At 33.9% G+C, this 68469-nt stretch overlaps 1 protein-coding gene across 1 annotated transcript; it reads left to right on the forward strand.

Annotated features, from left to right (window-relative positions):
- The first annotated feature begins 33244 nt into the window (after window positions 1-33244).
- mRpS34 (mitochondrial ribosomal protein S34) lies at window positions 33245-58231 on the forward strand. The gene is made up of 3 exons (XM_035353469.2): window positions 33245-33497; window positions 33654-33696; window positions 57805-58231. The coding sequence occupies exons 1-3, from the start codon at window positions 33306-33308 to the stop codon at window positions 58125-58127; spliced, it is 558 nt and encodes a 185-aa protein (XP_035209360.1). The 5' UTR covers window positions 33245-33305; the 3' UTR covers window positions 58128-58231.
- The last annotated feature ends 10238 nt before the right edge of the window (window positions 58232-68469 follow it).

The raw sequence follows: 68469 nt of genomic DNA on the forward strand, positions 1-68469 counted from the left end.
TTCTGCTGACTCCTATGCTTGAACTGTGGTAGGTCACGAAGTTACTATTTCATAGTCGAATGATGGAATATTAACTTTTGCAAACTCTGAATTTAACTGTTTCATGTGCTTCCAAGGGCCCCTTTTCTGCGTCTTATACGGAACTGCGTCACTGCACCATATAGGAAGAGGGCCCTTAAAAACTTAAAAGAAGACGAATTCTATTATATTAAAATAAGAATTCATAGTACTACAAACTCTAAAAATAAAAATGAAAAGCGAAAGGGAAAAAAAATACAAAAAAAAAAAAAAAAAAACTTTTAAGTTTAAACATGTAAATGTAGTTCAGCAGGACATTTAAGGGTCCCCTAAACCTTCGGGCCCCTATGCGACGGCATTCCTTGCATACCCTTATTTACGCCACTGTGGGTGATACCAAAAGTATATATATATGTAAGATAACAATGTATGAATCAGAATTATAATATAACTATAAACATTAATTCTTCCTCTCTATTCTAAAATCGTAATAACTTATCTGCATTGCGTCATTCAAATTAATCATGCGATCTTACGTAACCGTTAATACCAGATGCCTCTTGACGACCAATCACCGAATTGTAAACCAAAACCTTTCTCTTCGCGTGCTTCCATCTTTCATAACGACGCACTTCAGCTTTTGCTCTCTACTGTGCTAAGATGTAATTTCGCTGGCTTGCTTTCTATCTCAACAATATCAAAAATGTAAATCTTCTGTGGAAAGGCACGACTAGAATGCCAAGTGATTGTGGCCACAAATATCAGTTGCAAATAAAAATGGAATTAAAACTGCCTCGACTGCCAAGTTCTTTAAATACTACGCAATCAAAATTCTTCTTCAGTATGGATCTAATCACGCATCTACAGTATTCCGTCTTTTCCTTTGCTTTTATTATGACATATATATATATATATAAATTAATCAATTATCTAGAAAAGTAATAAATTTGGAACCAAATTCACAAAGAAGGAAAGAAAGGAAGTTCAGTATCGGTAAAATGCAAAATTCTCAATAAATATGTAAAATATTATCAACCAAATGTCACCAAACACGAAGAATTTCTGAAGTCTATAGATACGTGAAATACAAAAAATTCAAAGTATATAGTATATAGTATTCAAGTATATAGTAGTATATTGTATTCTAAGTATATAGTATTCAAAGTTTCCAAATACTTTGGAAACAATTTCACCAAACACTCAAAAGACAAGGACAAGGATAGATAGAGTGAGAAACTTTCTAGATTATCTAAACCAAAATTTATAGAAAATTATATATCTCGTGAAAATTTGGCAGTTGACGAATCTACAATCTCGTTCAAGGGAAAAATAATCTTTCTCATGCCTAATCCTAAAAATCCAACAAAATGGGGACTTCGAGTTTATGTTTTAGCAGATTCTAAGATAAGTTATTGATATACATTTGTTCCATATTATGGTAAAATTACAACAGATGGCTTAATAAGACCAGATCTTAACTTCACTAGAAGGATTGTGATGTAACTCTATCGAAATTTATGAAATTTGATTCCTGAAGATAAAGGGTATCATATTTTTACTGACAGATTTTCTACGAACCCCACTTTAGGTATAGAACTTTTAAAACCCAATTGCGTTCTTACTGAAACAATTATGACCAATAGAAAAAAATTGCCAGAACAAATAAAAAAACCAAAATTAGCCGTTAGGTATATAATCGCTTATAGAAAAGAAAAGACGTTAGTAACATAGCGTGACAAAAGCGTGGTCACAATGTTTAGTACAAAACACTATTCTATTTCACAACCTGCCAGAAAAAGATCAAAGATGACTGAAAATGCTAGTGAAAAAAATAAAAAAGCGACTATCATATTAGATTATAATAAAAATATGGGTGCAATAGACTTCACCGACTAGTACGCTACATACTATTGTTTTATGAAGAAGACTCTGTATTTGTGGCGAAAGTTATTTTTCTGGGAATTGCAAACTTCCATCGTGAACTTACATATTTTATTCAATGAATATGCTACGAAGGAAAATATCAAAAAGATGTCACACAAAATTTAGAGAAAATTTATTGATGAGACTTTCGTGCTCCTACACAAAAAAAACCCGGCTGATTGTCCACTGATGATACTATCCAATGTTTAGATGGGAAGACTCATTTTATTTTTTCTCATAAAAAACACAAGTACTGCATGGTATGTTCCAACCGGAAGATCAAAAAAGGGAGAAAAGAAAACATTCTATTGTGATACTTGTGATAGGAAACCCGGTCTTTATCCAAGAGAATGTTTTAAAAAATATCATTCTTTGAAAAATTATGAATAATTAAGGTAAATAAATTGGTTAAATATATAAATGTATATTTATTTACTATCCTACTACTTGATATTGTAAGGATCTTAAGTTTTACTAACGTTTATTTTATTTTAAATCTTTACTATCACTTCTTATTTTCTACTTCCGGCCAGAATTATAAGCGTGAAGGTTTTTATGCAAAGTTTGTCTGGCGAACGCCAAGTATTTAAGTGTGGCCTTTTTGCCAAGCGAAAGAGAGGAAGCAGTGAGTCAACGCAGGCCGCTTACCTTAGAAGTTACGCAGTTGCTGTTTGCCTTCCAGGCCAGAGGTTTTAATCCTCTTGATAAATTAAAACGTATTGTAGTGTTCACAGTCTCTGTGCTACATACGCTTCCTGTTATTATAAGGCCAATCTTCCACGTGTATTATTCTAAAGTTAAATTAGAGTTTAGTTTTATTTTTATACTTTTACGTTAGACCCCGAGTGGCGGGTCATTGTATTCCGAAGTACGGAAGTTATTGTATATAGAGAAAAATAAAGGGTTTTGTATACCCTTCGTCTGTATCCTGTCTACTTACCACAAATAGTGAACATAGCTTTAGTAAGCTCTCTGTTCCGAGTCAGGTCCTTTTATGTTCCCGAAGAAGGTTAGAAGGAACATTGAACCTGATAGTGGCGCCCAACGAAGAAGAATAACCATGGCCGAGTTTCAAGAAGAACCTGTGCTGCCTGCAGAAACGGCTCAGAATCCAGAAATGCCAGCTGCCGCCCTGGAAGGATTCGGTTACATCGTCCAGACCATGCGCGCTTCGACGAAACCAGAAGCAACGTTTAATGGAAACTCACCGGTAACCAGTTTTTTGGAAAAATTGGATGACCACTTCATGCTCTACCCCGTGCACGAGTTTCAAAAAGTTACCTTAGCTACCAGCGCTTTGAGGGGCCAAGCGCTTAACTGGTTCAAATGTATCGGCAGAAGTTTCTTGGGTCAAGCAGGAAGTCCCACCTATACTTACGAAAATTTCAAGACTGCCCTACTAAAAGCCTTCCCTGTTGTAAGGGATCGTGCGAAATTAGAAACGGAACTTTTTAGTATATATCAACAAAGAATCGAAAACCTCTCGAGCTTTATTTTAAGAAAAATTCACGTTTTCAAGCTCTTGTATGGAAACCGTCCGGATCCTGAAATAATTCAAGTGATTTTGCCGAGGTTACTGCCCCAAGTGCAAGACTTTGTTGAATTAAGAAATCCGACTACACTGGAAAAGTTATTTGAGCTAGCAATCCAGTTTGAAAGTAGAAGAACGGCGGACGTCGAAAGAAGACGCCAATATCAACAGCGAAACCAATTTGGTACGCCAAGACTACAGCAAACTCAAGCATACGGCTACGGAGAAAAAGCGAATCAGTGGGCAAGGAAACCCGAGCATTCAAAAACAGCCGGCGAACGTCGACAGTTCAATAGCAACCCAGGAAAAAAGTCTCAAGGCCAGGGGAAAAAGAAGGAAAGCACGGAAAGGAAAAATAATTTAAACTAAAACGGATTTCTGCTGACGAGAGGGTGCGGAAATCCGAAGGCCACGAAAATCCCTCTTCCTACAAGTTAAATACAGTAATGGTGAAAAATTTGACTATTCCGAAGATTGAAGTCTTGGTGAATAATATCCCAGCCACCGCACTCCTGGATACCGGCACGCAGTGTTCCTGTGTGGCAGAGGAGTTTTTTAGAAAGTATTTTCGCAAATACCGCATATATAATGCGGATAATACAACAGTGTTAGCGGCGCAAGGAGAAAAATGTAAGTGCGTAGGTAAAGTACCTTTGTATATCCGTATCAAGGACGAACAAGTAAAGGTGATGTTTTTTATAGTAAAGAATCTGCAAGCACATTTGATCTTAGGAATAGATTTTCTTTCAGACGCACAAGCTACACTGGATTTTAATGAAGCGTCCCTTAAGCTGACAATGAAACCAGTGCGTGTAGAAAAGGCTGAACCGCCAAGGTTAAATCTTGACCACCTGCCTAATGACGAGCAAGATAGAATCCGACAAGTGGTAAGTGAATTTGCTTCGTTATTTAGTGATATTCCAGGATTTACTCAGGTTACTAACCATAGTATTGACACCGGAGATGCATTGCCAGTTCGTCAAAAACCATACCGGTATGATAAGAATAAGGAAAAAATTATAGAATGGCATATTACCGATATGCTACGTAAAAAAATCATAACGCTCATCTCAAGTAGTTATGCTAGCCCGGTGGTTTTATGTAAGAAAAATAATGATTATCCTTTGGAGCATCCAAAAAGGTGGAGATTCGCTATTGATTACCGTAAATTAAATTCCATAACGAAATATCCGGTATATCCGTTACCGATCATAGAAGAAATTTTAAGGAACATAAAATCAACCAAATTTATGACGACTTTAGACTTAACGACTGGTTATTTTCAAATAGGGGTGAGGCCTGAGGACGTGCCTAAGACTGCTTTTATAACCAAGTCTGGCACTTATGCATTTTTGCGTATGCCGTTTGGCCTTTCAGGCGTCCCGGCAACATTTCAGCGATGCATGGACATTGTGTTAAGACCTGTTCTTGGAAAGTCCACATTTATCTATTTAGACGATATCATTATTACTAGTGATAAGCTCGACCAACATGTACAGGATTTAAGACAGGTGTTTTCTTTATTAAATGAGGCCGGTCTAAAAGTTAATGTCGAAAAGTGCAAATTTGCAGCCCCTGAATTAAAATATTTAGGTTACAAAATATCTCAAAAAGGGATCGAGACAGATGAATCAAAAATAATCGCTGTACAAAAGTATCCGACTCCAAACACGGCAAAGAAGCTCTCTTCTTTTCTAGGACTTTGTTCATATTATAGGTCCTTTATAAAAGATTTTGCGGCTATCGCTGAGCCATTGTTAAAATTAAAAAGGAAAAAGGCAAGATTCTCGTGGACGGCCGAAGCCAATAGTGCTTTCGAAAAATTAAAACAAGCATTAACGCAAGCCCCTGTGTTGAAATTTCCTGAAAAGGATGAAAATTTAGAAATTTCAGCGGATGCTTCGGATTATGCGGTAGGAGCGGTACTTTCGCAAAATCAGCAGCCCGTGGCATTTTTTAGCCGAACTTTAAATCAAACACAAAGAAACTATTCCGCGACTGAGAGAGAGGCACTTGCAGTTCTGTTAGCAGTGCAAAAGATCCGAGTCTATTTTGGAAAGGCGCCGATAACAGTATACTCTGATCATGCGGCCGGGTTTCTAAATAGTATTAAATCCGAATTTCCAAATGAAATAATTGGCATCGATTTATTGGGCCCTTTCCCAAAAAGTCAGTTAAATAAAAGTCGCTATCTCCTTGTTATAGTTGATCATTTTAGTAAATGGACCGAAATTGTTCCCTTAAAACGAGCCTCCGCGAAATTAGTTACCGATTCTATTTTAAATAAATATATTTTAAAATACGGGGCGCCCCTAAAAGTTATATCGGATAATGGTCCTCAATTTGTAAGTAATATATTTGAAGACATGTGCCAAAAACTAGGCATACGTCATTTAAAAATGGTCCCGTATCGGCCGCAATCAAATATAGCGGAACGGGTCAACACAAATATAGTGAAAATTATCCGTAGTTATGTTAAAAATTTTCATAAAAGCTGGGATAACTATGTCAATGAATTTGCTTTCGCCCTTAGGACCGCAAAACATGATACAACGGGCAAAACTCCTGCTGAGTTATTTCTAGGCAGAAAGATTATAACACCGTTAGATAAATTATTTTATGTGCAACAAAGAGCCCCAGAATTTAAAATGGGTGATATAGAAAAACTAATAAAAGAAGCAAAAAAGAATACGGAAGTAGCACAAAGAAAACAGAAGCTATATTATGATTTGAAACGACGGGGAGTAACTTATAAAGTAGGGGATGAAGTTTTAAAAATTAAGCATTCACTTTCTTCAGCACCAGAAGATAAAACTGCCAAATTTTTTCCACGATTTGAAGGACCATATGTTATAGAAAAAATAACTCACGCTGTTGTAGTGTTAAAAGCCAGAAATGGTGAAACCTGTTCCGTAAACATTGATCAAATCAAGCCCTACTTCGATCGTAATAAAATGCAAATCTTTTCAGATCTTTTGCAGGATCCGGCACGGCATACACCGCAGGTACAAGTTCCAGAGGAGGAAAAACGACAAGTACAAGGGCAAGCCAATGAGAGACAGAAGCAAGTGAAAAGAAAATTGCCCCGCGGAAAAATTGAAGGTAACAAGAAAAAGAAGCCGTTCCACCGTCCAGAAAACAGAGTTCACGAACACCCCCAGAATGAAGAAGGGAGAAGGACGACGTATGTGAAGAGGACCAGGAGAAATGACGGCAACTATAACCCGGCTTTAAAACGGAAGATCTACTCATCCGACAGAACTCTCCGCAGCAAAAGTCGCCGAACTGCAGAAGAGCCATCAGCGGCGGAGGAAAAAGTACAAGGAAAATTTGAACGGCCAACAACGAGGTCCAAGCAGGATCACGACAGAAGTTTCCCGGTTCCGCCAAGAACAGCTGCCTTCAAACGGCCAAGACCACAAGCAGAGGAGAAAAGGAAGGTGTTCAAGGGTGGCCGAACTGGTGAAAAACGGAAGCTTCCAGAGGAAAGCACTGAAGGGCGAGCCCGTACAAGAAGGAGGATAAATCAAGCTACTATCTGCAGTACCTTTAAAGACTGGGCCCAGAAAAGGATGTCCGAATATTACAAAGATAAGTAAAATTTTATGTTACTTTGCAAACTTAAGTTAATCTTTCATTCTTACTGCAAGTGGCAGATTTCAAGAAGTTTTACCTCATGCGATGTCTACCTTTATCGCCAAAAGGGCGAGAAATGAGTCGTGACCGATTTTCTTATTATGTTTTTCAATTACTCGCGCGTAAAACTAAAGTTGATGTATAATAGCGTTGTGTAAAGACTTAAATATTGTAAAAAGTTATTGTATAAATTTTATTTAAAACATTCTAGCAAGAGAGAAGTTTTAGTCTGAAAGACTTTTTGAAATGTATTATTTCAATGTAGAAAGAATTGGCACTTGCTTTGAAAAGAATAGAAGTTAACAATGTACTACTAATGTATGTTTTCAAATCTGTAAAATTAACGGCATGTTGATATGTTCTGTTATTTTAAATGTTAAGAAATACCGTGATATGGTAAAGGTGAAAGTAATGTTAAAAATTTGTTATTCGTGTGACTGTAAAGACTAAATCATGGCGAATATGTGTTAAAGGTTGAATGATGTAGTTAGGCTCTCTGACGCTACACTTTAGAGTTAGCCACTTTCAGAATAGTACCTCAGGGTTTATAGTTGAAGTTAGGGTGTGTTACGAGGTCTTGGTATGTTGAATTTTAACACGTTAGTGTTTTGATTGTAGGAGGAAGTGTTGAACATGTATACATAAACACATTCGTGTTTGGTGTTCTTTTACAACACATGTCAGAGAGCACGGGGAGAGATAATTAAAATAGTCATGAATGAAATAAGAATGTTAAGAGCAGTATAATTGTATATGTTACTTGCCATGTCATTGTGTAACATTTCATTAAACTAGTTTTCCTTCCAGATCTCTGGAAGGAACCAGAATTGAATAAAGCTCCTGTTTAGATGCAGTACAGATGAAAAAAGATTGTTGTATATCCTGGGAGCTGCTATTGTAACAAATTTCTTTCTTTTAAATTTCTAGTTTCTAGCGAAGTTATGTTTGTAAAAGATTGGCCTCGCGTTAGATTCTAGAGCTAAAAGTTTTCAACAAGGTCGTTTTAGACCTCAGTTTCAAACTAATTAACTCTGGCGGGAAGTATGTAAGGATCTTAAGTTTTACTAACGTTTATTTTATTTTAAATCTTTACTATCACTTCTTATTTTCTACTTCCGGCCAGAATTATAAGCGTGAAGGTTTTTATGCAAAGTTTGTCTGGCGAACGCCAAGTATTTAAGTGTGGCCTTTTTGCCAAGCGAAAGAGAGGAAGTAGTGAGTCAACGCAGGCCGCTTACCTTAGAAGTTACGCAGTTGCTGTTTGCCTTCCAGGCCAGAGGTTTTAATCCTCTTGATAAATTAAAACGTATTGTAGTGTTCACAGTCTCTGTGCTACATACGCTTCCTGTTATTATAAGGCCAATCTTCCACGTGTATTATTCTAAAGTTAAATTAGAGTTTAGTTTTATTTTTATACTTTTACGTTAGACCCCGAGTGGTGGGTCATTGTATTTCGAAGTACGGAAGTTATTGTATATAGAGAAAAATAAAGGGTTTTGTATACCCTTCGTCTGTATCCTGTCTACTTACCACAATTAGTGAACATAGCTTTAGTAAGCTCTCTGTTCCGAGTCAGGTTCTTGTATGTTCCCGAAGAAGGTTAGAAGGAACATTGAACCTGATAATATAATCAAAAAAATATCTCTTACACACTCTGCGCAGTTTCAATACAACTTTTTATTGAGACACTCTTTTTTTTTATCTATTTGGTAAATGAATTAAAGAGTTGTTGGTTAGTAAGGAAAAAATCATTAAGGAGTAGAAAGGGTTAAACAAAGTTTATTCAAAACAACGTTTATTAAAACAATTACTAGATATTTGTCAAAACATACACGTAAAAGTGACACAGAGAAAAAGTCAAATTTAAGCTTATTTTCTGCTGGAAATTTAAAGGTTGGTATCTGCAAGAAATTCTAATTGGTCAAGCTCTGTAATTTAAACATACTAGCTAAATATTAAACGCTAACTATTAAAATATGTACCGATAGCTAAATATTAAAGCTAGAGAGCTTGGTAATAAGTAAGCCAGGAGGCTGTTGGTGGATTGAATTTCCATACTATTCTCTTTATTTTTGCCTCATTCTCTATTATGTCCCAGTTAAGTTTAGACATTTCGTTATACGTTCCTCGGAAGTTAGTCCCATTGTCAGAATAAATGGTTCGTGGTCTGCCACGTCTGGCTATGAATCGTCTTAAAGCCAAAAGAAAATATTCTGTTGATAACGAAGTCACCAGTTCTAGATGGATTGCTCTGTACACAGCGCATGTGAAGAGTGCCATCCAAACCTTCTTACCGTTTTTCAAAAACAATGGGCCAGCTAAATCTACTCCCAAAATTTCAAAAGCCCTATAATCTCCTACGCGATCTTCAGGAAGAGGAGTCACTTCGCAAGACATCGGTTTCGCTTTATATCGTTGACATATTACACACCCTTTTAACACATTACGCACAGCTTTACGTTGTTTTAGTATCCAGAATCTTTCTCTTAAAATAGATTGAAGCATTTGAGTTCCAGCATGACAATGTTTCTTATGAACTGACTCAATTAACAATGTAGTAAAGATACATTTACTCGGTAACAAAATTGGTTTTAAAAATTCAGAATTGTCTTTGCGTTCCAATATTCTAGTTTTAACTCTTATAATTTTTTCATTATCAATGAATACATCAAGTGGATTAAGAGCTCCAATGTCAGGGAAATTTGAGCTTTGAACCAACCGAATCAAAACTTTTTCGGAATTTATGATTTCAGCAACAGTTAGTTTAGATTCTTTACACAAATTTGACTTCTTCCTACAGTTAGAAATAAAACGTAACACCCAACCGGTTACACGAATCATTTTTTCATAATCAGAAACTATTTCTGCATACCAAGGAATGGTATCCTCTGAAAAGTTAACATTAATAAGTTTTACCTTCCTCTTTTCCAAGTCAGCTTCGCTCGGCTGACAAACAATATTCGTAGGCCAAAATTCAGGGCTTTCTCTTAGCCAGAGAGGTCCCTTAAACCACTCCGAGTTAATCATTTGTTTAGCAGAGCAACCTCGAGATAACACATCTGCTGGGTTCACATTACCAGGCACATGCCTCCATGATTCAGGTTTTGTCAACTTAGTAATTTCTTTAACACGATTGCTTACAAAGTTTGACCAATTACCAGGATTTCTGATCCACCATAATGCGACTGTGGAATCACACCACAAAGTTACATTTATATCAAAATCATTAAGAGCTTTACAAACAGAATATAATAATCGGGATCCAATGCAACAGGACGTTAATTCCAATCTAGGAATCGTCAAATTCTTAATAGGAGGTACTCTAGATTTTGCTCTTAAGAGAGTAATTTTTACACTGCATGAATCAACACTTCTCGCGAAAATACATCCTGCATAAGCATATTTGCAGGCATCGACAAATACATGCAATTCAACTGTTGCAAAGATTCCAATGAATCGGGGTATTGCCACATTTTTCAACAAAAGTATATCAGATAACCACACAAAAAATTTACTTACAAAATCATGAGGCAATACCTCGTCCCAAGAAAATTTCAACTTCCATGTTTCTTGTAACAAAAGTTTTGGAAGCAAAGTTATTGGTGCAAGTATTCCAATTGGATCAAAAATTGATTGTACAATAGACAGAATCAGTCTCTTAGTTACCTTAGTATCACAAGTTATCATATTTACATTTATATTACACCTTAAAGTATCATTGTCTAAATTCCACAATATTCCTAAAAGAGGTGTGTCCCCAGAATGTTTTGTAGTATATTTGGAAGCAACATTGCTCTCCCATCCCCTTAAATTAAATCTGCCTCTCGACATAAGACTTTTGGCCTTTTGAATTAAATCCTCTTGTTCCTCAATATTGTAAACACCCGTAATACAATTATCTACATAGAACGAATTTTTTAATTTGTCAGCCACATCTAAAAAGTCAGATGGACAATTATTCAAGAGATATTTAATAGACGCACCTAGTAGATAAGGGCTGCAGGAAACCCCAAAAACTACTCTGCAGTGCCTATACACTATTTCTCCCTCATCACTTGGATAGAAAAATCGCAAGTAATCTCTATCCTTCGGAGAAATTCCTAACTGCAAGAATGCTTTCTCTATGTCTGCACTCAGACCAATAGGAAAAAATCTCATTCTGTCTAAAATATCAGGGACTAATTCTATTAAATTAGGTCCTTTCAATAAACACTGATTCAAAGATGGTTTTCCCTTTTCACAAGATGAAGCATCAAAAACGGGTCTTACCTTAGTGCTTTCACTATTCATCTTAATAACCGGTCTGTGTGGTAAAAAGTGGCATTTATTGTTTAATTCCTTTTCCGGAACCTTTTCTATAATATTTAAATTTTCCCACTCTCTAAACACTTCTTGATATTCCTTCAAAGAATTATTTTCTTTTGCCCTCTTTATCATTTTTTGATGACGTGTCAAAGCAATGCTTTTATTATCTGATAAATTGGTAGATTCGCATTTCCAGGGTAATTCTAATTCATATCTACCATCGGGCCGAATATATAATTTATTCTGAAAATCAATCTCGTAGTCGCAATGAAGATTTTTCGTTTTACTATTTTCCGTCGGGTCGGAAATACCCAAAACTTCAAGCTCCCATAAAGATTTCAAAGAAGCATTATTTACATGCAAGGAAATACTTATTAGGGCATTACCCCTGACAGTATCATTTTCTTTACCCATAACCGTCCAACCCAGTTTTGTTTTGACTGCAGTTAAACCAGAGGGTAATTCTAGGTATTCGTCAGTTAACAGTTTACCAATGACATCTGCACCTATCAATAAATCAATTTCACTTTCCTCGCAAAATGTGTCACTGACCTCAATTTTCCTGCTTTTCAATTCCTCTATAATCTGAGCATTCTTGATTGTTGGAACAAATCCACATATCTTTTTTTCAGAAAAAGCTTCAAAACAACACCTAAAAGTGTTATCTAAACTGCTTATGTCAATAGCAAAAACAGAATGGGTTACAGGCGCAGTTTCCCTCCCCCCAAACAAACCATGAATTACTTTCTCCTGTCGAATAGGATCAGCCTTCATTCGCTTCATAATTTTCTCCCCAACGTATGATCGTTGGGATCCCGAATCCAAGAGAATTCTAATTTTTCTCTCTCGATCTTTAACTTTAATTAGAACACATAAAGTTTGCAAATAAACTTTCTCGCTCTTACTGTTATTAGAAAGGGAAACATCCAACTTAGAGTCATTTTGTTTTACAGAACTAACATTCTGAGGACACATAAATTTTATATGATCACAACTGCAAATGGGGCATTTAATATTGGCTTTACATTGGTTTTTTAAATGGCCAATTCTTAAACATGAAAAATAAACACCTTTCTTTTGTACAAGTTGCCTCTTTTCATTTAAGCTCATATTTTCAGCTTTAAAACACTTAGCACTCATATGAGGCTTACCACAAAATATACAAACATTTTGCTTACCTTTACTGGTTTCATTTGTACTTACCAGCGCGGCAGCTGTTGCTAAATCTGAATTACCTGAAATAACATTTTTATTAAGACGCTTAACAGAATGAGTAAATCCTGATTGTGCTAATCTAATCATTTCTTCCGATTCTACTTCATGCCTTAAAAAACACATTAGTTTTTCAAGCGTTCTTTCAGAACTCTTTTCCTGTCCCTGTTCAGAAGTTCGACTCCGCTCCCAGGCACGTAGAATATTCTCAGGTAGGCACGACTCCACTAAAGGTCCTAAGAAATCAGCAAACTTTTCCTTGGTGCGTCCTAAGCTTTCCAGCGCTCGTAATTTACTTTCTATACTATCATAAAGTACTCCTAAGTCCGACGCCGTTCTGTTTGTTGTAGCATTCTTTGTAACAAGCCCAAGCAAATCTCTTACATAGATCTGCACCAGAAGGTCTTCTCTACCAAATCTTTCTTTCAGCTGCTCGATAGCTTTAGGATAATTCGCGGCGGTAACAGGAAAACTGTTCAAAAGTTGAGCTGCCTTTGAGCCAGGTACTGCACTTTGCAGTAAGTACAAAAATTTATCTTCCGGCACAATATCCGCATCTTCATGAATTTTGGAGAATTGGCTCCAAAAGCCTAAAAATTCTCTTGCATCTCCAGAAAATTTTTTCACTTCAAGTTTAGGAAGTTTGAACTTCTTGTTTTTATTTTCTTTAGGATCCGAAATCGAAAGTGAAGCAATATCTGTAGTAACATTCATCGAATTCAATTGTTCCAATTTTATTCTGAAGTTTCACCTTTAAAGCTATAAAGGAATCTCTGTATCCTTCAGCCGTATTAAATTCATTCTCGAAATCCGCTTCCTTGGTTTGTTCTAAAACACTGCTTTGAGTACTGTCCAAGCGTTCAAATTTGTCAATTAGTTGCACCAACAACACTTGCAATCTCTCAGGATCCGTACAAGTAGGCAATTCTTCTTCCACAATCTTCGTAGTTAACGTAAACGAAGTACGTTCACTTTTACGTTTTGCCTTTAACAACTCCATTTTAACAAAACGCCTAAATCAAAACTACTCGAAATCACACAAACGTCCTGTCAAACGGACGCCAAACTTTTATGTTGAAACTAAATAACGTTTGCATAATCCGAGTTCAGAAAACAAAACATTTATTTTACATATTTTAAAGAAATAACGTTCTGAAACAACATGTTTCATCTACACAATCAATCGACGCTCTCACCAGAGCATTACGCCAGCAAACTTGGCACACATCCAAAAGTTCAAATTGAAGAATTACAGAAGCGTTGTTGCCACACAAGAAAAGACATATAGTTACAACTTCACACAATAATAAAACAAAAACACACTTTTGAAAAATAGACAATAATAATAAAAATAGTAATAATAAAATTCTTAACAATATTTTCTCGATTATGCAACACACATGCTGTCCGCGGGGAGAAGGCAGCTTCTCACAATTAGTGGAAAAATCATTCGTGGATCTCGTCTGTTTCTATGCAAGCGTTATATCGGTGTCGGTAACGTTATGCCGCGATATTGCGAATTTTGCAATGTGTCTGGCTCAGTAAAAATGTTACCCTAAAGACACTTTACGTAAAAATACATCTAGTGAGATTTCTAGAAGAGAAAATTAACAAATGTGGAAGAGAAGAGAGTATTTTCTCCTAAGTTTGAGAGATCAAACTAGAGTCCTAATGGATTGGAAGATAAGATTAAAGTCAGAGATAGAAGTAGATACACAAAACACATAAATTTCAAATCGAAACAAAAAAAATAACTATATGCAATATATACAAATACAGGATTGCATGTGTAGAGTTACGGTGGAAAATTTAAATCTGTTAGGAGATGTGCAGCATAAAGACTAAATTCTTTATCCTCTTGTTGAATTTCGTATTGAAAAAAGTTAAAATTCATGAGAAGGTTACAAATAGTAGCTCTTCTGCATACATTTCTATTTATTTTGTTGAGAAACTTATAATAGTTTTTGATATTGAGGTCCTTGTGCAGTCTTTGATTGCGCATGTAGAAGTGTGCTTAGTAATCATGTGGTTTTGTTTTAGTTTATTAGATTACGGCAAAGCACTCGAGGTCTATCTGCCTTAAGGGAGGGATGCCTTCGTGGAGGACCTTTTAAGGGAAACTGGCTCGTATACACGTTACACGTAGTAATCATGTGAAGATATTTGTTTTACACTTGTTGGAGTTTGAGCAAGTCATTTTTGGTAAGAGTAGTTCAAGCCGGTGAAGCGTAAGTAAGGACTGTATGCACAGTTGAGATATAAATAAGACGTTTCTTTCTGAAGTCTAATTTGGAATAATTCCCAATAATTGGGAAAAGGCAATTGATGACTTTTGTTCCTTTATTCTTAACATCTTTGATGTGATCCTTCCATTAAATGTGCTATTGCAAGTGATACCAAAATATTTGGCTTTTCGAACTTTTGGAACAATTTAACCAAACCGAGTCAGGTTTTACTTAGGTAAAATATTCATGTGCTTTTTACGTATAATTAATAACTGAGATTTATGAGCATTGAATGAACTTTCTCCATTTTGTGTTCCAGTCTTCAATTACAAGAGTTAATAATCGTTATAGATCATTTGTCATTTGTAGTTGGAGCAATCTTACAACAAGCTTGCAGAATTTCTTACTTCTTCAACTTTTCCTAGCCCCCAAGATTTTTTTTCAATTTTTTGAAATAATGTTGATGATTCATTCCGGTTTAACATAAAAAGTTTTCTTATGGTAGAACAAACAAGAAAAGTAAAATTTAATGGCTGTCTCGGGAGATGTACAGTGGTTTGGCGCTGGTTTTTAGTCCAGTTTGCTAAAATAAACAGAATACTACTGAGATATCCTTTCAATTGCATGAATAATTTCGTCATTAACATTTGCGTAGACTAAACATCTGTGGGTAGACGTTCAAGGACACTGCAAGAGTTAGTGAAATGATACCGAGTTTCCCGCATAAATGTATTCCTAAAAGTCACTGAATTAAATCTATGCATTGAGAACAGTGTATCGTTTTTTATCGAGTGTATTTTGACAATTATCATAATTTCCTTATTTTAATTTAGCAGAGACGGAATCGGGTTTCTGATAGTTTTATAATTAGCTTAAGTAAACAATTCGAAATTATTCAACCAGATAAGGAATCATATCAAAATTGTGGAAATTAATCGATTAAATGCAGATGATTTAATACATTGAGTTTAGCAGCCTGTATTCCGAGTACAAAAGTAAGTCCGTCAGCAGCCGAATAATAAAGTCGCTGAATACTGGTAGTTCGACATGAGATCGAATCTCAGCGAACGGACTGGCTGCATTGTTAGCTTTTCCCATGTGTAATGTGGATAGACCCAGTTTTCCTCAAAATGGCCTCCATGAAAGCATTCTTCCTTCATAGGCAGAGTTTCTTCGCCGTAATCAATTAATCTAACTTAACCTATTTTAATTTAACCCGCGAGCACCCGTGTGGGGTCCATTTGACTCCACGTCCGTAAAATGCAACGCTCCTTTTTAAACCGGAAAACGCTTTTCTTAAATATTTGAGTGAAATTTTATGTGAAATTGCTCTATTTTTTTCTGTAAAATGTCACATGAAAATCTAGAGAAGCGAAACTTGCCGGAAAAGTAAGAATACAGGGCAAGTCTATTTAACATTGAGTAAATGGCTATTTTGCCAAATTAGCGAGATATCGCCAAGGTGGCAATGGTTTTTCGCGAATAATTTTGGACACCTTATTTGGCAAGAAATCGTCAAAAGACGCCAAATTTGGCGAACATTTGGTGACATTTCGGTTCGGTCCCTGTATAACAGTAATGGATGTTCTAATTAAATAACTGTAATTGATGCTGCGTGTGTTTGCGACCGTAATTAGGCCCTACCAGTAATTTCGGGAACCAGAATGTACTAGAAATATCTCAGCGGCCAGAAATATCAACGTGAGACTGGAGACAGCATCTGCCCTCAGTTATTGTTCCTGTAGTGCAGGGGTCGGCAACCTTGTAGCTGTGGTGTGCCAAATCAATCTACCAATATGATTCGGGATGCTGCACCGTTGGAAATATTTGAAACAGTTCGATTCCCGTGACAATGCATGCAGAGTTAGGGAATAGAGGACAAGAATACAGATTTAGAATTTTGTTATATAATAATTATTCATCACTTAAGGATATTTATTAACATAAAAATAAACAACATAAAATATAACTATTCCTTCAACATAAAATAAAAATGAAAATTGTACATATATTATGTATTATGTATCTATTAAACATATTAATTCAAATAAAAAATAAACGACATAAAATATAAGTATTCCTTCAATATAGTTAAATAAAAAATTAAAATTTTAATGCGAACTTTGTCTCTGTACATCTCTACTTAACATCGCAGTATCAGGGGTATTATTTGTGACTTTCCAATTTGACACATGACTCTGAATGTTCTTTTGTTGAACAACTTCTTCGTGGACTCAAAATATTTTTAATAGGATAAAAGATTTGTTCATACGGATATGTGGAACCAAAAGCGAAAATCAGAGGACGTTAAGTTTTCTTCAAACAATTAAATCTCTCTGGCTCTAACATCTAGCAACTCAAAATAGCTGTCGATTTAATGCTAGAGTTATCTTCCAGACTTTTTCGTAGTTTCATAAATGTTGCTTTCCATAATTCTGAAGATGTTAGTTCAATAAGTTCTATTTCAAAATTATCAACTTCCATTCGCTCAAAAATTGACAAATCGGATGGAATTAACTGTGGTTAATTTAACGTATTTTTATATCGTGTTGTTACGAATGTTGTACGTAGATAGAAAATTTTAGTAAAATTATATGTGGATTTTTTTTTTTTTTTTTTTTTTAAATAATGTAACATGAAAATCTAAAGAAATGCTGCCCTCCCGAGAAAATAAGAATACAGGGGTAATTCTTTGGTAAAAGGCTATATCGTTTATTTGGCGAAACTCGCCAAGTTGGCAATGGTTTTGGCGACTGATTCTTGTCCCCAAGCTTGGCGACCATTTGGCGATATTTGGGTGCGGTCCCAGTACCTATTTCGGTGATATAAATTTATTGAATATATGAATAACTGATTCATTTATTGAAACTATTCATTTATTGAATAAATGAATAACTGATCACTATATTAGCTGCAACCGTAATTCGTCCCTCATATTGTTTTCGATTAATTTCGAGAAATAGAAAATCTTAGAAATATCTCGGCATGCGGATGAAAACTATATAAGAATGAACAGAGCATCTGCTGTCAGTTTTTGGTTCAGCATAAGTTTGGAGTACTGAGATATCTCCGGGTTAGCTTCGCTCTTTAGATGCGCTTTGGATTCCGTTGTGTTAACGTTCCTAGTTGTTTGAACTGAAGCTACTTACTGTACTCTGCGACTGAAGAGTTGTACGACTATTTTTGTGGAAAGTTCCAGAGCTCTGAAGTGTTTCTTTCGATAAAATAAGTTTTATCAACCGATCGTCGGACCGGTGTGCATCCAATCTATTACAAACTTGTACGCATGCAACAGTTTGATTTCCATTAATTTCTAGAAAGGGGTTAAGAAGAATTTTGCATTACTGTAAACAATCCAGATGAATTAGAAGGAGAATTAGTGGGAATAATTTGCTTCCCAAATGTGCTGTGGCTACACGATACTGAGTATAATACCGTTTTCTAGCATAATTAATTTATTTTTGGAATTATCATAATGAAGTTGGTTTATATTCGTGTTACTCAGCTACTTAGAATAAACATACCTCTGCTGCCGGGGCCCACCAGCGGCCGAGCGGTAAAGTCGCTGAACACTGGTAGTTCGGTCCGAGGTTCGAATCCCGCGAACGGGCTGGCTGCATGGGTGTTTTCGTGGTTTTCCCCATGTGTAACGTGTATACGAGCCAGTTTCCCTTAGAAAGTCCTCCACGAAAGGCATCCCTCCTCTTAGGCAGATAACCCTAGTGTGCTTTGCCATAATTAAATACACCACACCACACCACCTCTGCTGCCGACCTCAGTTAATTCTCTCACTGTCTCCGTCTAACTCGATTTTAGAAATATGAAGTCATCGGTACAGAAGCTGAGAAAGCTTCTGAGCTGATAAACGTCCCTTAAGGGGGATAACAGTTACGAAAATCTTTTTATTTGTTTCAGGATCTGTGCGTTCGCCGGGGAGACAATGTGGTGAAAACTGCTAACGTCCCAGCGAAATATTTTGGATTCGAAGTTAGCCTCTTTGAGTTTTCGTGGCACATTTTTACTTCCTTATACGAAGTAAAGGAAGTATTGTAAATACGAAAAATTTCGGGTATCATATTTCAACGAAAATATCCATTTTGACGATTTAACGATGCTTTTGAGTGACATGTGTACGTAAGGATAGAATAAAGGACGCTTTCCCAAAAATTATTATAAAATGGATTTAAAATGGATTCAGAAAAGTTTTTCGTGACGTCTGTACATACGTACGTACGTATGTATCTCGCATAACTCAGAAACGAGTAGCCTCTGAACGTTAAAATTTTGTATATGGGACTGCTATAAAATTTACTTGTATACCTCCCTGTTTGGTTGCAATCAGCCCCATCAAAAGTGTATTTATACTTATACCCATCTTGTTACTCAGCTGGCTGAGCTTAGTTTTTTTATTTTTATATGCTGATAAATTTTGCATTTTCTACTTTAAAAGTGACTGAATTATGTTAGACGGAGACAGTAGGAGAATTAACTGAGGTCGGCAGCAGAAGTATGTTTAGTCTACGTAGCTGAGTAACACGAATATAAACAACTTCATTATGATAATTCCAAAAATAAATTATCATGCTAGAACACGGTATTTTACACAGTATCGAGTAGCCATAGCACATTCGAAAAGCAAATTAATCCCACTAATTCTCCTTCCGATTCAGCTGGATTGTTTACAGTAATGCAAAATTCTTCTTAACCCTTTTTCTAGAAATTAATGGAATTCATACTATTGCATACGTACGAGTTCGTAATAGATTAGATGCACACCGGTCCGACGATCGCTTGATAAAACTTATTTTATCGAAAGAAACACTTCAAAGCTCTGGAACTTTCCACAAAAATAGTCGTACAACTCTTCACGGTGTCGCAGAGTACACTAAGTGTTTACATTTCAAACTACTAGAAACGTTAACACAACGAAATCCAAAACGCACTTAAAGAGCGAAGCTAACCCGGAGATATATCAGTACTCCAAACTTATGCTGAAGTAAGCAACTGCAGCAGATGCTCTGTTCATTCTTATATAGTTTTCATCCGAATTCCGAGATATTTCTGGGACTTTCTGCTTCTCGAAATTATTAGAAAACAATGAGGGTCGAATTACGGTTGCAGCTAATATAGTGATCAGTTACACATTTATTCAATTATAGTACCTATTTCGGTTATACAGGGACTGGACCCAAATATCGCCAAATGGTCGCCAAGCTTGGAGACAAAAATTAGTCGCCAACACCGTTGCCAACTTGGCGATTTTTATGTTCCGTTTAATTTTTTTTTTGCTTTTAGTCCATCTGCATACAATAGTTGTAGAATTACCAACTATTTGAAAGTTGTTTAAGTGAGACTAAGCCTAACAGAGCCTCCATATCTTTTTACATTTGAAACTTAGAAGAATAGGGAATTAAGTCAGTTTATGGACCTTATTGTTCTGTAGATGTAGTGTCATTTTGCTGAGTAGGACCAAAAGTAAACTTTCAGTTTTGTGCACCGAAAAGTCTGCCTTCTTGCGCGCTGGCCGAATTGCTTGTTTTGAGTATAAACTCTAATTCTAAATTGTTTTAGCTATATTTGGTGCTTTATATTTTGCTGTATTTTACAATTTTTAATGAAGATGTTTTGAATTTTTATGTATTTTTGTCTTCCCGTGAAATGAGAACTGAATTAATTGAATGAGAAATATATCTGTAATGAAATTCAAGGAAAAATGTTTAAACGAAATGCAGCAAAAAATGTGTATAATTTAATATACCGTACAAGAAAATCATGTAGTGTCCACGTCAGATTTTTTTTTTTTTTTAATATTTTCCAAATATTTCTCAAAAATGAGTCTGACTATAACAATGTCTAGATATACAAAACACGTTTCATACGACAGTCGTTTCAAAACTCTCTGTATTGGGCGTTCACATGTCGCAAGAACTTTGAGAGTCCAAAAAGACATTACTTGAAACTGCTAGAGTCCCTGATGTGTAGCAAATGCAATTGTTTCGCGATTTTTTGCTAGATTTCACTGGTCAATAGCCGCTCTTCAAACTGAACGCAGAAAACCATTTATTTCTACTTAGCTTATTTAATGTGTCATCGATTCAAATCAAAGATAACTGCCTTTCTTCGTAATGCCATTTACACATCTGTAGCTGAGACGAAATCACTCGGACTTGTGTTTCTAATTAAAATGATAGGTAATGCTCAAGAACTAGATGAAGTCTCATAATATCATTGCCCTGTATCATCTTCAGACGTTTACCTATTTCCTCTTATTTCGCGAAATGAAGACGCAGAGGAAGTTGTTTCAAGAAGTGGATGGTTTTCGTTGTCGATTCGGTGTTTTGTCACTTTTGTGCAACCAGCGTCATTGGATGAAGTTGAAAATACATCCTTAAATTCGTCTATTACAGGGCTTGCATCCACTGTACCTCTTACTTATAGCTTATTTCGTCGTAACAAGAAAACAAGCTTATCAAAGTACACGAACTGCATATATGTTGCCTCTACGTTAATTTCAGCAACCCTAACGATCAAAAATTCATTTGAATGTCATCTAGAGATTAAACCAGAGAGCCTAATAATAAGTAAAATAAAAGTTTTTAATAAAATAAGCTTTCATTTGTAGAGTTCCTCACGATGTAATTCTAAGTTGCTGTTGGAAGTGAAGAATCTTAAGAACTGATAAGCGAATAATAGCTTGAGTATGTGTGACAGGAAACAACAAGATAGAAGGGTAAACTAGCCCTTTATTATTCCAACTAAAGTTTCACAAAACTCCGTCTTGGAGTGTACAATAATGCCGACACTTGGGCTTGAAACTTAAGAGACTAAGAATAATACTAAACTAAAGAGGTATAGCCGAAGCTATCAATATTCTAACAGAGTTGGCCCCTTAACGTTAATAGACTGCGAAGCTTTCAAGGGCCTAAAGTACGGCCGAGCGTGATAATAGCTTACGAGAAAGTAGCCTAAAAAGGCGGATGCGTGCAGCCAGAATACCTGGTATCTCTCTCACTAAGACCGAAAAACTTTGCGGTTAAGTACCGCTCTTCCTCATTATGTATTCAGACGTGATTCTAAAACTACGTTCTAGCCGGAAGTGGTAAATTCATGTTAAGAATCGGTAGGAAAAAAACTTTAACTCAAAATTTAACTGTTAATAAAATTAGCATAATCCTTATACATTTAAAACTCATAACATCATTAGGAATTAAAAGGAGAGAAATAATTTTCCATTCAGTTTAATAGCAACAAGAGATTAAATAATTATCTCTGTAACCCGATGGCTTTCAAGCCCTTGGTCCCGGCAAGACAGAGTTCAGAAAATGGTAACCGGCAACAGTAACATAAAGTTTAAAAAAGAAAAAAAAAAAAAAGAAAAAGAAAAAAAAAAAGATTTTTAGGAAAAACAGTAACTGAAAAAAGGTATGAAAAATTTTTTTTAAAGTTATTGAAGACGACAGACAGTGAAGGATAAGTGTCATTAGTGGGACAGGAGTTCTGTAGATGTAGTGTCTTATTTTTTATGTTCGCTATACTGTTTATATTTAAGATATAAATTGTCGAAGGTATCCAAATGGTTTACCAGGAGAGCTTCGCTTGTAAAAATTGTTATTGCTTGCAACTGTAAAAAAGGTTCGGAATTTCGGGTTAATTTTATTGCTCTTCTGGCATGTTTATTCACAAAGTTTATACCTGTTAAAACGCAAAAATACTTAGTATTTGAAATCATTGAAAAACATCAAAATGTTAAATTTAATCATTCTTTGTTTTGAAACTGACGATGGCAAGTATTTCTAAGGCAGTGTAAAATGGAATCCTAGGTTTTAAGACTTATTTTGGGAAAAAGGTAAAATGTTACTTTTATGTATTTAAAACTGTTAATTTTAAAATTACAATAATACAGTTCACAGGATTTTTAAGCCTTATTACCATAAACTAATTTTATGATTTGCATTCTGTGAACTCTTTCGATCTTAGTTTTCAGATATTGTGAAATGAAGGAGCTGAAAGTTATGAGTTGTTTGTTTCAGCTACTGTTTATTTCATTTATTACCCATTTTTACGGTTTTTGTATTAATTTATCTATTTTTAAATAGAATTAATTTAAATTGTTTTATTTCCCCGTGGAATGCAGCATGAGACTTATTTGAAGAGAAAGCTAGGTGGAAAAATTAAAAATGCAGGAGCACGCTCATTTAATAAACAGATATCTCATAATTGTACGCTTTTGCTTTCCGGAAAAATCGAGAAAACACCAAAATATTCTTGTGCATTTAAAAAGTTTATAAAAGCCGAAGGAAAACATCTCAATTCAGTTGTTTACTTATTGCTGTTAATGATTGTAGCGAATTTGCCGTAAGATCGGATTAGCTTTCTCTATTTTGAATTAAGTTCTATTGAACCTTTCAGTAGTTTAAAAGACAACTGCTGAGAGATATTGCGATATTGTACCAATATTTCTAAGGAAATTTAAGCATTTTGATTTTATTTGTTGTGATAAGAATAAATTTTATTCACTTTTTATCGGACTTTTGAATTTAATTTATAACGAACACGTACGCACGCAATACTATTGTCTAGTTATTATTTCCAGCTTTAGGGGTGACATCAGCATATAGTTAATATAATTCAGAAAGCCTCTAAGGTATTTCTCCGGTCTTCTGAGCATGCCTTCGTAGTGCAATGGTCAGCACTCTCGACGCGTATTCGAGAGATTCGTGGTTCGAGTCCGGGGGAAGGCCATTGCTCATTTTTCATTCCTCCTGCTTCCAAAACATCCTAATATCTCTACAGTGACGCCCGAACTAAAAGGTGCGGAATTATGATTCTCCACCAACAGGATTTGGCGACTGGGTCCCCTAAAAACCCCAGTAGCCCTTTAAATGGAGAAGTATATAAGGTATTTCTCCCGCCATCTTAGCATGCCATCTTAGCATGTCTAAAGTTTCATATTACTAATAACTGCATAATAGCTAAACTTACCAAAATATTTTTAGAAAACAGCCAAAATTGTAGAAATTGCTTTAACATCCCGAAAACCTTTCATTAGGAAGATTGTTGTTTGTCAGTTCCATGCTGAAAAGATCAAGCGTTTACGATGTGCTCGACTGTTAACGAACAACTTGTGGAAAAAATTCAACGTTAAATATAAATATGTATACCAAATTTTCCAGAAATTCTTGAGAAATATTGTACTGTTATTGCAAATATATATGGACTTATGTTAAGAGTCGGTAAAAGAGGGAGTAAAATTTAATTTCACAAAATAAATTAGCCTACCTAAAACTAAATAGATAATACGTAAATAATACAAAATTTTGTGTAATAAAATAAATAATGATCTTTCTAAAAATATTGCCCAATAAAACACGCCGAATAATCGAAAATTTACTACAAGTGTGAAGCTAAAATGCTAAAAAGATTTCAAAAATTCGGAAATCAAATATTAAAAAACAAGTCTACTAGTACAAAGGAAAGAGATAAGAGAGACGATACTGGCGCAACAAGTAGTTCTTGCCATTCATTGAAGGGGAGGCTATTTTATGGCTTATCCATCACACTAAGGAGAAGGCGAACACACTGCTCTAGGCTGGGCCATCTTAGAGAGATTTCAGAAAACGAAAGCGATTTGTGGGAGGGATTTGTTAACTAACAACACGGTCATTTTGAAAGCATTTCGTTCGGAGGGATGGGCCCGTAAATAGGTTAACGGCTGCTTTCTTGGATTGTCCTGCTAGTAACGTTGTCGGCTTTTGGACTCTGCTATCACGGATTTTATCTGGAATTTACTTGCTGACTACCAGAGGCTTATTGAGCTTAGCAAAAACCTCTGCCCTGACTGAAGAAGACCTCTTCTCCTACCGGACCCTCAACTCCATGATTACATTTCTTGCTAAGGATTTTTCGCAACAAATCAAACATTTTCCTTAAATTACGGACTTACGACTCCAGAAATGATGCCGCGGAAGCTTTTTCCACTGATGCTGCTATTCAGGACACTGCTGATAACTTAACGGAAAACATAGATTTTCAGCAGCAACGCAGCAAGCGTAAATTTCGTTCAGTTCCCCCTCCAGTTTCAGTAATCACAGCCAGCAACTTCTTCTCTGCACTACAAGACGAAACCGAGGAGTCCACTCCTACAGATGATGAATTTCCTCCTCTGAAAGAGGCTGTTCCTCAAAAAAGGATGCAAAGCAATAAGTCGAAAATTGCAAAATACATGGATCTACACCCATTACCACAGCAATTAACTACTGTTGGTAACAAGCCGTGTAAAACACAGAAAGAAATCCCATCCCAACGGCTCGCCCCCAACGAGGAGCCAAGCACAGCTATCGCCTAGTCAGACAATTAGGAGCATTCATAAGACTCGCGCGAATCACGTAATGATAACTTTGAATTTCTGAAGCAAAGCCCGAAACTTCTTCCAGTTGTGATTAAGGACTCCCTATTCACATGGAGTCAAATGACAAAAATTCTTGACGATGCAAAGCTGCTAGACTTCAAAGCACAAATGAAAACGGATAATGAGTTCCAAGTCAAAGGTTTCACCATTACCGCTCATCGTCAAGTAACTGCCTTACTTGACATTAAAGCAATTAAGTGCCACAGCTATCAACTATCTTGTGACAAGGACATTAAGGCTGTAATCAGAAGCCCACCCAAGTCCACCAATACAGTGGAAGTTCAGGAAGAGCTGATAACGCTTGGTTATCAGCTCTTCCTGAACAGGTACACAAAATCATCCAGATTACTAGACGGAGAGGCCGCTCTTTGTATTCCTACTACAGCGAACTGAAAAATCAAGATATTTTTAATCTGGAATATCTGATGCGACTTAGGATCACAGTCGATATAAGGGCAGACAGGGTCCAATGCTTTGTTTCCGCTGCCAAACGTTCTTCCATGCGCAGGCCAACTGCAAACACACACCCCGCTGTGTTAAATGTGTCACTGTCTCTCCAGTAACTCAAAATATCATAAATTTAGGACTGTAGCTTTATTTCATATGTCTACAAATTGTCTCAACACTGTCCCCACAAAGGCGGGAAAACTTACTTCTCAAAAGCGAGAACACACTCTGGGTTTTTTTCTTTTTGCACAGCACGCCCTCTGGAGGCGTTTTCTAAACTTTGTAGTTCATATATCAAGGAGGTAAGACTGAACATCCTCCCGCCATTGAAATAGCAAATTTCAATATGAGAATATGACAGCAAAATTTGAATAACAATAATATATAATAATAAAACATTCCAGTTGTGATTACTATTAATACTGCAAAACAACCTAAATCAAAATAATTATAACATAATGAATACGACACAATTGCAATAATACACCATATAGTTATTGGTTTGGCAAAACTTCTTTTAAGAAATTTTTCATCTTGTAACCGTAAATTGACAAATCTTATCTTTCAGTCTTTGCCTGGAAATATCTGAGCAATTCTAGCAACCAACCATTGGATTGGTGGAAGATTCCCATCTTTTTTAAGTACAACAGTGCCAACATTAACACTAGTTTTTTTCATTTTGATCTTTGATGTAAATTACTAAGATAAACTTGTCGCCAAAACTGTAAAATATTTTTAACATAATTAACTATTTTTTGTCACTTGGAAATTCTGTTTTCGGGTATACCTATTAAATTAGGCTCGGTTATAGAGATGATTTCTCTACCAATCAAAAAGTGCCTGGAGTACAAAACTCTATAACCATTAGGATCGAAAGACATGAGAGAAAGAGAGCGTGAATTCAAAAAAACCCTTGGATTTGTATTATATATGTTAAGAGTAAGTTTTGAGAATTACGAATGCTGCCTTTTGACAATAGATGGCGCTGACCGTTGCCCTGGATTTCTGACGTCAGAATTATGTGTTGCTATCTTTGGCGAAGTTTTCGCTCATGTTAAAATACAAGCTCTTGGCGCCATATTTTTATTATGAATTTGTGCAACGTAACAAAATATTTGCAAGTAAAACAAACGTGACAGTATAAGAAAAGCATTCTGGTAAGTAAGGATTCTTTTTATGGGGGGGGGGTAGTATTTTTAAATTGTTCATATTACGTACTTTTCATCAAAATTTTTTAATCATATTAATTGGAATAAATAAAACTTTTATAGTGAGTAAAGACCGTTTGGCCTAGCATGTGTCTTCAATGCAATTAGTAGTGAAAGTGCTCACGCTATACTGATATTTAGACGTGTTATTTAATTTTTGGTTGAAACATTTTGAGTTACCGAATATTTTGAAATTAGTAAATTGCATAATTTCATATAGGAGGAGACATTAAACAAGATTTGCTTCTTAACATGCAAGAAGTTAATGCTATCTGTTGAATATTTAAGTTTTATCATTATAGCATTTAAGAATTATCTCGTCTTCAGCAGTTTTCGTAAACTAGCAGTTTGTTTTACAAAAATGCTGTTTAAAAGCGATGTAAATGTAAAAGCTAGTTATGCATAAACTGTTTGTTAACTGGACAATATTTCTTTCTATTTGTTAATTCTTTGTTATGTAGTGATTGCTTGTAATCAGTATTATTTGATAATCAGATTAATTTTTACTTGCTATGTGTAGGCATTAATTTCTGTTCATTTATAGTTAAAAATTAGGTAAACTGATGCGATATTTTTAAAGCACTTAATAAAATAGTTTATTTGACCTTTATCAATTAGAGATCATGATTTTTTTTATGTGTTCTTTTGTTAACTTTTATTTCTTATAAAATGTGTTTATTCTATGCACACAATGTACACTGCTCAAAAAAACAAAAAAAAAAAAAACAAAAAAAAAAAAAAAAAAAATGGGACAGTGCTATATCTCCCGTTCTACTGGGGCGATTCACGAAATTCAAATTGCGTTCTTCATGTCTCGAAAGCGCGACTTAGGATATATATTAGATTTATATATAGCACAATTCTAACATAGGTATTTTGACACAAAATCGAACTTTTTCTGAAATAACATACCAATTTTTTTACATATTTCGATTCTACGACTCAAATTATGCCAGAATACCAAGTTTTGTAAAAATCGTACGAGTAGTTTTTGAAATATTAGCTCTCAAATTCTTAGCTCCTCAATGTTAATTGAATTTGGCAAATATTTATTTATATCTCTTTTTTTATTAAACTTTTTTGATTTTTTCTCTCACATTTCGAAATTTAGGTTCATTCCAAATAAAATTTACCCATTTTTTGTGTTTTATTTTTTAAATTTCTATTTTTAAATAATTTTTATAAATTTTTCGAAAAAAATTTTGAATTATAACCTATAAAATTTTTACCATCATCTTAAAGTAGGTATATTTTTAAGCATATCTGCAAAAAATTAGACTTTTTATTCAAAATTTTCTAAGATATACACAAATTTACATATTTTCGCGTTTTGAAATTTGGCATCTTTTTTTTTTTTTTTTTTTTTTTTTTTTTTTAAATAAGAGTAAATATTTGTAAGAGTAAATTTTTACCTTCGGCGCTTTATCGTCTGCTACTTTACTTCGTTTAAATCGAATTGTCTAAAACTGAGAATTTTCGTTTGATGTTTATTTGAATTTTATGACATTAACTGCACAATTTATTTCTAAACAAACTGATGCTTTTGAAGTGGCTGGTACTATCATCCATATTTTTAAATCACAGTATATTTTTATAGAAACATAAGATTTAGAATAATCATAAGTCAAATTATGATATATATATACAACCCTCTAGAGACTGAATTAATGGAAGTTCAATGGTTATGTAGAAATGATTTGAAGCTACTTAATCTCTGGATAAGTCAGCAGATTCCGTGGACAAGTAAGAATAATTATATAAACGACACCCAACATTCTGAATTCAATTAACAACGAGGATACGATGTTTATTAAATGAATACAAGAAGTTTTAAAACATAAAAAATCAACTCATTTTTTATCCTAAAATGTAATTTTGTGTGTAGCGTATTTTCATTATTCTAATTTAAAATTCTAATAATTCTTAAAATTCTAATTTAGAATGTAATTGTCAAGAACTGATTCCTAATCATCAGTAATATAATAAGTCATTATTACGGTTATTAATAAATCCTTCTTATAAAGTAATTGCAAATATTTCAAAAAGCTTTCTGTCTGAATGCAAATATTTTTCTGTGCAAATATTTTTAATTTTATATTAATCAAGATTGCACACGATATTATTTATTTGCACTTCAATTCTTAACGTCAGTTCTAGTAGAAGTTACAAATCAATTATATTTAATTAAGGATTGGATTGGATTATTTAACTATGGCAAAGCACACGAGGGCTATCTGCCTAAAGGGAGGGATGCCTTCGTGGAGGACTTTCTAAGGAAAACTGGCTCGTACACGTTACACATCGGGAAAACCACGAAAACACCCATGCAACCAGCCCGTTCGCGGGATTCGAACCTCGGACCGAACTACCAGTGATCAGAGTCTTTACCGCTCGGCCGTTTGTGGGCCTTTATGAAATGGAAGGCGATAACTTTATTTAAAATGATTGTCAGAAATACCAAAATGTTTCGAAAAGTTGGATACTTTTTAATATACTTTCAGAATGCTTAAAGAAAAAGAGAAGAAAAATAAATTTTTTGGTAAAATTTAGCATTTGTATTTTTTTTAATTTAAAACTTTTCAATATTATGATATTTGATTCTTGCGATTTCAAAAATAAAATATTTGACTAAAATATGAATAACATTTTACGAAACCAAATGTAGGATAAAACTGTTTAAAGCAGTGTATGCAAGTCATCCTAAGTTAAAATGTCGGTTATACATCTCTCTTATTTATATATATCTTTTCTGAACGGAACATTGAAAGGCGTGTAAAACTGTGCTTTACTGTATTTTCTCTTTTAATATAGTATGCAGTTTTCAAACTCATCGTAGTCTGGGTTACAAAGTATTCTTCCGAAAGAAACGCAGTTCAAATAAATAAAATCAAATTCTGGAAAATTGATATTAATAAATATATTTAAAATGCTCAGTTCGAAGGAATAAATAGAAAATTTTAAGACAATTATCTGAAGAGACAATGCAGCACAAACAATTAAAATAAAAGTATAAAAATTTAAAAATTACCTAAAATAATAACTATGACGAAAAATATATATAAAGAAAACTATTTGAAAAAAAATAAACGCTGCACCTTTATTTATGCAGTTCGAATAGGTAAATAGAAATTTTTAAAACAGGTATTCGAAAAAAAAAAAAAAAAGTGCAACTTAAACAATTAAAATGAAATTCGAAAAAGAAAAAATTCCTTAAAATAATAAGTTATAATTAAAAATATAATATAAAGAATATTATTTGGAAAAAAGGAACGATGGTGACTTTTTTTCCTTTCACGGGAAAGGAAACTAGGTTGCCATATATTAAGAAGTTCGCCAAGTGAAGTACTCTTGGCTCAAACTGACAAAAAAGTGCCAACATAAATTTGTAAATTTCTCCGTAAATTTCGCCCAAATTTTACAAAATTTCATATTTAGGCGTAATTTGAGTCGTAGAATCGAAATATGTAAAAACATTGGTATGTTATTTCAGAAAAGTCTGATTTTGTGTCAAAATACCTATGTTATAATAGTGCTATATATAAATCTAATATATATCCTAAGTCGCGCTTTCGAGACATGAAGAACGCAATTTGAATTTTGTCAATCGGCCCAGTAGATCGGGAGATATAGAACTGTCCTTTTTTTTTTTTTTTTTTTGAGCAGTGTACATTTGTTTTCAGAAATAGCATTTAAAATTAAAATGAAAGCTATCATTAATCAGCACTGTCAGTTTAGTAATTTTTACATAATATGAAAGCATTCTATATGTTATGAATTTGCTTCATATATAGCAGGGGTCTCCAAACTTCTTTAGCCTGCAGGACATATTACCTCTTTTACTATCTTTTGACGGCCAATACGTAGTTAATTCATCACTCCGTGGTGATGTAATATAATGAATTTGAATCTATATTGCTATGATAATCCGAAAAAATGGGGTTTTTAGACTTTCATGTTGTTTCACCTAACATGAATTTCTTAAAATTGTTTAAACGTTTGCAAAAACAATCTTGTCGCAGCATATCAAAGATTTCTTTGGTTTGCGATGTAATTTTACTTATAAGTGGATTTCCTTGCTTGTTGTAACAATTTAGCATCACATTTTGATCAGATGAAAACTCACTCATAGGCATTTCATATTTGTGGGGGGTTCAAAATGCGATGATAAATTTTAACATATACATTAAAAAAATTTTTTGAATATTTAAACAAAATTGTTGCTAAAAATTTTTATGAACAAATCTAGAATACTACTATGAAAGTGGGTATGGAACCTTTTCTCTCATAAAAAAATATGACAAATTTTATAATAGAGTGTTGGCTGTATTTTACTCATTGTAAATTTAGAAACATTAGTATAATATTTATAATATGCTTTAGAAAGAACATGCATGACTGTAAATATATTTATCGATTATTTGTTATATAAAATAGTTATTGTGTATGGTATCTTGCTTCTTTTAAATTTTATAAAGCTATTTACAAATTGGTTGGCTGAATTGATAAGGCTCGTGCGCCAAATTCGGACCACGGGCTGTAGTTTGGAGACCCCTGATATAGAGGGTAATGTTTTATTTTATTACTGCTGTGTAGGTTTGCAATGTACTAACTCAGTCAATTGTTCAGCGGTTGTTTTTAATCTAGATTGCAGAAATCTATATTTGATTGAAATTTGATATTGCATAATTAAATTAGGTTAGGTATACTTACATTAGAGTAATGCACACCACATTGTACACCCTCCATCAATATAATATAAGAAATTTTTCTTTCATCATCTGTAAAGCTAAACTATAATTTAAATGATTTTATTATGCTTTTGTTCTAGCATTTATTATTTTAAATTTGCTTCCTGATAGATAATTAATGTTTGATTTAATAATAATAATTTAGGAAAAAAATAAAAATGAAAAGACTGAATATTAGCCAGTTTCGACACGAACTCCTCTATACTTAAACTAGTATTTCCCACGACACATTTCAAATGGCTTTACGCCAACCTCCCAAAGATCGCCAAAACTGGGAGCCTTTGGAGGGTTGAACTTCCAGTCAACACCTTCGAAAGACAAGTATCCTGCAAGAAGTTCATCAGGAAAATTCACCATATTAAAGAATCTCTTTAACTCTGCTGCTGCACCTATAAATGTTTATGCGTTATCTGTAAAATGTTTTCTAGATTTTACGGATAACGCCTCTTCGACACTCTTTTAAGACAAGAAATAAAAGTTCTGTCGTTAGATCTGTTGCGATTTCTAGATGAATTACACGGGTTGCGAGCCAAACAAATACGGCAACATAAACTTTGTTTGATTCCTGTATCATTAAATGCAAAATTTTCATTAACACGCTCAGGTGGCAGATTTCCAATTAACAGAGAAGAAATAGAAGGATTTGCCTTAAAACAAACAGCGTACTGATGCAAACTTTTCTCAGACCAATATTTTTCTCTCACATAATATAATAAAGTTTGTGGTCCCACGTGAAAGCAACGTTTGCGAAAATGCATTACAATTAAACTTTTTTTTTTTTTTTTTTTTTAGTGGAAGCACCACAGGAGGATTTTTACAGAACTCAAGATTAAAATTTTGGAGACGACCACCAACTCTAATAATAGAAATTTTATCAATAAAAAGGGCTAAACCTTTTAGCTTACTATTCGGGGCTACTGTTTCACCTTTAGATAAATTTTTCAGCTCTGCCGTAAATTCTTCAGATTGTACTTGTCTGCTTGCTCTAGATCAGCAGCTGTTACATATCCTGACCTTTTGGTACTTGGGTTTCTTGCATTATAGATAAACCTGAAAAGAAAACTTAAAACACGTAAAGTTTAAGTCCTTTGTTATACTAAAAGGTTTCAAAGAGTTAATATTATCACAGTCTTTTCTCAGCATATTGAAATACTCATCCTTTTTGGCACTAAATTCTGAAGCTCAGGAGTAATTTCCTTTAGGAAGGCAGGTCCAGTCCACCAAGTTGAACAATTTATAAGAGAATCACTACTTGCACCACGGGTCAGTGAATGGCTGAATTTTCATCTTGCTTAGTATCTTAAATACGAATATTTCAAGGTCAATGGCCCAATAATACAGTATACAAAAGAATAGCTATTTATGTATATATAATAGATTTTGAACCAGCTAATATACTTCTTAAATGAGGAATAATTCTTAAACGAGGTGTTTAAAATAATAGAATTTAACCGAAGATTTAGTTCCAGATGTACGGCACTATTTTCATCATTATTTACTTTTGGAGAGAGGAAAAGTTTTCACTGCCTATCCATACTCATAAATTCTTTTTCAATCCACTATCACCCTACGGATGAAAGAATTTAATGTCAAGGTGCACCACAAGACAACAAATTCGTCTTATTTATATATATATATAAAGAAATGCCTGTTAAAGTAGTAGGTAAAAAAAGTTGGTTTGTTGGAAAATATTTATTTGAAATTCTAAGTAACTTAAAGAACTATGGTGTTGGACGCGTAGTTCTTAAAAATAGTTTTAATAAATATCCAGAAATATCTTATTACGTTATTCGAAAAGTGGTACCTCTGAGAGAAGTTATTGGTATCGGCCCTGATGTAAGAATTTATTTGAAGTTTTCTTAAATTGTTGTTTCGAGTGTGGATAAAAATTTAGTTTTCAGAAATAAACATTTTATGAATCAGTGGCATCTAAAAATAATTTTCTTCTTTAGGAAAATAATTTGTATAACCTTTTGCATTTTTTTTTTTTAGGAATTAGTATATGGAAAAGTTTGGGTGGATGAAGTATATCGAGGTAATGTTTTTATCATTTTACTACTATATGGTGAGAAAATGTTTACGAGGAATAATTTGAGGGTAAAGTGCAGAATCGCCCACTTATTTCTTTGGCGCTTTTTACAAGAGTAAGAAGAGTTGAATTTTTGTCAATTTTCTTTGACTTTTTAAGTAGAAATAGGTCGATGTGTACATGGATTAAGTCGAGTGAGTGCGCAATGCTATTTTTGTGCAATTCTGGGATTTTTTTTAAAGTGAAAATAGGCCGATGTGTACATGGATACCGAGTATGTGCAATTCTTAAAAACGCGCCAAGCAGTTTTTAATTCTGCACTTTCCCCAATTTCGATAACATTACTTTTAATCAAATTAGTATTAAAAATTTTTAAAGTGGCAGAAGATGATAATTTGTTTCATACACTGTAAGTATGTGGTTCCTCATATGTAATTCTAATCTATTAAATTCTAAATAAGAATATTACTAATAGTTAAAACTCTAACACATGGCACTTTTTTTAAAGTTCTATGTTGCCAGTTTAGTATTAGCTGTTACAGCAATTTCAAAGAAACGTAATAGGAAAAGGAAATAGATAATAGAAAGAAAAACTTTAGATAGTAGTTTGTGCAAGGCCTCACAGACTAATTTTTAACTATTAGTTCTGATGTTTTTGAATTTCTTTTTGACATGGTGCCAGAACTGGCAAATTAAATTGGCAATCTATAATGTGCAAATTTGTGACATACTTAATGTATTAGCACAACTTCCATGATGTAACTGGTGATTTTTACGGAAAAAAAAAAAAAAGAAAGAAAAGAAATGTTGACTTATAATTGCAAAATATTGATTATTACATAAACAAATGTTACTGCACACTTTATTTTGCATTTTAATTTGGTATTTATATTGAAATACAGTCAATTAATGTACTTACAAGCAGGTTTCTGTTTCTTTTGGTGTGAGGGAAGTTTTGTGGTCACCGATTGAACAAGATTCAAAGTAGTTGTTCCTTTTAGCAATATTATAACAAAATACTATATTCCTGCAAAAGTTTTAGTGCTTACGTATTATCTTGTCAACTGTAATAGACCTACCATTGAACCATGAAATATAGCAGGGATCCTGCCAAAGATGCTCCAATTTTTCTGTGGAATTCTCAAGAACCGAGTCCCTTTATTTAGTAAGTAATCAGTATTTGATCTGCTTTGGTTCTGTGCCTCATAAAAAGGTTTTCATCAATTTCTACTCTTTTGTTAGGTCTTCTAATGTTACTGAGAGCTCTGTTTAGAATGCTATGAGTACGAACTTCTTACAAGTAATTGTTCCAGTCAGTCACTGTCTTCTGGGCCATTACTATATACTTTTTATGATGTTAGGATTCTATAACTTTGGAAATAGTTCACTGCTTGCTGTTCTATGGAAGGCAGGTTTCAAATTTTAATCTCTTGTTTTTCAAAATGTACTTCTCACGTTAAAATGTACTCTCACAAAAATTAATGGAAAAAAAAAAAAAAAAAACCAATAATTATATTCTTGTTCATAAAAACTAAACCTATCTTATTGAGAATCAGTCAGGGCTACATTGAATGAAATCGCAATTGTAACGAGTGTGTTGTTATGTGACACTTATCCATAATTAATTCTAAATTGTACTTGGTGGCAGTTTCATAGTTGATGGGATAATAAATGAGTACCAAATTTTTACTCCAGTTTCTTCCTCTGCAAGCAAAGTCCTCAAGTACATATTTAAAATTGAACTAAGTAAAAAAATACCACAATTTGTTTTTAAAAACTGTTAGAACTTTGAATACAATAAAAAGAATGCATTCCAAAATGGTGCTATTGCTTGACTCAAGAGCTATGATGAAAATGGTTGCCAGAATTTGGAGCATTCTGAAAATTTGGCTTTCTAAGGTGATTAAACTAATATATAAGTGCCAAATTTCAAATATCATGCAAGGTATATTAAACCAAATTTCAAATATCACAAATATGTTAAACCAGATTTCAAATATCATGCAGTATACATGATATTTGAAACATTAGCTGATTTAAACTCTTCATCATTTCTGTGTGAATTCATAATAGGTATTATGAATTCACACAGGAGTATGTGGTGCAACTTACCTAAGTTGCACCACATACTCCTGTGGAATTCTGAAAGAACTGATGTCACTTAATTTAATCAACCTTCAGTATTCAACCTGCTCTATTTTCCCTCTTTGAAAAAGGTTTTTGTTGATTTCTTTTTGTCTGATCTTTGGAATATGGTAACTGGTAGTTTGGCGACATTTTGGAGGTGATAAAGGTTACTACCTAGGACTTTGGTAATAATGTGAGAAGTACTCAGTTCCGATTACGCATTATTTTGTGTGAGGGAAATGAGAGATCATGAGATATGTCATGTGACATTAATGGACGAATTACAGTTCTTTAATCGGAAAAGGGGGGGGGAATTTGGAAAACTGTAGTACTATATTATTTTGTATTAAGCTTCATTGTGTGTTGTGTGAAATAGTGGAAGTGTGTGTGTGCCACGTAATGAAGATTCTGAAGATTAGGTAAGTTAGTATTTTTAATCATTTGAGGATATTATTTTTATGCATTGTTCTAAATGTAAGGAGTAAATAAATTAATATGATATTATTGGAAAATTGTTATTAGCAATGATTTAGTTTAAAGTAATTAGGATTGTAATCTAATTTTTATTAATTTAATGTATGTGCTTATTTATATTTTAAGTAGTGTTTTTTAATTTAATTATATTTGGGACAACTCTGATATACGCCCTAATTTCATAAATGTGGCGATATGTGTTCTGCGCTGGTTTTTGGTGCGATTGTGTGTTCTATGGCAACCCTGTTGACGTTGAACAATCTTTAGCTGGAGCTCGTTGATTCACGTCTGTGTCTGAGAAGATGGGAGGGAAAGATAAAGAAGTTGTTGAATTGAAGTTCGGCTAAAGGAAATATCATTGTGGCCATCCTGTTGAGGGGTAGTGGGTATTTGGAGGTGGGGAAAGAGGGTCTGGGAGATTATTTTTAATGCCTGTGCATGATAGAAGTAGGGATTTGTGATTTTATTTATTTGTGAACCATAGTATGAATTTTCAGGAGTGTGTCTGGCTGTCATGTAAATACGATAGTGATTACGTGGCAGCATATTAAAGGCGGTATGAAATTGGCATTTCTGCTGCTCGAAAAAGCATTAATTCATGGTAAGTGCATTTTATTTTAATCTTGTTCTTATTTTGTAGAATGTTATATTAATTGGTTATTTAGTATGAATTTCTGTCGTTGTTGTTTTTGAAACAAAACGCTGTGTACATGGTATTATTTGAAATTTATTGTTATTATGTTATTTTACTAAAGCAAGATGTGCGTAGATCGTAGATTCGTTCCTTGCCTAAATTGTGCAATTCGTAGATGTTTTTTTAAGTTTAAACAGGATGCTGTGTACACAGTATTCTTTGAAATTTATTGTTATGTTAATTTATTAAAGCGAGGTGTGCGTAGTTCGTAGATTCGTTCCTTGCCTAAATTGTGCAATTCGTAGATGTTTTTTTAAGTTTAAACAGGATGCTGTGTACATGGCATTCTTTGAAATTTATTGTTGTTATGCTAATTTATTAAAGCGAGGTGTGCGTAGTTTGTAAATTCGTTCGTTGCCTACATTGTGCAATTCGTAGACTTTTTTCAAGTTAAAACATGTCACTGTGTGCATGGATTCTTGTCAAATATTTTTGGTTAAAAACTTTACGTTTTTGCTATCTAAATTTTTTGTTTTTGTTTCAGATTTTTAGCTTAAATCGAGTGTTCAAAACGTAGTTTTTGCATGTGCGAAAACCGCGTTTTTGGAGACATTTTAGGCTTAAAGTTCGAAATATAGACAAAAAATTTAGATAGTAATATGGCAGCGTGAAGTTTCTCGCCAAAAATGTTTGCCGAGAAATTTGGCGACTTGAGGGCGCATATCAGAGTAGTTCCTTATATTTTAATTTAATGATCGTGATTTTGTGAGTTATATGTTTGTGGTATTTTGGAATACGTTTGAGTAGAATACGTTGAGTATTTTCATGCATTTTCGTGAAATTTTTCTAATTTATGAGAAAAAAGCAGTGTACATGGATATAGTGAAGAGTGTGCATAATGCCATTTTTGTGCAATTCTGGGATGTTTTTTTAAGTAAAAATAAGTCGACGTGTACATGGTTTAGTGATATTTTAATTAAATGATAGTTATTTTGTGAATTCTATGTTTGTAGGAATTTGGTATACGTTTCAGTTGAAGTAAACGTGCATGGAAGTAATTTAAATATTTGACACTAAGTATTTGTAACCATTTGTAATGTTTGCGGTATGAATTCATTGGTGACGTTTATAATATACAGTCAAAAGTTGTTAATTCGGAGACCCATAATCCGGAATGATCTATAATCCGGACCTCAAAGCTAAAAACTTTCTGCGCATGCGCTGCGTTGACACATGCGCATATGCTTTTAAGCGTGCGCGTAAGACCTTTTACCACTGTGCATATGCGTGTGCGCAAGCACAGAATACGTTTTTGCGTGTGCGTTTTATGTATAACGGACGGTATAATCTAAAATTATCTAATTATCTATTTCAGTTAATGTTGATGATTGCGTTGTTCCTTAATCTTCGAATTGGATCCGGCTTATTATTTTTTGCAGACTGTAAGAGCAATTTTATAAAACTTGAACTTTCGATTATGTCAAATAGAATCTCCGATTCTGGAGCTCCCAAAGGATTGTACAAAACGAAAGTATGTTTCGATGTCCATCAAACAAAAAGTGGAATTGCTGTAAAAAATGGATAAAGACATGAAGAATGTGACAGAGAGGTTAGTGAAAATGAAAAAATTTCGATTGACAAGTTAGTCGGTATTCTCGGCAAAACAATTAACGGGACTTGAACAGCCGAACTTTGTAACTGAACAAGAAATTGTGTCTGTTTATAGAATTAAAGAGAAAGTATTATCACATAAAACGAAGCAACTTAAAACAACTTACATTGAAAGAAATGTTTAATAAAGTAAACAAATAAATATTAAGCTTTTTTTTTGTAAGTTTTGATACCCTTTAGATTATAATTGTTCTTTATTTCATAAATTAAGGTTTCATATTTTTAATTTTAGAATTTCTGCATGCCATCTTACGAGATTTAAACTGATGATCTATAATCCGGAAAAATCGATAATCCGGAATCGCCGAAGTCCCGACGAGTCCGGATTAACGACTTTTGACTGTAATAGATAATTTAGAGGTAAAAGTTTTTGGATATTTTATTTATTTTATACGTGGAAATGTTCAACCTTGGAAAGGGTATATACTTTTTCGCGATCAGGTAATTTCATATATGTGCTTTTTACCGAGTTTAAAGATTCACAGAATTTTTTTGCAATTTTGTGCAAATTTTTGTAATTTATGAGAAAATAGCAGTGTAGATGGATAAAGTTAAGAATGTGTGCAATGCCATTTTTGTGCAATTCTGGGATGTTTTTTTAAGTAAAAATAAGTCGACGTGTAAATGGTTTATGTGTATGTGCTATTCTGAAAAACGCGCAAGGAGTTAGCGATTGTGCACTTTTTCCCAATTTTGCAGTTAATATTTGTCATGATTAAGCAGTTTTGTTACATAAAATTTCTAGCATAAGTGTAATTCGGCTAGTAGATTGTTGGAAAAACTGTTCAGTAAATAAAAAGAAAAGAAACATGTCTTTACTTCGTGAAGACAAAATGGCGGCGAAAAAAGAAATAGAGGGTTGCTGTAGCAGAGTTGGTCACCAAATTTTCGGAAAAAATCGCCAAGTTACCATAATCCAAAGATCAATTTTTTTTTTTTTTTTTTTTTTTTGCCATCTAGTTTTGCTGGAAGCCGTCCTCCGAACCCTGCGAGTCCAAACTTCTCACAAATTATTGTTCTAATGTATTGCTGTTTTGTTGGCAATAATCAGCTTAGCATATAATGTCCATTAATGCTTTTTTTTTTTTTTTTATGGTAGGATCCTATAACCTTGAAAAATAATTCACTGATTGCTATTTTGTAGACGGCAGGTCTGAAGTTTTCTTTTTTCTTTTTCTTTTTCTTTTTTTTTTTTTTATAATTCAACAAAAAAAATATAGCAATAACAGTTCATTTTTATCACTGTTCATAAAACAGAACATGACTTATTGAAAACCAATTGCAGTTGCATAAAATGAAAATGCAGATTTTGAGTGTGTTGCTACCTTATCCATAACTGGTGCTAAATTGCACTGCTTGGCAACAGTCTCACAATTGACGTATGTTAATACACTTAAGTACCCAATATTCTTCTCCATATTACCAAAAGTAGATGGTTTATCAGAAACTCAGCCACTCATTATGAATGACACATCCAGTAATTTAGGATTTTATTGTTAAAATTACTAGAAGGTTATATAAAAACATCAGAAAAGTAAATAATCCATCTACCTCATTTCTTATTTATGATGTATATAGCAATGATAAAGTAACAGGCTAAGAGCTATACTTAAATTGTGATTTTCATATCAGCTAATCTTCTGACTTCCTAGCTCTCTCATTATATTGTATTATTTTTAGTCAAAATCGAGCAGCATTCATAGCAGCCAGTGGATATGATAGCAGTCACCCACCATTAATTGTTGCATGTTTTGTGACATTCATCCCATTACTTTACAGAGTCTTTTTTTTTTTTTTTAGCAGAGACGTGAAAAATGTGCAGTGCCCTCACCGGGACCTAAACCCTGGACCTCTTGTGTACACATTGAGTGTGCTTCCAGTTAGACCACAAAGGCATGTGAAAAAAAGGGAGAAAATACCTTATACAGTCAAAAGTCATTAATTCGGACCTCAAAACTAAAAACTTTCTGCGCATGCGCCGCGTTGACACATGCGCATAGGCGTTTAGGCGTGCGCGTAAGACCTTTTATGACTGCGCATATAAGTGTGCGCAACTGCAGAATACGTTTTCGCGTGCGCGTTTTATGTATAATGGACGTATAAGCTAAAATTATCTAATTATCTATTTCAGTTAATGTTGATGATTGTGTTGTTCCTTAATTTTCGAATTGGATCCAGCTTATTATTTTTTGCAGACTGTAAGAGCAATTTTATAAAAGTAAGCTTAAACTTTCGATTATATCAAATAGAATTTCCGATATATATTTGTTAATATGTAAAGGATCTAAAGCGAAAGTATGTTTTAAAATCCGAAATCTGTTTATCAATTTCACGCTGCTCGGCGGGGGGAACGCCGCGGCGGGCGCATAATGAATTGGAAGTTGATCTGTCAGCACTATCCTTATCTTCAGCGCAGATGTTTTTATTTTATTTGGCTTATAATTCCTTACCAAATGTAGTATTTCATCTCGATATGCTCCGTCTTTGATATGATTTAAAACAAGTTCCTCGTCATTATGAATCGCTTCCGATAGCGAAGAAAGTAACAGAGGTTATTGAAAACAAAAAAATTTCGATTGACAAATTAGTCGGTGTTCTCGACACAACAATTATAGGACTTGAACAGTGGAACTTTGTAACTGAACTAGAAATTATGTCTGTTTAATAGAATTAAAGAGAAAGTATTATCACATGAAACGAAGCAAAACTTAAACAACTTGCATTGAAAGAAATGTTTAATAAAGTAAACAAATAAATATTAAGCTTTTTCTTTTTGCAAATTTTGATACCCTTTAGATCATAATTGTTCTTTATTTCATAAATTACGGTTTCATATTTTTAATTTTAGAATTTCTGCATGCCATCTTACGAGATTTAAACTGATGATCTATAATCCGGAAAAATCGATAATCCGGACTCGCCGAAGTCCCGGCGAGTCCGGATTAACGACTTTTGACTGTATATCTCCCTTTTAAAGAGTGACTGGAAATGAGGAGACCCAATTCCCAAATTCTGGTGGGGATGAATTATTGTCCACCACTTTTGATTTTGTGTGCCACTTTTAGAGTGATTAGGTTTATTGATGCAGGAAATGTGAAAAATGTGCAACGTCCTCCCTGTGACTCAAACCCTGGACCTCCCAAATATGCGCCGAATATACTTCCAGTTATACCGTAAAAGCATGCAGAAAGGAGGGAGAAAATACCTTATAAGCATATTAATTTCTAAGTTAATAATTAAATATTTATGTCTATGATCCATTCCTTAACCCTGTGTTAGATGTGTATGTTTGTGTTACACAATTAGGTGTGTGGGTGGCATGGGTCACCCACTTATCAAAATATATCTAGAATAAGGAAGATTATTTTTGTGCTACTGCTGCCATAACAAACACCAATAACTAATGTTTAGCTATTGAAAGGCACGAAAATCAACACACGGTGTTGCAAACTTGTGACAAATATCACTGGGGATAACTGTCATTTATGCACTTAATCTAATTCCTTGCTAAATTTTTATACTGAATATTTTACTTCATTTATCTTATTTTTCCTGATTCTCGTTTTGGCTATTCCCTTCTAAATTCGTATTGCAATTAAAAGAGTTTTTCCCTTCCCAGCCAGCTGCTAGCCTTAGATTTTCCACATTTCCTGTTAACTGCTAAGGTCACTTTTAGTGTTTATTTGTGATGTCAGTGTTGGTTTTATCCCAGCTTGTCCATTCGCCTGTTAGACGTGAACTGTTATGGATTCATCTTGAAATTGCTTAGCATTGTTGAACTCTCTTCATCCACTGAAGTTCCTCCTTTACTGGAATTTTTCTTTGTACTGTATTAAAATATATTACAACTTGCTATGAATATCTGAACTGCGTACAGTTGAATTTTTTTTTTGTGCTATGCTATAATATACTAAATTGCTGTTGTTTAAATTTGTTCCTATGCTGTAAACTACCAGAAAATCACACTGGAGTTACTCTAGGGCCTAGCCGAGGTATCCTAAATAGAATAATGGTTCAGTCAGTAGTTTAGTTTACTTTAGGGCCTAGCCAAGGCATCCTTAATAGAACAATGGTTCAGTCAGCAGTTTAGTTTACCTATTTTAGCTTTATACTGTTTATTGTATCCTAGGCAGAATTTCTGTTAGGCAAAGTAGTATAAACAGTAAATTAAAAAGGAGGAACAAAACTGTTCATTATATCTGGTTAGCTTACTTTGGTTACTACATTAATAAATAATGGCTTTTCCTAAATTTGCAGCTAAAGATTGGGCACTATAAATTTATAGTATGTGTCAGCCACTGATACATTCTGATAAACATTATGAATTAAAAATAAAAACGAACAAGAACAAACTAAATAAATATAAGTACTAAAAATCAATTTTGAAATGTATTGTAAAATAAAATGATTGTTTTGTCATCATGTTTAAAATAAATGCTGACTTAAAAAAATATGGTAATGTAGTGCTAAATAAAAACAACGAAAAGCTTTTCTGTTAAAAATTACTGCACATGTTTGATAATCATAGATATCATGTTCTTCATATATAAGGAGACATTTATAAAACTTTTTGTACCAATATATGGCTGTCTTAATTGGTATGCTTAGTGATGTTGACTGCCATGATGAGGGTCCAAGTTTAACTTCTGGAGAAGGCATGGATGTTTGTAACTGTTTAGTATCTGTGCAGCATGGGAACATTCAAAATACTATAGTGAGCTGAAGTTTTGTCAGGTGGTTTGGGAAAAGGTGTTAGAGGGCCTCAAATTCATCTCCCAAGTTGTTCTCCATCAAAACTGAAGTGGAATGGGTTCTTTTTCACTACGCACCTGCCATGCATTTTGATGGTGCTGTAGTAATAATATGTGTGCATTTAATTATTCTTGTTTACACATATGCACAATAACTAGATGGGACTACAGATGATTTTGGCATATGTGTGACTTTTCTTTTACAGGCACCGAAAACTGTGACAGGTGCATAATGGGACAGTAAGAAACAAAATTTAACTAAAGTTACATATGAGTGAACTATATTAAAGATACTGATATTTATCTTGTGTTAGAGACTGTTTTCAATTTATTTTAAATATTATGCTTTACTGTTTATATTAAAAGATCTAAGGAACTATAATGCAACCAGTTTCTAATTCTGAACTTGATTTATTCTTGTAATGATATGATATACTACTTTTAAAATGGGTATTCATTATTAATTGCTTATATCTGGTCAGAGAAGTTTTAGATCTTTTTTATTAACATGGATCAAACAATTTTATACAAAAAAATTTTAGTCCCAAGATTGCCTGTTAGCCATCTATTAAATATATTATTTTTTATCTCTTATAAATGTGTTTGTTTTTAAAGTATTACAAATAAGAAGTTCTAAAGTATGTCATTCTGGTTAATCTTTGGATTATGGTAACTTGGCGATTTTTTGGCGAAAATTTCGCGACCAACCCTGCTACAGCAACCTGCTAGTTTTGTTTTGAATGCCATTTTGTTTTCACGAAGTAAAGGCTTTTTTTTTTTTTTCCTCAACATTTTTTTTCCAACAATCTGCTAGCCGAATTACGCTTATGCTAGAACTTTTATGGAACAAAAGTGTTTAATCATGCTGAAGATTAGGTGCGAAATTGGGAGAAAGTGCAAAATCGCCCACTGCTTGCCGCGTTTTTAAGAATTGCACATACTCGGTATCCATGTACACATCGACCTATTTTCACTTAAAAAAACTCCCAGAATTGCATAAAAATGGCATTGTGCACACTCTTGACTTTATCCATGTACACTGCTATAGCCCTAGCTAGTAACCTTTATCGCGTTACCAAAATGTCGCCAAACTACCTGTTACCATATTCCAAAGATTAGCTGTCATTATATTTTGTTTCTTGAAATAATTAACCTAAGATCTGTATTTTGAATGTTTCGAAAAAATTAACTGCTGTTGAAAAGAGCTGTTGTCAAAAGTATGTTTTCTCGTTGGAATTAACAAGTCAGTGAATATATCTTTCTAGAGAGAACTGTTTATCATGCATTATCCTGTAATGGAAAGGATATGAAGTTTCCTATTATTGATCTATTTCTTTATCTATCCTGACAACATCCCTTAGATTGAGGTCCATTGTATATTTAATTTCTTTAAAATGTAATCGTATTGTATCTTAAACTTTTTAATTATATATATTTTCTTGAAAATATTTTAACTAATAAGAATTTGGTTTGTGGACTAAGAAGGAATAGACTGATTTTGAGGAACACCAAAAATATTAATTTTTCATTTTTAATAATCAAATAGGATATTGGCATTGAAAATGGGGTATCATGATATTGAAAATCATAGGTATACTTTATTTCTTCAATATTCTTCTTTGCTTATGAAGAAAATGTATTAGTCATGCCTATGATTTGCAACTGAATCCTGGTTTAAAAATATAAAAGTTACATTTTAGTACACTTTTATTAAGCAAACAAACTTTGAAATGGTTCTTACAATAAGTGACATACTGCATATAAACCATGATTGAAAACAAAAAAACTAGTAACATTACTAAATTACACAAAAGCAGCAGTACATAAGTAAATAAATGCAAAGAGGTTATACATACTTCCTTTTATTACATTATTATATTAAGTTATGGTATATTACAGAAGAATGCACTATTAACTATGATAACCTTCGATAGTTATCATAGTTAATAGTGCAGTTATTCTTCAAACACATTAGTTAGTTGTTCTTCAAACACATTAAAAAACAATTGAAGCAGTTCTATTTCACATTTATTAATAGTCATCATTTTTTTTCATTTTAATCAGATATAAAATAACATTGATAGCCATGCCTGTTTTTCATTCTCACAAACTCTGTTCTAATGTCTCTTGTGGTGATGGCAATAAGGAGCGCGCCTTGCGCCCTCCGATAAGTGTGGCAACCCTAGAGGAGAAGCTTCTTACGAGTAGCGAGCAGAGCGAAACAGGCAGGCTGTCGGGGAGTATGCGCGATGTTCCTAAATAAAGTTTAATTTTTATTGTGCACTATGTCTCGTTAATATTTATATTAATGCAGTAAGAACATAATCTGTGATATGGAATTTGAGGATTGGTGGTAAAAACATAACAGGAAAACTCCATAATGGTAACCTGGACTGTGTTAAATCGTATGAACAGTTCTCAAGCACTTTCGGTTTTGACTACAAGCCATCACTCAAGATCTCCAAACCAGAAGTAATGGATTACATCGGTTTTCATCCTCCGAATCACAGATGAGTACTAATTATAGATCATTTTATAATTCTGTTTTCTACTTATCATTTAATTTCATTTTCTTTAGTAAAATTTTTGCTTTTATTTTGGCTTAAAAACCTTGCACAATGTCTGATGTTCATGCCGTCCAAATTCCAGTTTATAACCGATCAGACCCATCTTTATGGTTTATTATGTGTGAAAGTACTTTTGCTCTTGCCACCCCCAAACCTATCACAGAATCCATTACTAAATATAATTATGTAGTTTCTCATCTTCCTCCAGATATCGCATCACTAGTACGGGATTTACTTATGAAACCAGACCCTATTGATCCATATGCAAAGCTTAAAACTGAGTTAATAAATCGTTCAGGAGAATCTTCTCAGCAAGAAATTCACCAATTATTATCTGGAGAAGAATTAGGTTCTCGAAAACCTTCCGATTTGCTTAGAAATATGAAACGTCGAGCAGAATCTTTAAATGTTCCTGATAACTTAATGTTAGAATTATTCCTTCAACGTTTGCCTTCGACTGTTCAGTCTATTTTGGCAGCGGTTTCCAATTTAACTGTAGATAAAGCTGCAGAAATTGCCGACAGAATTTTAGAAGTAAATCCAACCCCAGGGACTTGTGCCGTTTCTCGCACAGTCGATCAGTCTCTTGAGGATAAATTATTTAAACAAATAGAAAAATTAAACAAACGTATTGATCGCATTTCTCTTTCTCGTGGTCGCTCGCCAAATCACGGAGATCGCAATAAGGAAAGAAGCAATTCCAAAAGGAGAGATTATTCTGTTTGCTGGTATCATAGACGTTTTGGGAAAAAGTGTAGAGATGACAAATGTACAAAACCTTGTTCATGGCAGGGAAACGAAACCAGCAAAGAATAGAGGCGACTTATTCTTTGCCTCAAGTTTCACGTCGCCTGTTCGTTCGTGACTGTAGAACAAACCTTTCTTTCTTGGTCGATACCGGCTCTGACGTGTCCTTACTTCCAGCAAATAATTCTCAAAAACGGAATTCGTCCCAACAAACACTTTTCACTGCTAATTCTTCTACTATTCATGTTTATGGTCAAAAAACACTTTCTTTGGATTTCAAATTAAGACGACAGTTTACATGGACTTTTCTTATAGCAAATGTTAGTACACCCATTCTTGGAGCAGATTTTCTCCATTTCTTTGAATTGGTGCCTGATCTCAGAAACAAATGTCTCAAAGATTTAAAAACGCATTTTAAAACCGTCGGTTGCGTGAAAAATGCAAGCATTTATTCAGTAAAAACTGTATTTAGTGATACACCATATCACAAAATTTTAAAAGAATTTCCTTCAGTTACTAGATTACCAGATCCTAACCAACCTGTTAAACATAACACCGTTCATTATATCATAACTAAAGGTCCACCTGTGGTTGCAAAACCTCGTCGGTTAGCTCCAGATCGCTTAAAAATAGCAAAACAAGAATTTCAAGCTATGATGCAATTGGGGCATTTGAGACCTTCGAGCAGCAATTATGCATCCCCACTTCACATGGTTCCAAAAAAGGGAAGTCTGGAATGAAGACCTGTAGGAGATTATCGAGCATTGAACGCTCAAACAATAAAAGACAAATACCCTATTCCATGTTTAGCCGATTTTACTGCTGCATTGCACAGTACTAAAATTTTTAGTCATGTTGACCTGATTAAGGCATACCATCAAATACCAATTAACCCAGCCGACATCCACAAAACCGCCATATGCACACCATTCGGTTTATTCGAAAGTACCCGTATGCAATTCGGCTTATGCAATGCATCTGCGACTTTTCAACGTTTTATAGATGAAGTCACGCGGGATTTAGAAGGCGTTTACGCTTTTGTCGATGACTTGCTCATAGCCTCTAAAGATTCTGAGGAACATTGCAGGCATTTGAAAGCTTTATTTTCCAAACTTCAGGAATATGGACTTTGCATAAATGTTTCAAAATGCACCTTTGGTCAAACATCTATTGATTTCTTAGGTTTTCACCTTAGTGAAAACGGAATTGAACCTCTTCCTGACAAAGTCAAATGTATTTTAGATTTTCCTCAACCTACCACTCTCACTCAGCTTCGCCGATTTTTAGGCATGTTTAACTTTTATAGATGTTTCATACCTAAAGCAGCACATATTCTTTCTCCTTTAATAAAATTGTTAGAAGGCTATATTAATAAAAAGAAATCTCGTTCTCGTGTTCAGGATTCATCCCCACAATTAAATTGGAACGAGAATGCTTAACAAGCCTTTATTGCTGCCAAAAATGCCATTGCTCAGGCTACCCTTTTGAGACACCCTATTCCCGGAGCCCAGCTAAGCATCTGGGTAGATGCCTCAGACGTCGCAATCGGCGGCACACTTATGCAGTTGTCTCAACAAACATGGGAACCTATAGCATTTTTCTCTATGAAACTCAGTAAAAGTCAACAGAAATGGTCCGCGTACGATAGGGAATTATTTTCTATTTATTCTGCAATTAAGAAATTCCTACACATGTTAGAGGGCAGAAATTTTATAATTTATACGGATCAAAAACCGTTAATATACGCTTTTAAACAGAACCCTCATAAATGTTCACCTCGACAATTGCGACATTTAGATTTTATTTCTCAGTACTCTACTGATATTAGGCATGTGCAAGGTTCAAAAAACGTCGTTGCTGACGCTCTTTCAAGAATCGAAATTGATTCCATAACAAAATCTCCATTTTTGGATTTTAAAAAATTTTCGGAAGCTCAACGGCATGATCCGGAGGTACAAGACCTTCTCAAAAACAACACATCATCTTTGAAACTGGATTTTAAACCGTGCCAATATTCTGATGGTAATATTCTTTGTGACATATCAACAGACATTCCTCGTCCATTTGTTCCGAATTCCTTTCACAGACTCATCTTTAATCATCTGCATAATCTGTCACATCCAGGAATTGCAGCTACTACGAAGCTTATTTGTTCTCGTTATGTATGGCCCGATATGAAATGTCATATCAAAAATTGGGTGAAATCCTGTGAATCTTGCCAAAAATCGAAAATTACTAGGCATACTAAAGCACCACTGGGCACATTCTCTCTTCCTGATGCACGTTTTTCAGAAATCCATATGGATATCGTCGGACCGTTACCTCCATCAGAAGGCAACATGTACCTTTTGACTCTAATAGATAGATTTTCCAGATGGCCTGAAGCCATTCCCATCCCGGATATGAAAAGGGAAACCATTTGCAGAGCCATCTTCAACTGTTGGATATCTCGTTTTGGCTGCCCATCGATCATAACAACAGACCAAGGTTCTCAAATGAGATCTGCACTTTTTGCAGAATTCACGCGCATTTTGGGTACGAACAGAATCACAACAACAGCCTATCATCCAATGTCCAACGGCATTGTTGAACGATTTCATCGACATTTAAAATCTTCTCTCAAGGCTCACGAGACCAATAACTGGACTGAAACATTACCAGTTGTTATGCTTGGTATTCGGACAGCCGTAAAGGAGGATCTACAGTCATCTTGTGCTGAACTGGTGTACGGCACAACTCTCAAGCTGCCTAGTGATATGATAACGTCATCTAAGATATCTCCGTATGACACACAATTTATCACGAATCTTAGGCATAGAATGCAACAATTGAATCCAATAGCAACATCTGCACATTGCCAAGAAAAATGTTACGTAAGTGCTACCTTAAAGTCGTGTACGCATGTATACTTACGTGTCGATCGAGTAAAGCCACCTCTGTGCCAACCATACACAGGTCCGCATAAAGTCCTTTCTAGAACGGACAAAACTTTCACAATTGATGTTAACGGTCTGAAATCTACTGTGTCTATAGACCGTGTGAAACCAGCCTATTTGCTTTCGGACTCTAATTTGCCTGAACTGAAAACAAATAAAGACTTAAAGACAGTTCAGCAGAATAAATCTGCAAACGAACTCTCTAAGACACAAACTGTCACCAGATTGGGAAGACATGTTCACTTCCCTAAGAAACTTGCTTCTTACATAACAATTTAAAACATTTTTTTTAAATTCATATCTTAACATATTTCTTGTTATTTCATGTTTATTATATGTGTCAATACCTTGTTATGTATTGAATTTCATTTTGATCTTTTCTAATTTTATATTCTAATTTTGTAATCATGTAAAAATACCCGACAGTTCGGATACTCTGAGATAATTTCATAACCTATGTCGTTCCTTTGAATAGCCATTAAAGGAACAGGGGGGAAACTCTGTGGTGATGGCGATAAGGAGCGCGCCTTGCGCCCTCCGATAAGTGTGGCAACCCTAGAGGAGAAGCTTCTTACGAGTAGCGAGCAGAGCGAAACAGGCAGGCTGTCGGGGAGTATGCGCGATGTTCCTAAATAAAGTTTAATTTTTATTGTGCACTATGTCTCGTTAATATTTATATTAATGCAGTAAGAACATAATCTGTGATATGGAATTTGAGGATTGGTGGTAAAAACATAACAGGAAATCACCATACTCTCAACATGATCAGAAATGTATCCTTATTGTTAACATTGTTAACAGATCGCCACCATAATTCAGCAAGCTAACTTGACAACTTTGCAGTATTGTACCTGTCATATTTCATATAATTTTTTGTTTAAGATGACCCTATAGTGACAGGGATGTTATGAGAATGTGGTGATTTATCCTGATATAAGCAAAGCCAGATCATGTTATTCATACTTATTAGCAAAAGCAAATACAGGGTCACCAATAGTACGAATACTGTATTTTTTTTTTTTTTTTTGGCTCTTTACATTGTTTATTAAACTATTTTTTTTAACCCTCTAAGCATTATGAATGGCTTTATCTGGTCATCAGAAGTTTTGCTACTTGGCATATATTAGCTTATAATTTTAGATATTTTGCTTTCTGACTTTCTTTGATAATGTAAATATCATCTTAATGAAGGTATGTTTATGAAAATACAGACTAAAATAAGTAATTTAGAAAATCAATTAATAAATGCTGTTTAACTACTGGTCTTCATGACAGACCTAAAATCCTGCACCGCTCAGAGGGTTAATATTATATATTTTGTGCTCATATCAGGCTATTCCTGTTGTTTATATTTATCATGTATTTCATATTCTTTAATACAAATTATGTGCATTATTGCTATGCTGAAACGGGATATCATAGTTGTAATAAATAAAAAATTTGTAATCTGAAAAAATAATCAGCTAGAAAGAAGTTTTGATAAGAAGTTTAAATAAGAAGTTTTATATCAAACCTGAAAAAATATATTCAAAATTGAAAAAGAAAATTTGGGAGCACTCAATTGAGATTTCATGCGATGTGAAATGAAATTAAGAATGAAGATTTATTTCTAATAGTTCTGAAGGTGTATGCCTAATAATTACAGCACTTGAGTACTTTATTAGTGAAATAAATAAAATGTATTTGATGTGCATATTATGAGGTTTGCACTAAAGTTTCCATCGCTACTTTTAAATAATTAAGCTGTTTGAGGACAGGGGATGAGAAACTTTGGTAGAAGTACATAGTCTGGCACATAGCTGCTCCAAAAAATGTGTTCATACTTTATTTGGCTTGGCTACCGACAAGATACATGTTCGACATTGCATACTATTCTTTCTCAACCTTAGCAAAGCTGTTGCAGAAGCCAAAAGAATAGTCAGTGAAATGTATTGCAAAGACAGCATTGCTGCAAATACAGTGAGAGAATGGTTTGCATAGTTTAGGAAGAAAGATTTCAACCTGGCAGACAAGCCAAGAAGTAGAAGACCGCAAGAATTCAAAAACAATAATCTGAAAGCGATACCTGAAGCAAATCCATGGCAGACAACCAAGAAAATGGGTGATAAGTATGGATTGAGCATTCAACTATCATTAGATCTCTGCACACATTTGGAAAGATCCAAAACATAGGCAAATGGATTCCACTCAAGCTTACGGAATGCAATATTGAGAATTGTCTGAACACTTGCGAGTCACTTTTTGCTTGCCTTGAAAAAAAATCTTTTCTTGGAAGATTGTAACAGATGAGAAATGGATTTACTACAATAACATTAAACTTTGAAATTCAGGGGTAAATCATGGTCAGCTGTAAATTTTGATTGCTAAAACGAATACCCACAGCAGAAAGGTTTCACTTTGCATCTGGTGGCATATGAAGGGCATGTTATATTATTAATTGCTAAATCCTGGTGAAACTATCAGTGTTGAATGGTATAGTAATTATTTGCTTTATTTGAATGAAGAAACAAACTTTAATTGGCCATGGAAAGTAACAAATCATGTTGTTGCAAGACAAAATTCATATCTATGAGTTCTATACCACTCTATGAGTTCCTTCGCCCCTTAGAACCAGGCACAGAGGTTCAACCTCACAACTTGGGTCTTCATGACACCCTCACAGCTTGGAGAGAAAGACACATCGCTTCTGTGACACCGATCGTTGACTATGATTTGCTACCTGCCAGTCGTTCAGGCTGCCCATTGCTGAGGGTCATTAGCCAGTGTCCCCGGGCACCACCACGGGTTACTAGAGCCATCTGTTCTAGGACATGCCAGACCCCATGCCAGCCAATAAGTGACCTTTCCAGAGCCTCCAGAACCACTAGGTTCATAAATTTTATACACCCGTGACCAAGACTGCCTAGGTACATCTAGCCAGTAGCTTCACAGAGTTCTCTATGTCGACCCTGGGGGGGATGTCAGCAATAGAAACAATCTTCAACTTATGCTAGAAAGTTCTCTCACATGCAGCATATTCATCTGATCCCATTTCTTCTTATTTAAATCCCTACAGCATATATTTAGTTGGTGCTGTGTAGACACTGATGATATCAAAAACTGCACTGACAGCTTTTCCTTTAAGTTGTCCTCCTTCTTTGATCAGGGAATTAAAAAATTACCTAATTTATGGGCTAAAAGTACTTTTATGATTAAGATTGTATTTTTTCTTTGAAAATGTAATGTGCATTCTCAGTAAAAAATGGTAGAAACTTTTGCATGCATCTGGTATTATAAATGCAATTTAAAATTTTCCATGTGTAAAAGTATTTACTATTTCGGTGATAATTTTTTTTTATCTCCAGGCCTTGTATTAAAGATTAAATATCTGCTCTTTAATTAACCTTTGTGCACTTTCATTTTAAAGAGCGTTAAAATCAAAACTCCATTATAATTGATTAATCTTGTATTACCTAAAGCTCAGTTTTCTATCCTTCTGTCAAGTTTTTATTATACAACTTAAAAATAAACGATAGAAGTTTCCATCTCCTCTACAAGCCATAAATTATTTCATGATGAGAGTTGAAGGCTTTATCATAGAGAAGGAACCAAGAGCTAACAAGAGCCTTGCGTGTACTGTGTACACACTGGTAGATTTTTTACAATAAATTTGTCAGAGAATCTTTGTATGTGTAAGCATTCATTGTTGCTCCTTCTATGTTACTTTCTTCTGGTTTCTAATGTTTACATCATTACAAGAACATGGAGTGTATTTAGTGGAATTGCATCAATCCTGAAAAAGGTCAAACCATTTATAAGCACACTTTAAAAATCTTCTTCATCGGCTTCATCTTCATGCACTTGTTTTAGCATGTCGTAACTTACTTTTCCAGATTCACTAAACATGGAACAAAACTTTCAATTAGTTCACTGCTGTATTTTATAGAACTGTTACAACTTTGCATGCTAGAATTTTACTGAGAAAAATCCATAATGCCTGTTCTTATGGTGTGCTTAGACATGTTAAAATATGTTATGGAATATCTTTTCCTCTATTCTTGGTTTGCATACGACCAAGCCTGTGTATCTTACGACATCATTCACCAAGTTTTATTGTCATATCTTCTATTATTTATTAGAGCCTCGTCTAAAAGTACTAGGCATTTCCATATTTTTTAGATATCTTTAAAAGTTATAGACAATTATGAAAAAGTTTATCTGCATATAATTGTAAATTTGTTTTCAAAGTTATTATGATTTGTAAAAGCAAATGAATAACTCAATTTTAAATTCATTTTTATTTTTTAAGGGGACGAGGAAAAGATAAAAATGAAGTATTCACTCAAAATAATCTTTCACTCAAAAATAATCTTTCAAACATATCCAAATTATTTTTGGCTAGAAAGTAGTCCCTTAAAAAAAAGTATATTTTCCCTCTTGACTTTGAAGTGTTTTGTATGTCCATTACAAACATGGAGGGGCCAGTATTATGACCTGTAGATGTATGACTGCCAGTGATGTATGTAGGCAAAATATACATTTGTAACAATCTCATAAATAGCCAAATACATCAGTGTTCTTGAAATAATTCTAGAACCATCGTTTTCTAAATTATTATGTGATACAAACAAAGACAGGGATGTAATCCTGTTTCAACAAGATAATGTGTCTTGCCTTGTATTCATCAAGTTCTTTATAATAATATTGATGTTTAAGACTGACCATCACAGTTGCCAGATCTTACCGGACAGAGTATCTTTTGGGTCTTTTAAACCAACTGCCATACCAACACTGAGATCCAAAATTTCCTTTATAAATGTTCTTGAACAAGTTTAGAACGGCATAAATAAGGAAGAATATTATAAATTACTGGGTAGTATGCTGAGGCAGAGTTGCTGTTGCAATTAAAACTAAAGTTGTAAAAACCTGATATTGAAATAGTCAATAACTATCGCATATATTCAGTGATAAAAAATGTTTTTTTATTGATCTCGGAACAATTTCAAAATAAATGTATTATCGGGTGTTTTGTGCCAAGGTTTGTATGCATTCAATGATACTTGCATCATTTTTTAGTATAATGTTATGTAATGTGTTTCATCTAAATTCTTAATACTGCTTTTGTATTTGAAAATGGATAGTATGACAAAATTTTATCCAAAATAAGAAATTTTTGTCATTTATTTAAAGTAGAATTAAAAAAGGAAATCTTTTGTCTTCCCTCTTCTTGCTTTTTTTTTTTTTTTTTTTTTAAATTCTGATGAATTCCCTTACAAACTGAGAATTTATTGTCTGTGTCAGAAGTCAGTGATTCAATTTGCCTTTATCACTGGTTATTATTCAGAATCAGAAATGTGCAGTGTGTTTGATGTAGTCGATATCCAGAACTTCCAAATTGCATTTGCATTGGATTTCAAACGGTCTCTTGAAAAATCTCGCATTATCATACGATGTCTTTCAGATCATCACATTATCCATATGAGGAAAGATTTAAAATAATTTTATCAGCTACGTACGTGTACTATTTCTTCAAACTTGTATATTTTGAAGATCATAAAATTGTGTTTTGAGAAAATGAAGTATACCATTCTGTAAATGTATGGCATTAATGAATTAATTATTCTCTAATGTTCTACACCAGTAGTATTCAAACTTTGAGGAAGTGCGGCCACAAAACTTTGTGACAGCCATTGAGAGCATTGACCTTAACCTGTAACAGGGGACGTGCGGTCTGACGGACCGCGCCACATGTTCCTCCCATCATCCCTATTGCATGCTTTGTCCAAGTGAATGGATTCTTCCCCTAGCTTCACATTTCGTGACCTTCTTTCTGACCCCTTCTTATCGGAATGCTTTGGCAAGTGTATCTGTTGAAGCGGATACACTTGCCAAAGAGAGAGAGCGGTCTGAGCGGTCTGTGAGACCTCACCTCCCTTTCAGTGTTACAATTTTCAGCAGTAGTGAACACATGGCTCTGAAGTTAGGTCCGCGGAGATTCATTTATCCTTCTGATCCATGTTATGCAGAAGAACTGAAAAAAATTCTAGACGAAGTTGGAAGTGATTTTAGTGAAGAAGATGACTGTGAAGAAAATTTCTGCAAAAAAAAAAAAAAAAAGGCGAGCAGTAGTTTTAATGTCATCATTGCATCATTCGATAGAAACAGACTCGGAAACACAGAAACCTAAAATAATTGGTTTTTATAACAGAACCAGAGGTGGTGTTGATGCTTTAGATGAAAAATGTTCTGCCCATTCCTGTAGTAGGAAAACAACGCGTTGGCCTATGGCTCTTTTCTACCGGTTAGTAGATATGAGTACAGTAAACGCATACATTTTGACCAAGGTTATAACCAAAACCCTGTTATGACCAGAATGGTGTTTTCGAAAGAATTAGCGAGAGTATTAGTCCAACCACTACTACACACGAGAGGGAAAAATCCAAGAATAAATCGAGAATTGTGCCTGATGATAAAGTGGATTTTAAGAAAAGAAGCTGAGTCTAAGGATGTGGAGCAGTGCACAAAAGAAGCAAAATTAAAATCAAGAAAAACATGTCGTCTGTGCCCCCCAAGCAAGAAAAGAAAGACAGTATATTTATGTTTATCTTGCCAAGACCCTGTTTGTTTGGAATGCACGCAAAAGTTATACAATGAATATGCTAAAGAAGACGAAAACTAAATTGTATACTATCAGAAAATCAGTGAGATACTGATATTTTAGGTACTGTCAAAATTTTTCTGTATTGTGCTACAAACAATTTTCTGCGGTTAAAATTTGCTTTAAATATTAACTAATATAGATAAAATAATTAATTCAAAATAGATGCATTCTTATTTTTAGTTTTATAGAATTTAGTGCAGCATATGATTTTCATCGAAAAATTTGAGGCTATGGGGAAATTTTCTGGGAAAAATTTAATTTCACTTTAAAGTATAAAAACATGTTTTCTTTTCAGAGTAAAATGTTCAAACAACATCTAAGTGAAATATCATGATGATATTTTAATTAGACGATTTTTAAAAATTTATTATAATGCGCGGTCTCTGAGACCGCACGCCCCCTGTTATGTTCAACTTTTTCACCTCCCCTGTTACGGGTTAAGTTATAATGCCATGAACTGGGATGTTTTAGGATTTTTATCCACCTTGCGACCCCACTATAAATTTTCGCGACCCATAGTTTGAATACCACTGCTCTTCACAGTCTTCTCCAAATAGTTGAGTATGGCATCTGTAACTATATAGTATAATGGTGTGCAAGTATTAAATGTAATCTGTAGTATCCTTACTTAATAGTGTACAATGACTTTCTTCCTTATCGCCATCGGCAGAAGAGCTGGCTAGGTGTTTGTCAGCCTGTTGGATCTTGTCATTGGAATGATAAATGAATTTTGAAAAAAATATACAAAAGCTTTCAGATTTTATATTATGCCCAAAGGACCTTTTGTTAACGTTTTGTGTGTTACCTTTATTTATTAAATGTCATGTTTTTTGCACTTTAAACCACATAAAATTCAACTCAACTGCAGTATCACAAAATATTTAAAAACAGCATATCTTTAGAACTTCCATTACACAGTCTCACGCGCTGGGGATAAAAATGTTTGCATTGATATTCTTTTATTTATTAAATTTTTTTTCGACACATAAGTAAGAAAAACAACATATGTAAATAATTATAAACTTTATCTCTTACTAAAGCTTGTCACTATGGCTTTTCGATTCTGATAAAGTTTGTAGCCTTGGAAAGAAGCTAGAAAGAATTATTTTTCTCGTGTATGTTACATGTTTACCAGTTAAATTGAATTCTTTTCATACGAAATTTCAACTATTAGAAAAAGCTGCTTACATACAAAGGTATTGCCAAAAAAGAGATTGCTCTTAGTCAAAAATGTATGACTGAACTTGTTTACTTTTGCTAAGTACGAATAAAAGTTAATAAATTATATATTTAAATAAGATATATATCACAAATTAAATTAGTTAAATCCATTTACATATTTTTAATGGCAATCTAAATAATATTAACTCAGACTTCAGATCTTAAAATCTTTGTAACATTGTATTTGCAACAAATTTATAATTGAAATGTCTTCACAAGTTGCTTAGGGAGCTGTCAGTTTGAAACCGCTATCTTATACACTATAAGAAATACGTGTCTATTACACATACTAAAGTTAACTTGTGTGTCAATTTTCATGTAATTGATTCTTTTATTTATGTTGCAGGTAGAAAACTGGAAGGTTTGCGACTACTGACATATAGTACATGTTTCACTGATTTTCACCTCATCTCCAAAGAAGATGAAGATAAATATCTGAAGTATGAAACCAAAGATATTCTTAAAATTCTGCCAAAGTATGATGACTTACCTCCTGTATTATCTGAATTAATAAAGGCCAAGAACCTAGATGTGACGGAACCTAAATTGGAGCTCGTGTATAAAAATCTTTCTGAACATCTTGTGTATAAAATTGCTGAAGAAGGTGAAACTCCTGATTATAAATTAAAGGTGAAAATACCCGATAAATTTAAAGTTGGAATTAAGTAAAATATTTCATATTTTGTTATTTTTTTGGCATGTGAGAAAGGAAACTGGGATGTTGCAGTTAGTATAGTATCTTTTACCTAATAAAGATAGGTATTTCTTCTGTTCCTGTTTAGTGTTTTTATTGCTTTTTTAAAACAAACATTTCCTTGGGGGGGGCTCTCTGAAAATGTAAAAAGTAAATTTAAAATCTATACACATGGTTAAGTTATTTATATTGATTAATATTCATTTCACTGTTAATTTCATATGAAACGAAATATATAATAAAAATTTTAAGTCTAGATTATCGACATTATTTTACTTTGAAAATTGAATAAGGCCCTTATAACTCTTCAGTGCAACTGCAGAAACACAAACATCCAAGCTGTTTGCTTTTAAGGTTAAATAAAAGTAATGCACTTTTAATTTACTTACATGTTTTAATTTAATTATTAAATATAAAAATTGATGAGGGCACCACATGACTTCCTTTTACGGGATATTAAGTTATATGCTTTTTTGACTTATTGCCTTTAAACTCATTAGAGATACATTTCTCATTCAATAAATTCAGTTCTCACTTCGCGGCAAGGCAAAAATAATAAAAACACAAAATACCTTCATTAAAATTTTAAAGATATAGAAAAACATGAAACAATCAAATACAGTTAAAAAAAATTTTACAATTAAAATTATAGTTTCTATGCAAAAACAAACAATTCGGCCAGCGGGCAAGAAGATAGGTTTTTCTGTGCACAAAACTGGAAGTTTACTTTTAGTTTCGCTCGGCAAAAAGACATTGAAGGCGTAGAAACTGATTTAATTTGTTGTGAGCGCTATGCTGAGTCAATATGTAAGATAATTTAATAACTTAAATGATAATTCCAGAATGGATTTAGCATAATTTAACTAGCAATAATAAAAGTAGATGTTACTTTGTTGTTGCGAAGCTTAGTTTCTCCAAATTGGCAACAAATCCACTATTCCTCTAAGTTTCAAATGTAAACAAATATGACTGTTGTCATTAGTATGTCCTCACGGACTGGAGGAAACAGCGTTCGCCAAAGTTCTCATCTCTTTTCTTCTTGCTTAAAGCAAGATTGCTAAATATGACTGCTATGGTAAAAGAGTTAGGCTTACCCGCACTTAAACAACTTTTAAATTGTTGATAATTCTAAAACTATAACACGCAGGTTAACTAAAGGCATAAAAAGCTTAACTGGAAGATAAGCTCAACATAATTCAATCATTTTTATAGCAAAAAATGCATAATTTACAAGCATATAAGAATAAAAAAACTGAGCTCACTGAGTTGAGTAACAGAGTGGAGTACTATAGTAAAGTTCCAGAAATCTGCAAAGCTTGGGACTAAAGGTTGTGCAGATTTTAGGATTTTGCAGATTTCAGGACAGAAAAGATAAATCGTAATATTCAGACTAAAAAAGCAAAATAAATAAGGTGTGTTATACATTTAATTAAATTATTATACACTATTACAATAATTGATTATGTGTATTAATTATTACATATATAAATTGATTATATTAGTATTAGTGCAAATTGATTATATTAGTATTACAAATTGATTATATTAGTATTATTGATTATATTATATTAGTGCTTACAGGGATATTTATAAGCATTAGGGATGTATTCAATAGACATAAAAATAAGGGATATTAATAAAGCATAAAATATTTCATTTTTTTTCTACATTTTTCTGATGGAGGTTTGTTTTAAAACTTTAGAGTGCACCAGAGTAAGTTTTTTTTTTTTTTTTTTTTTTTTTTTTTGTAAATTATAGAGTCATAATCTCTTGCTCTGTGATACAGCTTTGTTATAAAAATTTTAGGCATTTTTCACCAAGTTCCAGACTCTCATTAAAAGATATTTTCTCACTTCTATCAAATTCACTATCTGTGTCTGTGTCAAAATTGTCTTCTTGCTGTGGTGAGTTTAAAACAGAGCCAATGATTTCATCATCAGTCATCTGATATGCCAGCGTTGGCTCATCTGAACAACACATCATCCATTCAACAATATCTTCTTCCTGCAAAGCCTCCTCATTTATTTTTTCTTTCAAAAATAAAAGCAATTCTCTTGCTTTAATCCTTGCTGTACTGACCCTAAAACCACAAAAATCGTCATCACTCTCAGGTTAACAAACAGAGTAGATGGCCATACATTACGTCAGGCATTCCCTAATATTGTTTGGGAAATAGAATTCTATGATTCAGCTAACAAATAAATGCAGTTTAACAAATATATATATATATATAATCACAAAGTGGAATAGAATGGTCACTTGAAAGAATTTTTTTCAGAAACTCTGATTTATACTTTGTATTATGATTGATTACTTTGTATTATGCCCTGATCCGTTGGTTGGATCAATGATGTAGTATTTGAAAACAAAAAAGGGCCATGACATTATCACATGTTAAAATAGTTGCATCTGGATGTGCAGATCAGTTGTCTAACAATAGTAAAATCTTGCAATTTGATGGTAACCCCACACTATTACAATGCCTTCTAGCCTCTTTAATGAAATGCTCCATGAACCATTCAGTCATAAGTTGTTTTGTGAACCAGGAATTTTTATTACTCCTGTAAATCACAGGTAAGGATTTTACTTCTTTCAGAGTTCTGGGATTAGTTCTCTTATCCACTACCTCTGGTTTACATTTGCAAGTTCCAGCTGCATACTAAAATGGTAACTCTTTCTGTAGCATCCTTCACCCTTGATGGTGCACTTTCTTCACTTGTCACAAATGTCTTTCTTGGCAAACATCACCAAAAAAGTTCAATCTCGTCCATATTAAAAACCTGTTCTGGGCTAAGATTTTCTTCTGCCACTAATACAGAAAATTCATCAATAAACTCCTCTGCAACATCTTTATCTGCTGAAAGTTTTTCCCCGCATGCTTTCAGATAACGTATACTGTGTCTCTGTTTAAATCTATTCAACCAACCGCTGCTGAAATTACACGGCTCCTCTATTTTAAAATCAGCATGAATCTGCTTCGCCTTTTCTCTCAGAAACGGTCCTGAAATTGGTACCCATCACTCCGCCGCTGCCAGAACCACTCGCATAAGACAGCATCGAGGTTTGCCGACTTGGCGTGCGGTCCATATAAGCATGGTGTGCACTGCACACCCTGGCAAAATTATGAGAGAGAATAATTTTCTGCACCTATCTTTATATGGTATATAATAAATATTATTTATAATATATTCAAATATTATGTTGATTTGCTTGCTTGTATTCCCGCAGTGCATGCGGGTACTAGGTGCTGCACCACGTAGTGCGTTAAAAAGCAAACGAACCTGGGAAGTTTTAATGTGTACGCACTGCACACTAATAGAAAATCACGCTTTATATGTATGGCCTACTGGAGAAGCACAGCATAAGGCAGCTGAGGCAAGTGCAGCTATTTTTTCTGCACTTGGCATTCAGAATCATCCGAAGGTACAGTTTATTAAGCGTTGTATTAGAGCGGGGACTTGCGTGCTGAAGCGCTTTTGGTTTTTTAACTGATTAACTGGCCATACGATTTTGCAGATGGTTAATGTTTAAATTTATATATTGTAAGATTTTGTTTTTATGGAAATATAAAAGAAGTATTTCATCAATATAAAGGGAAATGTTTTAGTGTGGTAAAGTAATTTCGGTGATGTATTATATTTATAGAATCACTGAAAAACAATTTTGTTTTGTTAGACAAAAAAGAAACGAATTTTAACAGAACAGTCCAAATTTTACCATTCATTGTGTCCTACAGACAGTATATTATCTGTCTAGCAGTTTTTGCAACAGTTGTGGAAATGTCATTATGTCCTTGTGTAACATATTGATTTATGCAGAAAAATAAGCTTAATAATTAATATATTTTTCTTCTTTTTTAAAATTTTGTATTCCTTATATTTATCTAAACTTTAAATATTTTAGCATTTCCTGAAAACCAAAAGATAATACAATTTTCTCTTTAGACTAAATATGCATAATTAATAATAGCTTTAATTATTTTCAGTACTTTAAACTATATTTTTTAAATAACTTAAATTCTGAGTTACGATTATTTAAGATTTCATAATTTTTTCCCTAAAGTGAGAGTAATGAAAGTGGTTATTATAAATATATAACATTAATAGTAGGTTTTAAGTAAATAAAACTCAATTAGACATAAATAAAAGTAAAGATACATATGTGGGTAAAAAAAAGAGTGTTTCTGATAACATCACATTTATTTCTGTTAAATCTCAGAGGCATTGAAAACTGTCCCGGTCATGATAAATTGGGTTCTTAAGGTAAAATAATCAGTATTTTACCTGAACTCAAGTATAAATTTATTCACATTTCACAATAAAAAATATAACCATTAACTTCTATATCTGCAAGATATGCAAATGAAAGACAGTATAAAGTAGTTAATAAATATGATCAAAAATATTTCATACAAAATATACCTAAATCTAATAACTTCCCATATTCATATCCAAAATGAAATAACCTTGCAAACAACATCCAGGACAGCACTATTTAAGAAAAAAATCTAATGTGTACACCACATGAATTCCTTGTACGGAATATTGAATTATACGCATTCTTTCTTGCATTTCATTTAAACTTATTGGATTGAATTAAATCTACTTCGCCGACAGCGCATAAACTACAATAGAATAAATGCATTCTTTAAAATTCTCTCTATTTGTTTACCATAGCGACACTATGGCAGTAGGTTCACTTAACAGTTATATTTCATTCATATTATAAGACTTAGACTCTATAATTGACCGAGCTATTGCGAAGAGCAATGTTGCCGGTTCCAGAATTAAAGCCCAAGAGCACTTGACATAAAGAAATCCGGACATGGAGAAAATCTCAGATGAGAAAACGGGAAGAAAAAGAAGCAAGACAATCCAATCGGACAGTTCGCAAAGCGTGACGAGCGATCATAGCTTTCAAGGAGGACCCAAGACAATGCAAATCAATGACAACAATATGAGAAGATACTCTACAGCAATGGTTCCAATGACAAATTCAAATACAACTGAACAACCTCAATCAATAGTGCTAAGTACAACACAATACAATACAACTATACAACACAATTTTAATACAACTCTTCAACGCAATACACTACAGCAACTCAACAACAACAACATTGACTTCTGAATTAAGCAACCTATTTACAACACTACTATATCATCACAATGAGAAAAATCTCACAGCATTAGTTTTATCAATCTTCAAGAATAATATTCAAGCCAGAAGAACTTCAATCAAAATCAGATGCATTGGAAGTATAAACAGCTACCAATTGAGGAGCTAAGTGAAAAAGTTGTCGTCTCCTCCCATGAAGGTGTGAGGTGCAAGTGGTCTGACGCTTCCATCTTCGAAGAGAATTTCATAATTAAAGACTTGGGAGTAATTAACAAAGTCACATTGCACAGCTTTGTTGAAGAATTTTTCATTAGATCTGATGTAATCTGGAATCGTCTCAAGTTTTAACTCTCTGTGTAAAAGTTTATTGGGGTAAGATAGTGTGAATCAGTAATAATGCCCAGAAATTTATTTTGCACTACTTGTAATTGATGCAGTTGAGTTTGAGTGACCGTGTTCCAAGCAGAAGCAGCATAACAAAGTATCGGTCGAATGCAAGTGGTATATATAATGTTTTTTGGTACGTAAGCTAAGATTTGGATATTTTCCAATGACCTGAAGAAATCTGCATATTATGCCCATGGCTTTGCTCTTGACACTATTAATGTGGTTAGATCAGTGGTCGGCAAAGTGCGGCTCCAGAGCCGCATGTGGCTCTTTGGCTCCTTAAGTGCGGCTCTGGTACAAATATCCGCGGAAAACGCAATAATACTTTCATTTAAAAAAAACTTGGTAAGAAAAAAAGTTGAACCTTATTTTGATAAACTAAAATTCTTCTATAAATCGAGAACATGTATAATTTTTTTCTTTGAGTAAAAAGATAGATAGGTAATTAAAATTTTATATTGTTATAAAAATACGTAACAAATATCGAGTTTAATTTTATTAGTTTTCGTAAACGTAAACATAAACCATTTACAAGCTACCGGCATGCGCGTGCATGATTTTTTATAAAGTAGTGAAGGTACAAATTGGCATCACAGAGCAGCAGTTGCAGTGCGAACAGTTTTGTCTTATCTACCGTGTCTGCCGTTGTCCTGTCTTATTAAAAAATTGTTGTATTTTTTAATCTAGCTGCACATCTTACAGGTATTTTTATACAATTTTATTACACCTGCTATGTATGTTTGTGGTTCCGGTACAAAATTTGTAATCGATTTTTCGATAACTTCTATTTGTCCAAATGTTGGAAGCTTTCTTCCATTTTTGGTCATATTGAAAGTTTTGTTATTCTGATGATGGAAAAAAAATTATTTTTTTCTTTTTAGTGCAGTTACATATATTAATAAAATTGTATTTTTTAAAAAGATTTTTTTAAAATTTTTATTTTCATCAATTTAATAATGATAATAATTTTGTACTGGTGGCTTTAGAAAAAATATAGTTGGAATATTTTTATAGGCACCCCAATTAACATGGCTACCAAAAAAAAAAAAAAAAAAAAAAAAAAAAAGCAAAAATAAAACGGTAGATTGAAAACCACGAATTTAAAGTTGAGTGGACTGAGAATTTTGCGTTTATTCAAACCTTGAATGGACTTGCGACATGTCTTATTTGTAAAGAGAAATTCGCGCATAACGATAAGTCAAATTTAGAGAGACACTTTACAAGAAAGCGCGCGTCATTTAGCATAAATATCCTATCGGTGATGCAAGGAAGAAAGCAGTTGAAAAACTTCAGAAGAGTCAAGAATCGTCGACTTCAGTGTTTAATAATTGGATGCAGTCTCCAGCAATATTAATATGGCAAGTTTTGTTTGTAGCCAAGATATTGCTAAGAGAGGAAAACCGTACACAGACGGCGAATACATAAAAAATTGTTTTTTAAATGCATTCGAAGAGCTATTTGGGGATTTTAATAACAAAGCAGATATTCTGAAAAGAATTAAAGTTGCCATTGTCTGCAAAAACCATTAAAGATAGAACAATTAAAATGTGTTCGAATATAACCACCCAGCATATCGAAGATCTCAAATTGGTTTCGGCTTTATCAATAGCAGTTGACGAGTCTTGTGACATAAATGATGCAGCGCAAGTTTCACTTTTTGTAAGATTTATGTCTCAATTAGGCTCTAAAGAAGAACTTTTAGGATTTTTGCCACTCAAAGGTCAGACGCGTGCAGAAGATATCGCCAATGCTGTAATTGAGTGTATGGATAAACATCATATTCCCCTCGATAAAATTGTGTTGATTTTAACAAATGGAGCCAAAAGTATGACCGGCGTTAGAAAAGGGGTTGTTGCTATTTTGAAAGAAAAAATTAATCACGAGATGCTTGTTTACCATTGTATCATTCACCAAGAAGCGCTTTGTGCACAAACATTTCCGGAAGAAGTTTGTAAAGTTATGGAATTAATGATTACCATTATCAATTCCATTTTAGCTAAAGCTTTTAATCATCGCCAATTCAAAGAATTTTTATTTGAAATGGAGAGTGAGTACGCTGATCTTCTGCTTCATAACAAGGTACGTTGGTTATCAAGAGGGAACGTTGTAAAACGTTTCGCGTCCCTTTTTCTGGAAATTAAAGCATTTCTCCTTGAGAAGGGCGTTCACTATCCAGAACTAACAGACGATCAGTGGATCCAAAACTTTTATTTCATGGTAGACGTTACGTCTCATCTAAATCAGCTTAATCGTAAACTACAAGAGAAAGGAAAGTTAATTTTTCGATGTTAGAAGATGTAATAACATTCGAAAACAATAATCCATTTTTGCACAGGATTTTGAAAGGGAAACATTGTTTCACTTTCCGAGCCTGCTGAAGCATCGCCAAGAAAATAATTCCTCTATTGATAAACACCATTTTAAAACAATAATTTTAAATATGAGCGAAGCATTTCTCAGCAGGTTTCAGGAATTTAAAAACAGCAGAGCAACTTTAGCATTTGTCAAAAATCCTCTTAATGCTACGATAACCGAGTTGAAATTTTCTCCTTTTGAAACTGACATTGGTAGATTTGAAATACAATTGCTGGATTTAAAAGACAAGGTGATATGGTGCTCTAAATTCGAACGTCTTTGTGTTGAATTGGAAATATTGGATAAGAAAAAATGTGATCTTAGTTCAAAACACAAGTGGTCTGCTTTGAATGACCTGGAGAAGGAAGACATGATCATTTTCAACGCTTGGAATAATATTCCTGACTCTTACGATCAGCTGAAGAAGCTCGCGTTTGCTGTTCTTTCCCTTTTCGGTTCTACATATATATATGCGAACAATCTTTTTCAAGCATTAACATTATCAAGAGTAAACTGAGAAGTCGTCGTATTGATGAGATCTTGGAATTAAGGCTAAAAATAAAAACAATAACATACAAACCTGACTTACTCAAACTTTCCAAGGAGATGCAAGCACATTGTTCGCATTAATAAATATTTATTAAGTATTAAATTTAGTTTTATTTAGTGTAATAAAATTTTACTAAACAAGCAGATTTGGCTCCCAATTTTTTAAGAAATTGTTGTAATGTTCATATTTGGCTCTTTGGCTAATAAGTTTGCCGATCACTGGGTTAGACCATGTAAGCCTTTGGTTCAAAATAATTCCTAAGTATTTGGCCTTTGTGACCAGAGGAACAGCTTCCTGAAAAATGGTAGAGATCTTTAAAAGCAATGCTTTTCTTAGTTTTGCTAAGAATTAAAAGTTGTGACTTGCTAGCATTGATTTTTACGCGCCAATTTGTGCACCAGTCTTCTACGGCATAGAGGTAATTTTGCATTTTGTCTATTGCATGATTAGCTTGGATGGATTTAATTGCAATCGCCGGCATAACATGCTAACAGAGAGTAATTGTCCAAACCAGGGTGAGGAAACTCTGATATGTAGAAAAGATATAGCACTGGACGGAGAATACTTCCTTGTGGGAAAATGGATCTTATAGGTCTTGAATTGTATTTTTCATTTCCTTGAGTGACGAAAAAAGTGCGGTTCTGCAAAAATGAGAAGATCAGAAGAATGAGTTCTCTGGGTAGTCACAAGTTGATAAGCTTGAAGACGAGCTCCTCATGCCAGACGCGGTCAAAGGCTTTTGCCACGTCCAGCATAAGGAGCGCAACACTTTGCTTGTTATGGAATGCAGATCCCACAAATTCTACAATTCTTACTAGTTGTCGAGTAGTACTGAGGTTTTTTCTGAATCCGTACTGATCATTAGGTTTCAGGTGAAGAAGAAAGTTCCAAACTTGTGAGAATAAGTCTTTCATAAATTTTACCAAGACTGGATAACAAACTGATTGGACGATAGCCATCAGACTTGGTCACATCTTTACCCGGTTTGGGAAGAAGAAAGATCTTGGCCTGCTTCCAAGGATCAGGGAAATAGTTGAGAGTAAGACAAGCGTTGAGAATACTAGCGAATTTACCGATAAGATTTCTAGGTTAAAAGTTACGAAGCATTTTATTAGTAATTTGACCACTTCCAGGAGCTTTTTTGATGTTGAGATATCTAATAATATTAGTAATTTCCATAGGAGAAGTAAGCCTTGGGATGTTATGAGCCAAAGAAGAATGAAGCCAGCAATACACATAGTTTTCCAGAACATCTTTAAAGGTCATGGGCTCCATATTAGGAGTAAACTGCTTTTCCAGGTATTCAGCGAAAATATCAACTTTATCTTTAAGTGAGTAGGCAATTTTAGTATCCGTATGAATCGGTCTATTGTTCTTTTAAGGTTTTGAAGATGCTTCCACAAAGAACTATCATTAATATTTAGATATAAAATCTTCTCTTGTTCCTTTTTAAAATCAGTGATAAGCTTCTTGATTCTTCTATTGAAAATATTGATTTCTCTTTTAAAGGCAGGTTCCCAGTTACGGCGCCAAAGCTTCAGCAATCGGTTTCTTTCTTTGATAATGTCTCTGATACTGCGAGGGAGTCGAATATTATTGTTGGTTAATTGAATGGTAACTATAGCATCTCTGAAAGCTTTCAGTATACTGTCAGTGAAGATTTGAATGGCAAGATCGATATCCTGTTCGGCAGAAAGTGAAGTGAAAATAGGAGGATGTTTGATTAAGATATTGTGAAAAGTAATCCAGTCAGTATTATTTCTGGTAATAGGAGGGTCATCTTTAGAAACACCAAGAGAAGCAATGACAGGTACATGATCAGATGTAAGTTCTGCCTTGACTCTTCCAAGGAAATAGAGATAGAAGTATTTGTAAGGATAATATCCAAGATGCCCTAGAGATTTGGA

The sequence above is a fragment of the Stegodyphus dumicola genome, chromosome 6 (genome assembly GCF_044657685.1).
Source record: "Stegodyphus dumicola isolate Sdum_Otavi_A_Nest chromosome 6, ASM4465768v1".
In the NCBI taxonomy this organism is placed as follows: Eukaryota; Metazoa; Arthropoda; class Arachnida; order Araneae; family Eresidae; genus Stegodyphus; species Stegodyphus dumicola.

What these genes read in the sequence shown, in the direction of transcription:
- mRpS34 (XM_035353469.2), top strand. Translation starts at nt 33,306, where the DNA reads ATGCCTGTTAAAGTAGTAGGTAAAAAAAGTTGGTTTGTTGGAAAATAT. An exon ending in TTATTGGTATCGGCCCTGAT is followed by an intron (nt 33,498 to 33,653) that starts GTAAGAATTTAT and finishes TTTTTTTTTTAG; the next exon opens with GAATTAGTATATGGAAAAGT. An exon ending in GGTGGATGAAGTATATCGAG is followed by an intron (nt 33,697 to 57,804) that starts GTAATGTTTTTA and finishes TTTATGTTGCAG; the next exon opens with GTAGAAAACTGGAAGGTTTG.